This window comes from Oncorhynchus clarkii, chromosome 9 (assembly GCF_045791955.1).
Source record: "Oncorhynchus clarkii lewisi isolate Uvic-CL-2024 chromosome 9, UVic_Ocla_1.0, whole genome shotgun sequence".
Lineage (NCBI taxonomy): Eukaryota > Metazoa > Chordata > Actinopteri > Salmoniformes > Salmonidae > Oncorhynchus > Oncorhynchus clarkii.
In genome coordinates, this window is record NC_092155.1 from 30,601,227 (window position 1) to 30,673,315 (window position 72,089).

The following is a 72,089-nucleotide window of genomic DNA, read 5'->3' on the forward strand; positions in this document are numbered from 1 at the left end:
AGGACAAAGAATGCTGAGTTGCATCCAAAGAACACCATATCTACTGTGAAGCATGGGGGTGGAAACATCATGCTTTGGGGCTGTTTTTCTGCAAAGGGACCAGGACGACTGATCCGTGTAAAAGGAAAGAATGCATGGGGCCATGTATCGTGAGATTTTGAGTGAAAACCTCCTTCCATCAGCAAGGGCATTGAAGATGAAACGCGGCTGGGTCTTTCAGCATGACAATGATCCCAAACACACCGCCCGGGCAACGAAGGAGTGGCTTCGTAAGAAGCATTTCAAGGTCCTGGAGTGGCCTAGCCAGTCTCCAGATCTCAGCCCCATAGAAAATCTTTGGAGGGAGTTGAAAGTCTGTGTTACCCAGCAACAGCCCCAAAACATCACTGCTCTAGAGGAGATCTGCATGGAGGAATGTGCCAAAATACCAGCAACACTGTGTGAAAACCTTGTGAAGACTTACAGAAAACGTTTGACCTCTGTCATTGCCAACAAAGGGTATATAACAAAGTAATGAGATAAACTTTTGTTATTGACCAAATACTTATTTTCCACCATAATTTGCAAATAAATTAATTAAATATCCTACAATGTGATTTTCTGGATTTTTATTCTTCCCATTTTGTCTGTCATAGTTGAAGTGTACCTATGATGAAAATTACAGGCCTCTCTCATCTTTTTAAGTGGGAGAACTTGCACAATTGGTGGCTGACGAAATACTTTTTTGCCCCACTGTAAGTGAAATAATTTAACTGTAAACAATTGTTGGAAAAATGACTTGTGTCATGCACAAAACTATAGTTTGTTGACAAGAAATTTGTGGAGTGGTTAAAAAACGAGTTGTTCTTGTTCTTACATTGTTCTTACATTACACTCTATTCGGTATACCATTTGAGCCAGGTAATAACACAAACTCATCGAAAATAACGAGTAGATATTTACATAATTAGATCAAGACGGTATCAGCCCTGGTATTACCTGTAGTGGCACTGTTAAGTTACATGTAACAAGGTCACATTTGAGTTATTAACATGGTAATTCCCGGGTGACTTTCAAACATGTAATTACAAAACATTAGTTACATAGTTAATCAAGAAAATCTATAATAAACATCAGTAATTACCCATGTGGAATAACCTTTAGAAAGCGGATGTATAATTACAGTGTTTGGTCCAATTGTGTAATAACTGATACCGCTAAATCCCTATTGCCATGTAATTACATAGTAATACCTATGTAACTACTATGTTACTACAGTTATTACTGTGTAGTTTGTAATAAGGGCAACTTAATGAAAAGTGTTGCCACCTGTTGTTGTATGATTACAGCAGTACAGGCAATCCATGTCAGTTAAGTAGCCTCACTTGTTGGTGGGGATGCTTGCGTTGCTATCCTGGAATAAAACATGTCAAACTGTACAAATATGTACATGCATAATAGAGCAGGTGATGATGCCCTGCTCTGAAGAAAATATATGGAGGGGCAGAGGAAATATATAGAGGAGCAGTGTGTTTGTAAAAACACAAATTCAGCAGCTGGTCTCTCCCTCTCTCTCTCTCTCTCTTTTTTCTTTTCCTCTACCTCGCTCTTCATCGATCTCTCCTTTTATTGACCAAGGTGGGTTTTTTATCTCTTACCAAGAGAGATATTTCATAAAATCCATTCCAACTTCCCATCGAGATGAAACTGGGAAGACTAAATTACTTATTCTGTTTGTTCACGGCAAAACAGGGCCATTCCCCACTAATCTCGTACTTCCGTGACACCAGTGTGCTCATCTATTCTCTTTCTCAGGTCCGACATGACAGAAGAATTAGGTGTTTTTTGGTGATATCTTTGTAAAGAGTGGGAACTGATAGTTAGGGGAATGTACTTGTGACCAGGGGCTGTGAAGGCTTGTACAAGGTACTCAACTCAAATCAGTGCAAGGATAAGTAGATACTTGTGTCTGCTTGTCTTTGTAGGTAAGAAGACACCTGTTCTCACTCTCTTCAAGTTTGTCTCGCCATGCAGTATCCACTCCAGTGATCTCACTCTCTACCCTAAGTTGACTCCCGTCATAACCCATCTTGTCAACATGTTGTTCATAGATCATTGTCCCTCTGACTTAGTGGAGGCCATTCTATTCTAATCAGTGAATTTCATTTTTTTAAATTGTTAAATATTAAAAAGTAATCCTTTTTAGATTAAACTATACCAAATACATTAATGTCACCAAGTGACTGAATAAAACATACTGTTTTGAAATTAAGGTCTACAGTAGTCTCAACAGCACTCTCTAGTGTAGCATAGCATAGGCATAGCCTGAGGACAGTTATTTTTGTCCTCCTCTGGGTACATTGACTTCAATACAAAACCTATGAGGCTCATGGTGCTCACCCCCTTCCATAGACTTGCACAGTAATTATGATAACTTCCGGAGGACGTCCTCCAACCTATCAGAGTACTTGCAGCATGAAATGTAGCAGCACGATGCAGAATATTAAAGATCGCACAGAGATACGTTAGCTAGCTACCAACAACCAGGGGTGAAAGTAAGGCGGTACGGTCCGGCGTACCGGCAAAATAGTGAGGGTACGCTGTACTGGTAAAACATGAGCTTATCACAATAATGACAACAAAATGTCAAGAAAAATGTAGGCTATCACTCCATTATCATTACATAGGCATGAAAAATGAGCAAATGGACTTGAAAACGGGTGGTATAGCTTACACTCCAACATGTGATGTTGTTCGACAAGACAACTGAAATTTTTCCAAGGCAGAAATGAGTGGCTGACACACAAGACGCGCACAGACAGCAGAGGCATTCATTCTGGCCTAACTTTTTGGTGTTTTGTGTAACAGATGTTTCTGTGGATTAACATGCGCGGGTAGCCAAGTAAAGGAGCCCTTTGAAGTGATTGTTTGACAAGCAGATCAAAACATCATCATTACCTCTTGTGTTTATGCCACAATAAAAGGTAATATATTTAAAAAGTTAAATGACAAATCTTTACAACTAGGCCCACAGAGAGGCGATTGAATTAACAGGAATTCTAAATATAATTATATAATTAGGACGTACGGCCAGTCTGCCCATTAGGCAGGATTAGGGAGCTGCCACTAAGCAGCAGTTTGACAAGGGCACCATTTTCTAAGCTAAACTGACCAAGACGCACCTCCAACAACACATAAAACCTCATATTATTCTGCCCAAAAACAATGATAACTTCTCTCACCTGATGGCTACTTAGGTGAGCGCTGATGCCGCCCCATGATAAGCAGGGTGCTGTTGGAGGGTGCAGGGTGCTGTCTCCAGGGTGCTGTTGGAGAGACGCAGTGCTGCAGCGCTCCAACAACACTCCATCAAATTAATTGAACGTAAATGATGCAGCCTACGGTAGAAAGAGTAGTAGCCTATGTCGTTTTTTCTCTAGCTTGTAGACTGGAGACCAAATGTATAACAATGTCATGGGGGGGGGGGGGAACACATATGAGGTAAGAAATTAAATCTACTTTCATCCCTGGCTACAACAAAATGGTATATTTAATCAAAAACGAATATGAGTCATTAAGCCAAAGGTTGAACAGTTTGTTTGTGTGCTTAACTCTGTCTGTAAACACGCTGGATGATTCAGAATCCATTGAAGAGCTTGAATGATTCATTGACGAGAGATACTTACGAACTCAAAGAAACATGTCGCTGGTTTTGGAGGATTCAAGCATTGTTAAGGACAACCAACCCAATCAACAAAACAAAACAAAACCAAACCAGGTTGGCCAATAGGTATCAACGATGGAACCAAACCATCCCCTAGTAAGAGGTGGCGAGTGGGGAGAGGTTTACTGATATGGATGTTGGCTTGTTAAAATCCATCAATGAAAGGCTTGCCAAACATGATATCTTGGATATATTACGAGAGGACATCAATGCATTATGTGCTAGTCTAGAATTGAGGAAACTTCAGATTGATGATCTAAGGAAAGAGAACACGGCGCTGAAAGGTACTGTAGACTCTATTCATAGCAAGGTAGAGGTGGTGCAAAGGGAGAAGAAACAACTTAAAGAAACATTGGTTGATGTGCAGTGTCGATCAATGCGGAACAAGCTAATATTCTCAGGGATACACGAGAATGACAACAGCAGAGGCTGTTGTAGGATTGTGGTCAAAATAAATTTTAAAACATTTAATCATGAGTTATTTCTAAATTATTTGGCTGCCGTACCCTGGGAGCTGATTTATGTAGAGAATGATTTAAATCATGCTACAGAATGTTTTATTGATTTGCTCATGGAGGTAATGGACCATCATGCCCCTATAAGAAAGAGTACAGTTGGTGCCCGTCCATCTCCATGGATTGATGATGAACTGGGTGAGGCTTTTTCTCAAAGAAATATGGCAAAAGTCTTAGCAACCAAGTCAAAATTAGAAATTGATGAACAGAATTATAGAACATTACGTAATTATGCAGTTAAATTGAATCGAAGGAAAAAATAGTTATTTTACAACAATGCTTTTATTGATTGTAAAACTGATTCTAAAAAAGGTATGGATCACAGTTAAGGGCTTACTTGGTACATCTATCTCATCATGCCCATCTAGTGTGGAGGTTGACGGGAGAATAATAACAAAACCAGTTGATATTGCCAATCATTTTGCAGATTTTTTTACACAGAAAATTAAATTACTGAGCTACAATGTAGACATACATTCTTCCAAACAAGCTTTTGTCCAATGGATTGATGACATATTATGAGCAATAAGATCTGCTCTTTTAGTCTACAAACGGTGTCAGTGGAGGAGGTGTTAAACCTATTGAAGTCATTACCTGATGGTAAATCTACAGGTCAACATTTTGCTTCGCTGTGCTGCTCCCCAGATTGCAGTTCCACTGAGATACATATTTAATTGGTCACTGGAAAAGGGGATGTTTGCAAATGTATGGAAGCATGCGAAACTGTGTCCTATTCCGAAGGACAGCAAAGAACCCATTACTCCAGCTAATAGTCGACCAATTAGTCTACTCCCTACACTCAGTAAGATATTGGAGGGTATTGTGAGAAGACAAATGTGGGAGTACATGGAAAAGAATGATCTGATTACAGCCAATCAGCATGCTTATCGCAAAAACCATTCCACTACCACAGCATTGGTTGACATGACTAATCAGTGGCTCAATGCTATGGATAATGGCAAATTTGTAGGTGTACTATTTTTAGATTTCAGTGCAGCATTTGATTTAGTGGATCATGAAATAATCTTGACAAAATTAATGCATTATGGTTTTAAGGAGGTAGCATTGAATTGGGTACAGTCATATCTAACTGACAGGAAACAGCCCACCTATATCAATGCTTATTTTTCTTCCCCTAATGTGTTAAACTGTGGAATACCGCAGGGCAGCTGCCTTGGGCCACTTCTTTATTTAATATATACCAACGACCTTCCCTATGCCTTGGTTGAAACTCAATCTACTATATTTGCAGATACTACAATTTATGCAGCAAGACAATCGGTTCAACAGGTACAGCAGACTTTACAAGGAGATTTGGAGAATATCAGGAAGTGGGTTTGCCAAAACAAACTTGTTTTAAACACCAAGAAAACCAAAGTTATGTTGGTCTGTTCAACTAGGAAAAGGCCAAAACAGCATGGGATACAATTAAGTATGGGAGGAGTACAAATTGAAGAAGTGGCAGAAACCAAACTATTGGGAGTGCAGCTAGACAACTGCTTATCATGGTCGTCTCAAATAACTAATCTATGTAAAAAAAATATTAAAACAGCATGCATAATCAGAAGGATAGCTAAATATTTACCAGGAAAAATTAATCAGCAAATAACACAAGCATTAATTGAGAGTCAGGTGAACTACTGTTCGGTGGTCTTGGGAAATGCATCATCAAGTGAAGTTAGGAGACTGCAGAATGCACAGAATAAAGCAGCAATGATTGTTTTAAGGTGGAGATATGGTTCTTCTGTTGCAGTCATACACAGTGTTCTTGGTTGGTCATCAATCGACAAGGTATTTGAAAAAAACATGCTTATTTTATTTTATTTTATAATATATATAATTTAAAACGGCCAAGTTCTTTTCACAACGGTATTCAGTTGGTAAGAGACAGAAATTCCCAAAAAATACAGGGAATAGATTGTCCACCATCTATGCGTTATCCAGACAGAAAAGAGAAATAGGCAAAAGAACATTTCGATTTAGAATAATACAGAAATGGAATAAATTAACTGAGAAAACTAGAAACCTTTCAATATATACATTTAAACATTATTTTAAAACAATTTAAATAAAGTATATAGAAATGTTGTGGGATTATAGTAGATGAAGAATCAATATTTTTTTTTAGATTGAGTATTTATTGGGTCATTATGCTAGTATTATGTATGTTTGTAATAGTGTGTTATATGTGACAGTGTGTTTTTATTATCAATTGTATTTGAATGTTTAAGGACTCTTGGAAGATTAGTCCAAATGGGGACTAAAAGAGATCCAAATAAAATAAAATATAATCAAAGCCAAAGATATTCCTTTAATCTTTGTCATCATCACCAAAATATTTTTCCATTTCCTAGTGAGACGCTCTGAGGCTAGCTAGCTAACGTTATCTATAACATTAGGCTACAGTACATTTTGGGTATAGCAAAAAAAGCTAGCTAGCTCAACTGGGCTAGTAATGTTATTAGCAAGCCTCGTTACGGCCAAATCAATCACAACAATGCCTTGTGTAAAAAGAGGGCTTATATTGCTAGCTAGCTACCAACAGCAATTCAACATACTTGTTTGTCATTTGTCCTCTTGGTCCAGGCTGCTGCTTCCAGTTGATCTTGGAGGTTCTGAAGAACATCTCCTGCACCCCTCTATCCATATGTGTGTAGAAACTTTGATGGTCTGTCACACACACATGATCCATGGGGTCTGTAGTGACCCTCATCAGTAAGAACTGTCTGTGATCGAATTTGTTGCAGTACAGACATTCCTTGTCTGTCGGCATGGCTGGACAGCACCTGTATAGGCACCACCAGTCTAAGTCTGAACGTGGCTCCCCATAGCTGCTTACTGGTCTCGTAATTCTTATTCCTGCTGTCTCAATTCCTCTTCAGCGTATTCCATCTAAAAAAATAGGTCTGGGCCTCCCGGGTGGCGCAGTGGTTAAGGGCGCTGTACTGCAGCGCCAGCTGTGTCAGAGACTCTGAGTTCGTGCCCAGGCTCTGTCGTAACCGGCCGCAACCGGGAGGTCCGTGGGGCGATGCACAATTGGCCTAGCGTTGTCCGAGTTAGGGAGGGCTTGGCCGGTAGGGATGTCCTTGTCTCATCGCGCACCAGCGACTCCCGTGGCGGGCCGGGCGCAGTGCGCGCTAACCAAGGTTGCCAAGTGCACGGTGTTTCCTCCGACACATTGGTACGGCTGGCTTCCGGGTTGGATGCGCGCTGTGTTAAGAAGCAGTGCAGCTTGGTTGGGTTGTGTATCGGAGGACACATGACTTTCAACCTTCGTCTCTCCCGAGATAGTAGCTACTAAAACAATTGGATACCACGAAATTGGGGAGAAAAAGGGATAAAATTCACACAAAAATAAATAAATATATAGGGCTGTAATAGGGCCTATGTAAAACAACATAAAAAAATATTTTGCCACCCAGCTCTTACTGGAAAGAGGAATCATCCACAAGCAGCATTTGTAATTATTTAGCAGTCTCAGATACAGTGCACTTACCGTGCATGTGTAGAAACTAGTACCGCCCCATTGTGAAAAGCCCGCCTTGGAGGGTGGGAACACAATTGGACAAGGAAGTAGGGCTCCTGTCAGGCTGTAGTCTACAAAGCCAAGGAAAATGAGTCAACCTAGATATCCTGCAATGTCGTGGCAGATAAGAACATTTTTGAGACGGCTCTATTGAACAAGCTCTATTAAGGCTCTATTGAACAACCATATATATATATATATATGTATATATATATATATATATATATATATATATATATATATTCACCACCGGGGTGGGGTGTTTGTGCAATTGGTGAAACACAAAGGCCATAATATTTTCTACAAAACATGACTGCATTCATTTTTTTGATCAGACAGCACGCTCAATCAATCAATGACATCATTGTTTGAACTCTCGTGTGAAAATTCTAAAATACCATTGCGGTGCATAATTATGTCTGAAACAGCTCTCATCACTTACGTAGGGAGCCTGGAAAAACATCCCAAATAGTGTCTAGCAGTGAAGTTTCCCTTTATCCTCTCTGGAATAGGGGGCGGTATTTTCACATCCGGATGAAAAGCGTGCCCAGAGTAAACTGCCGCCTATTATTAGTAGATTTGGTTAGAAAAAAACTGAAGTTTCCTAAAACTGTTTGAATAATGTCTGTGAGTATAACAGAACTGATTTGGCAGGCGAAACCACGAGCACAATCCATCCAGGGAATGTTGTTTTTGTTGAGGTCAATCTGTTTTCCATTGTTTTTCTATGTCAAGCCCGTTTTATAGAAATATGCTTGCAGTTCCTATAGCTTCCACTAGATGTTTTTCTTTTGAGAAATGAAGAAATACATTTCCTTTCTGGGTGTATAGCCGTGGGTACTCTTTTGTTTGGGGCGCATGACCTGAAGCTTGCTCCACTTTCATTTTATCCTCTATTGAACGCAGTTTATCCCGTCTTAAATTGTATCAATTATTTACGTTTGAAAATACTTAAAGTAGGATTAGGAAAGTTGTTTGAAATGTTTGGACAAAGTTTACAGGTAACTTATTAGATATTTTGTAGTCATGCTGGGCGAGTTGGAACCAGTGTTTTTCTGAATCAAACGTGCCAAATAAATGGACATTTTGGAGATATAACGACGGAATTCATCGAACAACAGGACCATTTGTGATGTTTATGGGACATATTGGAGTGCCAACAGAAGAAGCTCTTCAAAAGTAAGGCATGAATTATATCGTTATTTCTGAGTTTTGTGTCGCGCCTGGCAGGTTGAAATATGATTGTCATGTGTTTGTTTGATGGGGTGCTGTCCTCAGATAATCACATGGTTTGCTTTCGCCGTAAAGCTTTTTTGAAATATGAAATGGTGGCTAGATTAACAAGAAGTTAAGTTGATCCTACTCATGGGGTTTGATCCACAAGAAGTTACTAAGATGTAAAAGCAGTTGCATTTAATAAAGAGTATGTGAACACAAATGTATTGTGTGCTGCAAAGACAGCTTTATAATTCAGCATTCCTCCTGTAGCTAACAAGCTACCTAGCTAGCTAATTCAGCTTGCACTAGCTCTTTTGTTTATTTTTTATTTCACCCTTATTTAACCAGATAGGCCAGTTGAGAACAAGTTCCCATTTACAACTGTGACCTGACCAAGATAGAGCAAAGCAGTGCGACACAAACACAGTTACACATGGGATAAACAAACGTAGAGTCAATAACAGAATAGAAAAGTCTATATACAGTGTGTACACATGTAGTAAGATTAGGGAGGTAAGGCAATAAATAGGCCATAGAGGCAAAATAATTACAATTTCGCAATTAAACACTGGAGCGACAGATGTGCAGAAGATGAATGTGCAAGTAGAGATACTGGGGTGCAAAGGAGCAAAGAAACAACAACATGGGGATGAGATAGTTGGGTGGGCTATGTACAGGTGCAATGATCGGTAAGCTGCTCTGACAGCTGATGCTTAAAGTTGGTAAGGGAGATATAAGTCTCCAGATTTTGTGATTGTTGCAATTCGTTCCAGTCAATGGCAGCAGAGAACTGGAAGGAAAGGCGGCCAAAAGAGGAGTTGGCTTTAGGGCTGACCAGTGAAATATACCTGTTGGAGTGCGTGCTGAGATAAGGTGGGGCTTTACCTAGCAAAGACTTAAAGAAGACCTGGAGCCAGTGGGTTTGGCAATGAATATAAAGCGAGGGCCAGCCAATGAGAGCATACAGGTCGCAGTGGTGGGTGTATATGGTGCTTTGGTGACAAAACAGATGGCACTGTGATAGACCACATCCAATTTGCTGAGTAGAGTGTTTGAGGGTATTTTGTAAATGACACCGCCAAAGTCAAGGATTGGTTGGATAGTCAGTTTTACGAGGGTATGTTTGGCAGCATGAGTGGAGGATGCTTTGTTACAAAATAGGATGCAGATTCTATCTTTAATTTTGGATTGGAGATGCTTGATGTGAGTCTGAAAGGAGATTTTACAGTCTAACCGGACACCCAGGTATTTGTAGTTGTCCACATATTCTAAGTCAGAACAGTCCAGAGTAGTGATGCTAGACGGGTGGGCGTGTGCGGGCAGATATCGGTTGAAGAGCATGCATTTCGTTTTTCTTGCATTTAAGAGCAGTTGGAGGCCACGGAAGGAGTGTTGTATGGCATTGAAGCTCATCTGGAGGTTTGTTAGCACAGTGTCCAAAGATGGGCCAGAAGTATAGAGAATGGTGTCGTCTGCATAGAGGTGGATCAGAGAATCACTAGCAGCAAGAGCGACATCATTGATATATACAGAGAAAAGAGTCGGCCTGAGAATTAAACCCTGTAGAGACTGCCAGACTTCTGGAAAACAGGCCCTCAGATTTGATACACTGAACTCTATCTGAGAAGTAGTTGGTGAACCAGGCGAGGCAGTTATTAGAGAAACCAAGGCTGTTGAGTCTGCGGATGAAAATGCATTGATTGATAGAGTCAAAGCCTTGGCCAGGTTGATGAATACGGCTGCGCAGTATTGTCTCTTATCGATGGCAGTTATGATATAGTTTTGGACCTTGAGCGTGGCTGAGGTGCATCCCATGACCAGCTCGGAAACCAGATTGCATAGCGGAGAAGGATTCAAAATAGTTGGTGATCTGTTTGTTAATTTGGCTTTGGAAGACCTTAGAAAGGCAGGGTAGGATAGATATAGGTCTGTAACAGTTTGGATCTAGTGACCCCTTTGAAGAGGGGGATGACCGCGGCAGGTTTCCAATCTTTAGGGATCTCAGATGATACGAAAGAGAGGTTGAACAGGCTAGTAATTGGGGTTGCAACAATTGAGGTGGATATTTCTTTAGAAAGAGAGGGTCCAGATTGTCTAGCCCAGCTGATTTATAGGGTCCAGATTTTGCACCTCTTTCAGAACATCAGCTAACTGGATTTGGGTGAAGACAGCGGAGGTGAATTTAGAGGGCAGATTGGTCAGGATGACATCTATTATGGTGCCTGTGTTTACGGATTTAGGGTTGTACCTCATGCGTTCCATGATAATCTGTGTGAGATTGAAGGCATCTATTTTAGATTGTAGGACGGCCGGGATGTTAAGCATATCCCTGTTTTTCTCTACCTAGCTATGCATCGATGTGGGGCTACTACTGCTCATGTTGAGGCCCCACGGTGAATGAATGGTTAGCTAGCTAGTGGCAATACTTTCAAATTACTGTCAAACGAAAACCCCTTTTTTTCGACTATGTAGAGCAGGGCTCTCAATAAATGTTGGCTCCCGAGTGACGCAGCAGTCTAAGGCACTGCATTTCTGTGCTAGAGGGGTCACTACAGACACCCTGGTTCAAATCCAGGCTGTATCACAACTGGCCGTGAATGGGAGTCCACGGCCGGTTGGGAGTCCAACTGGCCGTGATTGGTTGGCGCACAATTGGCCCAGTGTCGTCCGAGTTTGGCCGGTGTTGGCCGTCATTGTAAATAAGAATTTGTTCTTAAATTACATGCCTAGATGCATGATCCTTGGGCTCAGGTCCTCTGGGAAGGGAGAGAGAGAGAGAAAATTAGAGGGAGCATACTTAAATTGACACAGAACACCAGATAAAACAGACTGACCCTAGCCCCCTGGCACATATACTACTGCAGCATAGATACTGGAGACTGAGACAGGGGTGGGTCGGGGGACACCCCGTCTGACGATACCCCTGGACAGGACCAACCAGGACCAACATGACCACACACACTTTGCAAAGGAATATCAACAGACCACCAACTTACTACCCTGAGACAAGGCAGAGTATAGCCAATGATGATCTCCCCCACCACACAAGCCCAGTAGCTCAACCCACTAGCTACCTGACTAACTACACTATTTACTTTTTTTCACATCTGGCACAAATGCTGTTGTGCCCCAGAGCTGTTTATTGTTAAGTTTGTTGCAAAAATCAATGTCTAAATAAAAAAGATCCTATATACATCTGTGCTCCCATTTGCCCATGTTTCTTGGAGATCCTGAATGGTTTTATGATACTCTCATCTCATCCTGTGGTATTAAGCCCATTAGAGCATTTGACAACAGGATGAACATTCATCTATAACACCCATTAAAACTAGTTTTATAGCATCTTATGCCATTACTCTTAACTATTTACGACTACAGCTTATGACAACTGTTATAATGTGTTACATAGCTGTTATAAAGACTTTAAGAACACCTACAATAATGCTTATAGAACATGTGACTAGTAATAATCACGAAAACACCAACCACGCAACAGCTATGTCAACCGGGATGAAAAATAGCTAAACAAAACACCTCAAACCTTGAAGACTGGCCCGGAGCTCTGAAAACCTGGAATACTTTCACAAAGTTTAGTATAGTAGCCCATCCTCTATCCTCAAACACAAATGATGAACTAAAAGCATTCAACAGCATCACTTTGTAAAAAAACATAAAGTCGGGAGGTATCGAGCACTGAGCCGTCGTTGCCTTAGATCTCTCTAATGGGGCCCAATGTGTGGTTAGCTGCAGAATATGAATGCACCTCCATTGAATTATTAATGTTGTGGTCGCTTCGTATTCTGCCTGGCACTTCCAGGGGTGATCCACCTCCTACGCCGATGGGATGCTGTCACCCGTAATTGGAGGAATCACGACAGAGCGGAGTTAAGTGCTCCAAAGTCCCGGGGTGAAGAATCTGACACCGCTGCAGCTCTAAGAGGTGAGAACATTTTTCAACTGTGGTACTTTTTCCAGTACAGTATTTTTCTCACACACACACACACACACACACACACACACACACACACACACACACACACACACACACACACACACACACACACACACACACACACACACACACACACACACACACTTTTCTGGATTTATGTCATAAAGTAATATCTGTCAGAACATACTGCTTATTTTCCCTCTCATTCAAGCAGACAGACAAGCCCTGAAAAAGAGGGATTTGGCCGAGGTACCAGTGTACAGTACATCAACAGGGACTTGATTTTAGTTGGGATGTAGGGATGATGGTGCACTGGTTTTGTGGTTTAATGGTAATCGGAATCTTCACAGTCACAGATTCTGACAGATATCCCACACTAAAGTCAAAGATGAAGACAAACACTTTAGGTCTCAGTGCATCTATTGCTACGCAACTTCTGTAGCATTGTTCCACCTAACCCTGTCAGTGAGGAGGCAGAGGCACAGGCTGTTGTACGACTCCACCGTGACCTTTGAACTCTCTAACCACACACATGTTCCACTCACCCTCTCAAACATATTCCGCAAAGGTGAAATAGTATCCGTTTCATTGTATCCCACAATGAGGAAAAGGCGAGAGGTGTCTCCGGTTGGATACACTGTGTTGACAGTGTGACGTCTGCCTTGTAGAGGCGCATTCCTATTTGGTCCTTCAGAACAGTGGGGGAAGCGTCAAACAGACAACTCAGAGCAAAGACGGAGCCTCATGTCCCACAGACGGGGGGCAAGGGTGTTGGCATGGCACAGGTTTGGTTGACATGGCCCCCTGAACAGGGGATCCTGTCCGTTTTCTGTGACAGGAGCAAAACCATAATGGGTCAACCTCGCCCCCCCTGGCATCTCCGGTCTACTGGCAGGTTTGGTTCACGAATGGCATAGCAGCGCCCAAGCTCAGTCTAAGGGGGCATGCTTGTCTATGTTATGTCAAAGATAGAATCTCAGAGATGGAGAAAGGAGGTTGAGCTCAATACATATCACACATGAACTTTGTCGATGCTGTGACAGTTGGTTGTGACCTGTGCAAGAGCAGAGAGAGAGAGCGAGCACTCTTGAGTCTCTATACAGTCAATGGGGTAGAGGCTTAAATACATCACATTCAAGCAGTCTTTTTATATTCACATATTTATATAGCATGTGTTTTGAAATGGAATTTGGTAATCCTCCAAAAAGCTTCACAACTTCTATACCTCATCTGTTAAAATATAACATTGTGTTAAATCTTTCATGTTTAATTTAGTTTCATACACCTTTGCAATTACTTCCCTCTCTCCTTTAGATTGATTCATTTCCCTTATCGTCTCCTGACTGACTTTCATATAATACTTTCTTCTTTTCTATTTTCTATTTCCTCTGCAAAAAAAAATGTAAGGAAAAAAATTGTGGTTCTAAGAACAGCTCAAAAAAGTAAATTAGGAAATTACGATGCGAGTCGATCAACCTCGGATCCAACCAAATCATTTTGTTTCCTCTTTTAAGGGAAAGGAAAATCAAGAGATTGTGGCAGATCTGAGAGCCCGGGATGCCAGCGACTCTGTGAAATGCTAATTTAATTGACATGAAAAGAAAAATCGGAAAAAAGGAGAGGAGAGTTGTGCCACCTCCAGTAAGAAACATATACTGGAAAAAAAACATCTAGAGAAAAAACAAACATTTTAATGCTGTTAAACAACAAGGTCTAACATGCCTTATTCCCTTGGCATTCTAGCCTATTAAGTAAATCCATACTTCATTTGAATGAGATACTTTGTTATAGGACTTGAGTTGGGAATGTAATTATTGCTATAACCTAAGTGCACCATTAGACAAGGCTGCGTGAAATACTAGCTTGTTATTGCCAATCTGGTTAAGTGCTAAGGTTAAGCACCATGTAAGTATTCCTTACACCTAAAATATATTGAACAATTTCAAGGATTTGGGTAGAAGACGACGGCAAGAGATAGGACTGGACACATTACGTAACAAAATAAATTATGACTAAATTAACAAATATATAGTTTTTTTAATGCTAATGTTTCCCTTTGCCTGATTATAATAACAGTTAAAAAGGAGTGAAACTTGTTGACTGGAGCTTCACTTGCTTTTGACCAGCCCTGTTCTCAACATTATTCATGACTTGAGTGGGAACTGCAGAGTTTTCAGCTGGGCGAAAGAGGGAATGATGGAGGGAGGTAAATAAAGAGGGAGGGATGGATCAGGAAGTCATTATAGATGAAAACAAAATGATTGGTTTCCTTTTAGCCCAAACCCAGATCGAGAGAGACAGAGAGGCAAATGGATTTCAAAGGTTCCTCTAATTAAGTTAATGGATCTTTATTTCACATGGTTTGATTTCAGCTTTAATGGCAAGGAAAACAAGGACACTCAAAGGATAACATTTTTTCCACTGTGGAAGGCAAATACAGATTACCAGGAAACAGTGGTATGAGCCCACATGAAAAAATACTATAGTATACCATGGTATAAATTCTATAGTATTCACTGTGGTGTTTTTGCATACTAAAGTCAGTAAAAACACTACAGTGAACACTGTAGTATTAACTGTAGTGTTGCTGACATGACTGAAGTATACGGTAGTATTAACAATTTACTATAATATAAAAACTGTAGTAAAAAAAGCAGTACTCTATTGTTTTTGCGGACTGTAATACACTGTAATATTTACTGTGGTGTTTTTGCGGACATGAATGCAATATTTACTATAGTGCTTTTGTTTATTTATTTATTCATTTATTTATTATCTTTCATATAGCAGTGGGGGCAACATTTCTCCTTGAGGAAATCTACTGGACAAAATACTTAAAGAGCAGATTTTCCATAACCGGTAGGTAGGACTGAGGTCTGAATGGATAGTTCAGCGCTTCTGCTCTTGTCTGTAACCTGTACAGAATACAATATGTATATTTTACAGTACCAGTCGAACGTTTGGACAGTGAGAGACTGAATAACAACAAAAAAATCCAGAAAACGCATGTCAAAAATGTTATAAATTGATTTGCATTTTAATGACGGAAAAGAGTATTTGACCCTCTGCAAAACATGACTTAGTACTTGGTGACAAAACCCTTGTTGGCAATCACAGAGGTCAGAAGTTTCTTGCAGTTGGCCACCAGGTTTGCACACATCTCAGGAGGGATTTTGTCCCACTCCTCTTTGCAGATCTTCTCCAAGTCAAGACAAGTCAAGGTTTCGAGGCTGACGTTTGGCAACTCGAACCTTCAGCTCCCTCCACAGATTTTCTATGGGATTAAGGTCTGGAGACTGGCTAGGCCACTCCAGGACCTTCATGTGCTTCTTCTTGAGCCACTCCTTTGTTGCCTTGGCCGTGTGTTTTGGGTCATTGTCATGCTGGAATACCCATTCACGACCCATTTTCCAATGCCCTGGTTGATGGAAGGAGGTTCTCACCCATGATTTGACGGTACATGGCCCCGTCCATCGTCCCTTTGATGCGGTGAAGTTGTCCTGTCCGCTTAGCAGAAAAACACCCCCAAAGCATAATGTTTCCACCATGTTTGACGTGGGGATGGTGTTCTTGGGGTCATAGGCAGCACTCCTCCTCCTCCAAACACGGCGAGTTGAGTTGATGCCAAAGAGCTCCATTTTGGTCTCATCTGACCACAACACTTTCACCCAGTTGTCCTCTGAATCATTGATGTTCATTGGCAAACTTCAGACGGGCATGTATATGTGCTTTCTTGAGCAGGGGGACTTTGCGGGCGCTGCAGGATTTCAGTCCTTCACGGTGTAGTGTGTTACCAATTGTTTTGTTGGTGGCTATGGTCCCAGCTGCCTTGAGGTCATTAACAAGATCCTCCCGTGTAGTTCTGGGCTGTTTCCTCACCGTTCTCATGATCATTGCAACTCCACGAGGTGAGATCTTGCATGGAGCCCCAGGCCGAGGGAGATTGACAGTTATTTTGTGTTTCTTCCATTAATTCACAGTTATTTTGTGTTTCTTCCATTTGCGAATAATTGCACCAACTGTTGTAACCTTCTCACCAAGCTGCTTGGCGATGGTCTTGTAGCCCATTCCAGCCTTGTGTAGGTCTACAATCTTGTCCCTGACATCCTTGGAGAGCTCTTTGGTCTTGGCCATGGTGGAGAGTTTGGAATCTGATTGATTGATTGCTTCTGTGGACAGGTGTCTTTTATACAGGTAACAAACTGAGATTAGGAGCACTCCCTTTAATAGTGTGCTCCTAATCTCAGCTCATTACGTGTATAAAAGACACCTGGGAGACAGAAATCTTTCTGATTGAGAGCAGGTAAAATTCTTATTTCCCTCATTAAAATGCAAATCAATTTATAACATTTTTGACATGCATTTTTCTGGAATTTTTTGTTGTTATTCTGTCTCTCACTGTTCAAATAAACTTACAATTTAAATTATAGACTGATCATTACTTTGTCTGTGTGCAAACATACAAAATCAGCAGGGGATCAAATACTTTTTTCCCTCACTGTACTCATTCAAGGGTATTTCTTTATTTTCTACATTATGGAATAATTGTGAAGATATCAAAACTATGAAATAACCAAAAAAGTGTTAAACAAATCAAAATATATTTTATATTCTTCAAAGTAGCCACCCTTTGCCTTGATGACAGCTTTACACACTCTTAGCATTCTCTCAACCAGCTTCATGAGGAATGCTTTTCCAACAGTCTTGAAGGAGTTCCCACATATGCTGAGCACTTGTTGGCTGCTTTTCCTTCACTCTGCGGTACAACTCATCCCAAACCATCTCACTTGGGTTGAGGTTGGGTGATTGTTAAGGCCAGGTTATCTGACGCAGCACCCCATCACTCTCCTTGATCAAATAGCCCTTACACTGCCTGGAGGTGTGTTTTGGGTAATTGTCCTGTCAAAAAACAAATGATAGTCCCACTAACCGTAAACCAGATGGGATGGCGTAAAGCTGAATAATTTCTGTGGTAGCCATGCTGGCTAAGTGTGCCTTGAATTTGAATTACATCACAGACAGTGTCACCAGCAAAGCAACCCCACACCATCACATCTCTTCCTCTATGCTTCACTTTGGGAACCACACATGTGGAGATCATCCATTCACCTACTCTGCATCTCACAAAGACACGGCAGTTGGAATCAAAAGTCCCAAATTTGGACTCATCAGATGAAAGGACAGATCTCCACCAGTCTAATGTCCATTGCTTGTGTTTCTTGGCCCAAGCAAGTCTCTTCTTATTTGTGTCCTTTAGTAGTAGCTTCTTTTCAGCAATTCGCCCATGAAGGCCAGGTTCATTTATTTGGGCTGCAATTTCTGAGGCTGGTAACTCAAATGAACATCCTATGCTGTTAAGGTAGCTCTGGGTCTTCCTTTCCTGTGGTGGTCCTCATGAGAGCCAGTCTCAGCATTCTGTAGCGCTTGATGGTTTTTGCAACTGCACTTCAAAGTTCTTGAAATGTTCCAGATTGACTGACCTTTATGTCTTAAAGTAATTATGGACTGTGGTTTCTCATTGCTTATTTGAGCTGTTCTTGCCATAATATGGGATTGGTCTTTTACCAAATAGGACTATCTTCTCTATACCACCCTTACCTTGTAACAACACAACTGATTGGCTCAAACGCGTTAAGAAGGAAAGGCACACCTGTTAATTTAAATGCATTCCAGATGACTACCTCATGAAGCTGGTTGAGAGAATGCCAAGAGTGTGCAAAGCTGTCATCAAGGCAAAGCATGGCTACTTTGAAGAATCTAAAATCCCGAATATATTTATTTATTTATAAACACTTTTTTGGTTACTACATGATTCCATATGTGTAATTTCATAGTTTTGATGTCTTCACTATTTTTCTACAAATAAAGAAAAACCCTGGAATGAGTGTGTGTGTTCAAACTTTGGACTGGTACTGTAAATACCAAATTGAATTTGTCTAACAGGTACATATAACATTTCTTACATCTGAGTGGGCACAATGTTTATTGTGCACGTGTAGGTTTGCAAGGCTTATTAGGTAGATGTTCTGTTTATTTAATTTCATTCAAGAAGGCAATGAGCCATCGGGTCTTTTTAAAAATGGCGGGTGGGGAAGCGAAACTAATGCGTGATAGTGAGAAGGAGAGATGTTGTGTGGTAAAACTGCTTTTTTTTCACTGGATCTGTCCAACTTATCACCTTATTGCCTCTGAAATGTAAATAAAACACTATAACGAGTTTATATAATGTGTCATTACATACCTATTTGAAGGTTTGTGTCGAATCTGAATCGGGTTTTTAGGGCAGTGCTGAAGTGATCTTCAGAAGTAAACAACGGCTTTGAGATTCATGTTCGCTTGCAGTGATGACGAAAAAAATAACTAGGTATCCCCCCTTACCCTCGTCACTGTCCATTTCTTGTTTTTAACCTGTCTGGCACCAGTGGGACGGTAGCTTCCCACCTGACAACAGCAAGTGAAATTGCAGGGCACCAAATTCAAAACAACAAAAATCCCATAATTAAAATTCCTCAAACATACGAGTATTATACACCATTTTAAAGATAAACTAATTGTAAATCCAACCACAGTGTCCGATTTCAAATAGGCTTTACGTTGATTATGTTAGGTCAGTGCCTAGTCACAGAAATACAATACAGCCATTTTCCAGCCAAGGAGAGGGCTCTCAAAAGTCAGAAATAGTGATTAAATTAATCACTAACCTTTGATGATCTTCATCAGATGGCACTCACAGGACTTCATGTTACACAATAAATGTTTGTTTTGTTTGATAATGTCTCTCTTTATGTCCATTAACCTCCGTTTTGTTGGTGCGTTTAGTTCAGTAATCCAAAGGCACAATGCACACTCTCAACATCCAGACGAAAAAAGTACAATAAAAGTTTGTAGAATCATGTCAAACGATGTTTGAAATCAATACTCAGGTTGTTTTTGTCATAAATAATCAATAATTTTTCAACCAGACAAAAGCTTCGTCAATAGAAAAGGAGAAACAAGAAAGGAGCGCTCCCGATTATGCGCTGGACTCACGTCAGGAAATTTTTGCTGTCCAGTGCTGAAAGTGCAGTATCTCACTCATTTTTCAGAGTAAAAGCCTGAAACAATGCTTAAAGACTGGCCCCATATAGAGAAAGCCATAGAGATCGTGAACTGGGTCCTAAGTCTTTGTATGGTGGATAGGCTCTCAATGGAAAAACAGTCTTTCAAAATAATAGTATTTCCTGGATGGATTTTCCTCAGGTTTTCGCCTGGCATATTAGTTCAAATCAAATCAAATTTTATTTGTCACATACACATGGTTAGCAGATGTTAATGCGAGTGTAGCGAAATGCTTGTGCTTCTAGTTCCGACAATGCAGTAATAACCAACAAGTAATCTAACTAACAATTCCAAAACTACTGTCTTATACACAGTGTAAGGGGATAAAGAATATGTACATAAGGATATATGAATGAGTGATGGTACAGAGCAGCATAGGCAGGATACAGTAGATGGTATTGAGTACAGTATATACATGAGGTGAGTATGTAAACAAAGTGGCATAGTTAAAGTGGCTAGTGATACATGTATTACATAAGGATGCAGTCGATGATATAGAGTACAGTATATACATATGCATATGAGATGAATAATGTAGGGTAAGTAACATTATATAAGGTAGCATTGTTTAAAGTGGCTACTGATATATTTACATCATTTCCCATCAATTCCCATTATTAAAGTGGCTGGAGTTGAGTCAGTGTCAGTGTCAGTGTGTTGGCAGCAGCCACTCAGTGTTAGTGGTGGCTGTTTAACAGTCTGATGGCCTTGAGATAGAAGCTGTTTTTCAGTCTCTCGGTCCCAGCTTTGATGCACCTGTACTGACCTCGCCTTCTGGATGATAGCGGGGTGAACAGGCAGTGGCTCGGGTGGTTGATGTCCTTGATGATCTTTATGGCCTTCCTGTAACATCGGGTGGTGTAGGTGTCCTGGAGGGCAGGTAGTTTGCCCCCGGTGATGCGTTGTGCAGACCTCACTACCCTCTGGAGAGCCTTACGGTTGTGGGCGGAGCAGTTGCCGTACCAGGCGGTGATACAGCCCGCCAGGATGCTCTCGATTGTGCATCTGTAGAAGTTTGTGAGTGCTTTTGGTGACAAACCGAATTTCTTCAGCCTCCTGAGGTTGAAGAGGCGCTGCTGCGCCTTCTTCACGATGCTGTCTGTGTGAGTGGACCAATTTAGTTTGTCTGTGATGTGTATGCCGAGGAACTTAAAACTTGCTACCCTCTCCACTACTGTTCCATCGATGTGGATAGGGGGGTGTTCCCTCTGCTGTTTCCTGAAGTCCACAATCATCTCTTTAGTTTTGTTGACGTTGAGTGTGAGGTTATTTTCCTGACACCACACTCCGAGGGCCCTCACCTCCTCCCTGTAGGCCGTCTCGTCGTTGTTGGTAATCAAGCCTACCACTGTTGTGTCGTCCGCAAACTTGATGATTGAGTTGGAGGCGTGCGTGGCCACGCAGTCGTGGGTGAACAGGGAGTACAGGAGAGGGCTCAGAACGCACCCTTGTGGGGCCCCAGTGTTGAGGATCAGCGGGGTGGAGATGTTGTTGCCTACCCTCACCACCTGGGGGCGGCCCGTCAGGAAGTCCAGTACCCAGTTGCACAGGGCGGGGTCGAGACCCAGGGTCTCGAGCTTGATGACGAGCTTGGAGGGTACTATGGTGTTGAATGCCGAGCTGTAGTCGATGAACAGCAATCTCACATAGGTATTCCTCTTGTCCAGATGGCTTAGGGCAGTGTGCAGTGTGGTTGAGATTGCATCGTCTGTGGACCTATTTGGGCGGTAAGCAAATTGGAGTGGGTCTAGGGTGTCGGGTAGGGTGGAGGTGATATGGTCCTTGACTAGTCTCTCAAAGCACTTCATGATGACGGAAGTGAGTGCTACGGGGCGGTAGTCGTTTAGCTCAGTTACCTTAGCTTTCTTGGGAACAGGAACAATGGTGGCCCTCTTGAAGCATGTGGGAACAGCAGACTGGTATAGGGATTGATTGAATATGTCCGTAAACACACCGGCCAGCTGGTCTGCGCATGCTCTGAGGGCGCGGCTGGGGATGCCGTCTGGGCCTGCAGCCTTGCGAGGGTTAACACGTTTAAATGTCTTACTCACCTCGGCTGCAGTGAAGGAGAGTCCGCATGTTTTCGTTGCAGGCCGTGTCAGTGGCACTGTATTGTCCTCAAAGCGGGCAAAAAAGTTATTTAGTCTGCCTGGGAGCAGGACATCCTGGTCCGTGACTGGGCTGGATTTCTTCTTGTAGTCCGTGATGGACTGTAGACCCTGCCACATGCCTCTTGTGTCTGAGCCGTTGAATTGAGATTCTACTTTGTCTCTGTACTGACGCTTAGCTTGTTTGATAGCCTTGCGGAGGGAATAGCTGCACTGTTTGTATTCGGTCATGTTACCAGTCACCTTTCCCTGATTAAAAGCAGTGGTTCGCGCTTTCAGTTTCACGCGAATGCTGCCATCAATCCACGGTTTCTGGTTAGGGAATGTTTTAATCGTTGCTATGGGAACGACATCTTCAACGCACGTTCTAATGAACTCGCACACCGAATCAGCGTACTCGTCAATATTGTTATCTGACGCAATACGAAACATGTCCCAGTCCACGTGATTGAAGCAGTCTTGGAGTGTGGAGTCAGCTTGGTCGGACCAGCGTTGGACAGACCTCAGCGTGGGAGCCTCTTGTTTTAGTTTCTGTCTGTAGGCAGGGATCAACAAAATGGAGTCGTGGTCAGCTTTTCCGAAAGGAGGGCGGGGCGGAAGTTAGAGTAACAATGATCCAAGGTTTTTCCACCCCTGGTTGCGCAATCGATATGCTGATAAAATTTTGGGAGTCTTGTTTTCAGATTAGCCTTGTTAAAATCCCCAGCAACAATGAATGCAGCCTCCGGATAAATGGATTCCAGTTTGCAAAGAGTCAAATAAAGTTCGTTCAGAGCCATCGATGTGTCTGCTTGGGGGGGGATATATACGGCTGTGATTATAATCGAAGAGAATTCTCTTGGTAGATAATGCGGTCTACATTTGATTGTGAGGAATTCTAAATCAGGTGAACAGAAGGATTTGAGTTCCTGTATGTTTCTTTCATCACACCAAGTCTCGTTAACCATAAGGCATACGCCCCCGCCCCTCTTCTTACCAGAAAGATGTTTGTTTCTGTCGGCGCGATGCGTGGAGAAACCCGCTGGCTGCACCGCCCCCGATAGCGTCTCTCCAGTGAGCCATGTTTCCGTGAAGCAAAGAACGTTACAGTCTCTGATGTCCCTCTGGAATGCTACCCTTGCTCGGATTTCATCAACCTTGTTGTCAAGAGACTGGACATTGGCGAGAAGGATGCTAGGGAGTGGTGCACGATGTGCCCGTCTCCGGAGTCTGACCAGAAGACCGCCTCGTTTCCCTCTTTTTCGGAGTCGTTTTTTTGGGTCGCTGCATGGGATCCACTCCGTTGTCCTGGGTGAAAGGCAGAACACAGGATCCGCGTCGCGAAAAACATATTCTTGGTCGTACTGATGGTGAGTTGACGCTGATCTTATATTCAGTAGTTCTTCTCGACTGTATGTAATGAAACCTAAGATGACCTGGGGTACTAATGTAAGAAATAACACGTAAAAAAACAAAACACTGCATAGTTTCCTAGGAACGCGAAGCGAGGCGGCCATCTCTGTTGGCGCCATGACCGACAGTTCTGTTATACTCACAGACATTATTGTAACAGTTTGGGAAACTTTGAGTGTTTCCTATCCAAATCCTTGCTTCTGGGCTTGAGTTGCAAGCAGTTTCATATGGGCAGGCTTTTCATCCATAATTCCGAATGCTGCCCCCTACCCCAGTGAAGTTAAACGATGAGAGAAGTGCTACACTTGGTGGAGAGAGATTGTAAGACAGAAATAGTCTCTTTATGCTTGCTGTACGTTATGGCATGACACGTCATGATGTAACGGAGGATCAGTTTTTTCAACTATTACCATGTCGATCAGCGCTTGAATAGAAACGTAGTTCACACCCCAGATTTTGAAGTCAACACAGTCGCTACAGTCCCATTAGTTTTCTTTGCAGCTTCGTTTGAATGTCGTGGTTGTGGACATTTGTACGGAATGGGGTGAGTTTACGTTAGTGTGTGTTTACCAGAGACCAAAAGTCAAATTAGGATATAACGTTAGGTGAACGAGACAGTGTCCAAGTTCTAAAATTCTCTGGTAGAATGCCCTGCTTTTATTTCATCACACACAACCTTAAGCTATTTTCCATAATTAGCGCGCCATTAACTTGCAAATAATAATCTTGTTGTGAGTTTCTTTTCCTGTATTAATGAATACAAATTAGCTAAAGTTAAGACCTTGTCAGTTATATGATATTGTAATTCATTTAACTAGCTTTCCAGCTAACAAGCTAGAAACTAACCAAAACTTTATTTTAAAAGTTGTTTTAAGTTGCTTGGTTTGCTAAATTGACTAAATGTACTAAATTCATTTTCAAATGGATTGGTTTATTGGTGTTAAAAATACATATTTATGCTACTTTGGACCACCGGGCTGCTGTCGTTTTTTGGGGTTATACTTTTGATAACGACAATGACACGTCTGATGTCGGATGACAAAATAATGTTCATGATGTCACTGTGACAACTGTAAACAGACATGTCAATAGACATAGTATAAACCAGCCTGTTGCCTTGAAATCTTTGGTTCTACACTACCGTACTCACTGTTTAGCACGTGTTCTCATATGTGAATCCTTAAAAGAGATTGGTGAGGCTAAGGCTTAAGAGGCTATGAACGATGCTGAATGGGTGTAGAATAAGAAAAGCTCTCCAGTAGGTGCACCAAATCTTTCAAGGGGCCATTTTCTCAAAAGTGGGGTTAAAAGTGTATTGAATTTCAAAGCAGCATTTACTTTCCCATTGTTTCTCAACTGTAGTGTATGATATACCATTTACTAGCTTCTGAGTCTACTTTTATCCAATGTAAAAAAACACAATTTCAAATTTTGCTTCATGAGGCTTTTTACGTGGGCAATGTTGTGGCTACTGTCTCTGTGATCCATGGAGTAATCCATGGAGACTCTGTGCCACAAAGTAAGTGACAAAATGTTACAAAGCATGGCCAGATCATTTCCAGTCATGAGGCTCCATGTCAAGTCTCAAGCTCTTTTATTTTATATCAAGTCAAGTCATCAAATTTGTGACTCAAGTCAGACTTCAATGAAATAAAAAGGGGAGCTGTTATTGCCATTTGTCAAACACTGACATAAGCCAGTGTTTACTTGCTGATGCACTGGAGTTGTGCCTGCTTAGACATACTTGGAGGAGAAAACAAAAGACAGACCGACCAGGGTTAATTATGCTCACTCCCCACCTTCCCTGACCTTCCTGAGACAATTGAAAGGTGGTGTATTCAGTAAGTTGAAACATTCAAAATGTTCCAGATTAACATACAGCATATAGAGCTGAAATGATTGCCTTTTCTACAGAACAGAAAATCCTATATTTTCTGCACAGTAAATGTACAGTATATTTGAACATCCTGTAATGTTGCATGTTCCTGAACAGACCCCCTAATACTGTTGTCCTGTTGTGGATTGGTTCATCCCATGTCAAAACCTACATACTTCAAATGACACAGAGGTCAAGAAGCATCTGCTGCAGCTGTACTTTGGAACTCTGCTCTCGCCAGCCATTTCTGTTCAAAACAAATAAAGAAATTACTGCACTGAATTGGTCCGACAATTGTTTGTCAGCATTTTTTCTTTTTTTCTGGCAGTGTAAGCCAAAGGTTTCTTAGAGATAAACAAGAGATGAATAGATAAACAGTGAAAAAGAGACTGAAACATCAGCAATGGTTTTGATGTATAGATTGATTTTGGCAGACAAACACAGTAAACACCTTACTCTTCTTCCCACTCTTCGACGTACTTGAAGTCAGCACTCTCTCTCCCTTCATACTGAAATTCCTCCCTTTGTCCGTGTCAGCAGAACAGGTGTGTGTCTGTTTGTCTGTTAGTAACAGATGGTTTGATCATGTTGATTTGTAATAGGGGTCTGTCACGCCCTGACCTTAGTTCAGTTTTTGTATATATTTTGGTTAGGTCAGGGTGTGACTAGGGTGGGTACTCTAGTTTTTGTATGTCTAGGGTTTTTGTATGTCTAGGGGTTTTTGTATGTCTAGGGGTTTTTGTAGGTCTAGGGGTTTTTGTAGGTCTAGGGGTTTTTGTATATCTATGTTGGCCTGATATGGTTCCCAATCAGAGACAGCTGTTTATCGTGGTCTCTGATTGGGGATCATATTTAGGTAGCCCTTTTTCCCATTTTCTGGTGTGGGATCTTGACTATGTGTAGTTGCCTGTCAGCACTATAATGTATAGCTTCACGTTTCGTTTGTTATTTTGTTTGGTGTTCATTCTTTTAATAAAGAGAATGTACGCATACCACGCTGCGCCTTGGTCTCCTTCATACGATGAACGTGACAGAAGATCCCACTACCAAAGGACCAAGCAGCGTGGTCAGGAGGAATGAACCTGGGAGGAGATTCTGGATGGAGCAGGACCCTGGACGCAGGCTGGGGAGTATCGCCGTCCGAGGGAGAAAATTGAGGCAGCGAAAGCGGAACGGCGACATTACAAGGAGTATTACCAACGAGGCAAGAACGAGAGGCAGCCCCAAAAAATTAGGTTGGTTTTAGACCTCAGCCAACTCCTCGTGCTTAAGGTGGGGAGCGTGTGACTGGTCATGCACCGTGTTATGCAATGATGCTCACCGTGTCTCCAGTGTGCATTCATAGCCCGGTGCGCTCTATTCCAGCTCCCCGCATTGGCCGGGTTAAAGTGGGCATCCAGCCAGGAGGGATGGTTCCGGCTCAGCGCTCCTGGCCTCCAGTACACCTCCTTGGACCAGGATATCCTGCACCGGCACTGCGCACTGTGTCTCCGGTGCGTCTGCACAGCCAAGTGCGTCCTGTGCCAGCGCCTCGTATTTGCAGGGCGAAAAAAACCATCCAGCCAGGACGGGTGGTGCCAGCTCTACGCTCCAGACCTCCAGTGCGTCTCCACAGTCCAGTAATGTCCTGTGCCTCCTCCTCACACTCGCCCTGTGGTGCTTGTCATCAGCCCGGTGCCACCTGTACCGGTCCCACGTATCAGGCCTCCAGTGCACCTCAACAGACCAGTACGTTCTGTGCCTCCTCCCCGCACTTGCCCTGAGCTGCATGTCATCAGCCCGGTGCCACCTGTACCGGTCCCACGCATTAGGCCTCCAGTGCGCCTCCACAGGCCGTAGCTTCCGGCAACGGTTCCCAGTCCGGAGCTTCCGGCGACGGTCCCCAGTCTGGAGCTTCCGGCGACGGTCCCCAGTCTGGAGCTTCCGGCGACGATCCCCAGTCCGGGGCCTCCAGTGACGAGCTGCAGTCCAGAGCCTCCAGCGATGATCCACAGTCCAGAGCCTCCGGAGATGATCCGTGGTCCGGTTCCACAAAAGCGGTCGGATCAGCGCAGGGGGGGGGGGGGGGGGGGGGGGCGTGTACTGTCAAACAGATATCTCTGTTTTCTATATATTTTGGTTAGGTCAGGGTGGGTACTCCAGCTTTTTGTATGTCTATGTTTTTTTTGTATGTCTAGGTTTTTTTTGTATATCTATGTTGGCCTGATATGGTTCCCAATCAGAGACAGCTGTTTATCGTTGTCTCTGATTGGGGATCATATTTAGGTAGCTCTTTTTCCCCACTTTCTGATGTGTGATCTTATCTATGTGTAGTTGCCTGTCACCACTACATGGTTCACGTTTCATTTGTTATTTTGTTCGGTGTTCATTCTTTTAATAAAGAATGTACGCATACCACGCTGCGCCTTGGTCTCCTTCATACGACGAACATAACAGGGTCGTAGTGGACACTTTTTAAAGTGTTAAATCTAACACTTTTAGAGTTATTTTAACACTGGCAAGTGTTTGCTACACTCCCAGAAATAAACTAGTGATGCTATGTTTGATACTGGAGCTCCGATGATGCGCCGGAATTGGTAAGCAGTGTACTTCAAAGCAGTGTGCTTATGCCTGTATCACTTTACCAGAAGCACATAATCACTGAAGTCCGAAGCTTTGTTTTGTTGAACAGCCACCTGATTGGTTTGGTATTGGTTTCAGTAGAAGACAAAAAGGCTACGCTGTCCACGTGCTACGGCGTTTGGGACGTTGTCTACACTGAGTATAGAAAACATTAAGAACACCTGCTCTTTCCATGACATAGACTAACCAGGTGAATCCAGGTGAAAGCTATAATCCCTTATTGATGTCACTTGTTAAATCCACTTCAATCACTGTAGATGAATGGTAGGAGACAGGTTATAGAAGGCCTTGAGACAATTGAGACATTGATTGTGTATGTGTGCCATTCAGAGGGTGAATAGGAAAGACAATATTTAAGGGCAGCCAGGTCACCTGTGATACAAGTCAGTATTCGACGTCCATCCATGTCAGATGTGGAAACCGGACCGTTCCCTGTTGAACGCTTTCAACACCTTGTTATAAGGGCACAAGGTGAGACCCAGAAGCAGACACAGGAGGCAGATGGTTAGAGTCCAAGATGTTGATTAACAATCCAAAAGGGGTAGGCAAGAGAATGGTCGTGGACAGGCAAAAGGTCAAAACCAGTTCAGAGTTCCAAAGGTACAGAATGACAGGCAGGCTCGAGGTCAGGGCAGGCAGAATGGTCAGACAGGCGGGAATGGAGTCCATAAAACAGGCAAAGGTCAAAACCAGGAGGACTAGTAAAAGACAATAGAAAAGCAGGAGCACTGGAAAAACCACGCTGGTTGACTTGAACATAAAAGACAAACTGGCACAGAGACAGGGATAAATACACCAAGGAAAATAAGCAACACCTGGTGGGGGTGGAGACAATCACAAGGACAGGTGAACCAGATCAGGGCGTGACACGTATAGGGTCCATGCCCCGACAAATTGACGCTGTTCTAAGGGCAGAGATGGGGTAACGCAATATTAGGAAGGTGGTATTTATCTTTTGTACTTTAATTCTTTGTACATTGTAATTTGGCTGCTTTAAATTATTTTCACCAGCAGGTGCTACTAGCGTACATTGTACTCATCAAAACCTTGAGTAATGAAACTATTTTCAACACAATTGGCTGGAAAACTTCAATGTTTCAGGAAGCTTCCTTTCCCCATCATTAGATACAACAAGTGATGGGAAACCAAGGCTTTTTGAAGGCTTCAGTGCTTTCACCAAATTGTGCCAAAAAACTGTTCATTACTCTGAGCGTCATTATTGGTTCACAATGCAAGTTAGTGACATCTGCTGGTCAGCAATAAATAGCAAAGTGATTTAAAAAAATGTTTTATCCACTGTTGTTATCAAAACTCTGTGGTGCAATGGTAAGTTGTAGCTTTAGTAGCCTATAAACAGTTGGAATACCAGGTTTGCAGCTTACATAATGCTTCCATTTTGTTGCCTTCAACAAAAAAATGAATATATGGCATTATTTAAGATACCATAACTAATTGCATCTTGCCATTAGTTATGCCTAAACTATGCCTAAACTAAATAAAATACATTTGAACAACAGTGCATAAAGTGTGGTTTTAACAGGATTCAACCTCATACACTCACTTTCCTGAGTACCCTACTCCATTTGCCTAGCTAACAGTCAGGTGAAACATGTACATGTGTGAAATCCTAACTATATTTGAAAGTACTCTGTCCAGTAGAGGTCAGTGTTTTGAAAGCAGCTTGGAATCAAAGAAAACACCAGAACCCCAGCGAAATCAGTGAGACATTGCATTTAGCAACAGACGGTTTGAAAACAAACATAATTAAACTAAGCTTTGGACGTCATCGATGACATACTTCTGATACGTAATACACACAGCTTACAAGTTAGCTGCTTAGCGACTGCAACACAAGCCTCGGGGCTCCAGTATCAAACGTAACATCACCAGGTACAACTGCTTGTCACCAGGGTACTACCCTGTAAGCTCTTCCTTTTCCAAAATCCTGGTTGAACGATGAGGATGTCCAGCTTACCTCCCGTCTCCAGGAACTTTCCAATCCAGGATTTCTGGAAATTTGGGAAAGTGACCAGAATTTTACAACCCTACCTGCAACATATTATGTTAGCTTGCAAAGTGATTTGTAAATCCTTTTGGAATACAGCCAGAGTTAGGATATCCAACGGTTGGAATTTGTATGCAGTCATAATAACTGTCAGTATTAAGATAATTGTGAGGACACACCTAACCATTTAAACTGGAACAACCATTTCAGTAACGTGTGCAAAATGTTTTATTTATCTTTGTGTAGTGTAATATTAATCAATCAATGTACATGCAAAAACACATATTAAAAACAAGTAAAAATGTTTTACCTGCAGTAGAGCATGCTGGGAAATATGATAATAATTATGGTATAAATTAGCCTTTTTATGGGACCAACACAGCACACTAGAACCGTTAGTTCCTTTTAGGGGCACACATTCATAATTGTACCTTATGGTGGGTATTAAGCATATTGAGGGTGCACAAAATATGTTTGTACCCTGGGAAACAGAAATGTATCGTAACATTGTACCCCTTTTTTTGAGAGTGAGACTGATGATTGTACCTTTACATTCAAAATATGAAGTACAAAAATGTACCATTATACTTTTTACACACATGTACCCTGAAAATTTTACCGGACAGTACCATGTAAGATCACTATGGTTACCTATGAAAATACATTGTGTATTTGGATATTTTTGTACCCCAGGGAACAATAACGTAACCTTATTTCTAAGAGTATGGTGAAGCACCATATACAGTTGAAGTCGGAAGTTTACATACACTTAGGTTGGAGTCACTAAAACTCTTTTTTCAACCGCTCCACAAATGTCTTGTTAACTTCTTATGGCTGGGGGGCAGTAGTGAGTAGCTTGGATGAATAAGTTGCCTAAACTTAACGGCCTGCTCCTCAGTCTCAGTTGCTAATATATGCATATTATTATTAGTATTGGATAGAAAACACTCTAACGTTTCCAAAACTGTCAAAAAATATTGGCTGTGAGTATAACAGAACTGATATTGCAGGTGAAACCCTGAGTAAAATCAAACCAGGGAGTGGCTTCTATTTTGAAAACTCCATATTCCATAGCTTGCCTTTGCTTTATTTAAAGGGATATCAACCAGATTCATTTTCCTATTGCTTCCTCAAGGTGTCAAGTCTTTAGACATAGTTTCAGGCTTTTATTTTGAAAATGAGCGAGAACGATAACACCGCGTCATTGTATGGCCGGGTGCCAGCAGCGTTTTGTATGCGTAACAGAGTTTGGTCTGCCATTGCCTGTCTGTCTCCTACTGATAAAGACAGTTGCGGTTGATATATTATCGATTATATATTTTAAAAACAACCTGAGGATTGATTATAAAAAACGTTTGACATGTTTCTGTGAACATTACGGAAACTATTTGGAATTTGTCTGCGTTGTCGTGACCGCTCTTTCTGAACATAACGCGCCAAACAAACAGAGGTATTTTGGAAATAAAATTAATCTTTATGGAACAAAAGGAACATTTATTGTGTAACTGGGAGTTTCGTGAGTGTAAACATCCGAAGATCATCAAAGGTAAACGATTAATTTGATTGCTTTTCTGATTTTCATGACCAAGCTACTTGATGCTAAGTGTACATAATGTTTTTTTGAGCGATCGATAAACTTACACAAACGCTTGGGTTGCTTTCGCTGTAAAGCATGTTTTCAAAATCTGACACGACAGGTGGATTAACAAAAGGCTAAGCTGTGTTTTCCTATATTGCACTTGTGATTTCATGACTATAAATATTTTTAGTAATATTGTTTGAATGTGGCGCTATGCAATTCAGCAGTTGTTGATGACAATTATCCCGTTAACGGGATTGCAGCCCTAGCAAGTTGGTTAACCTCTTGAAGCTAGGGGGCACTATTTTTATGTTTGGAAAAATAACGTTCCCAAAGTTAACGGCCTATTTCTCAGGACCAGATGCTAGAATATGCATATAATTGACAGATTAGGATAGAAAACACAAGTTTCCAAAACTGTCAAAATATTGTGACTTATAACACGAAAACAGGATCTAAGAAGGAACAAACGGCTAAAATCCACAGACTGACTGAGCAGAGGTTACAATCTGGCAGTGTGGATGTGGCAGGGCTGAGTATTTGTAGAGGTCCTGATAATGGAATAGGTTGCAGCTGGTGGGGATCTGCTCTGCCTCCAGCACACCGTTCTCCACACACACAATCACACACATGTAGAAAAAGGGAGAGAGCACTGAGGGAGTGGCGGTAGGTTAGGGAGACACAGGATTGGAAGTAGAGGGCGTGACAGGAGTAGATGTAACAGCAAGTCAAGCTGTTGGTTAGGTGCAAATCGGTGGGATTACAATACGATTTAGACTTGATGCCCCATCCCACACGAGGTGCATATGGTAGACTATTTAAAAGTATAACCAAACACTCGTCTGACACACTAAGAATACATCAAGGCAGATTAGTAAAATCTGCTACATTTAGCACATAATAAAACACCTAATTTAATAGCTTGCTCACTTGCTAAATGTATTTTCACCATCTCCTAATTATGGTAGTAATTTTCTAAACATAGCAATTAACATGTATAAGACTCCTACGCTCAAGATGGCTTTGCTCATTTCAATTAGGGCCTTAATAAAATACAAGGTACAACTAATTTCCTCATAGCTGAGATGAGTGTTAACAATTCAATTAGTATTCCTGATGGCCTATTTTGTGTGTGAAGATCCCTCATAAAAATATCTATGCAAGAGAAATATGTAGCTAGATAATTAGCTAAACATTGAACAATAATCCCAACTCATGACGTTACTACACTGCATGAATCTGCAGGAAGCTAACCATCTTGGTTCCACTTTAGCTAACTAACATTAGGCTATAACCAGCCAAGCAAATGGCTCTGAGAAACAAATAATAAGATCATACACGTAACGTTAGCTAGCGAGCAGTCAGCTAACATTAGCTAGCTAGCTAACAGTACACTTGAAATGAAAACAACGTTCTGTCAAAATTAGAAATGTGTAATATCTGAAAACGTATTTAGATAGAATATCTTAGTTGTATACATAATGGAGGGATGCTTCTCCATAGGGCTGGGCGATATGACCAAATTATCATGTCCCGATATATGTAATTGAATATCCCGATAACGAAATTCAATGAATAAATATTTAATATAAAATGACCACATGTAAAGGCCTGTTTCTTATTACATTTTGAATTAGCCTCATCAAAGAGGTACTTCCTCATATTTTATTTTTTCTCATTTTATTTGGAACCTTTGTGCAAATTTTCAATTAAGCACTTAAAAACTTATTATAATATTAAAGTAAAAAAATCTAAAAAGGTAAATAGAAAACACTTCAACTATAGTGCAAACAAAATAAATATATATATGTATATATATATATATACAGTGCATTGCGAAAGTATTCGGCCCCCTTGAACTTTGCGACCTTTTGCCACATTTCAGGTTTCAAACATAAAGACATAAATCAAATCAAATTTATTTATATAGCCCTTCGTACATCAGCTGATATCTCAAAGTGCTGTACAGAAACCCAGCCTAAAACCCCAAACAGCAAGCAATGCAGGTGTAGAAGCACGGTGGCTAGGAAAAACTCCCTAGAAAGGCCAAAACCTAGGAAGAAACCTAGAGAGGAACCAGGCTATGTGGGGTGGCCAGTCCTATGTGGGGTGGCCAGAGATTATAACAGAACATGGTCAAGATGTTCAAATGTTCATAAATGACCAGCATGGTCGAATAATAATAAGGCAGAACAGTTGAAACTGGAGCAGCAGCACAGTCAGGTGGACTGGGGACAGCAAGGAGTCATCATGTCAGGTAGTCCTGGGGCATGGTCCTAGGGCTCAGGTCCTCCGAGAGAGAGAAAGAAAGAGAGAATTAGAGAGAGCATATGTGGGATGGCCAGTCCTCTTCTGGCTGTGCCGGGTGGAGATTATAACAGAACATGGCCAAGATGTTCAAATGTTCATAAATGACCAGCATGGTCGAATAATAATAAGGCAGAACAGTTGAAAGAAACTGGAGCAGCAGCACAGCCAGGTGGACTTAGGACACTAAGGAGGCCTTTCTACGGACTCTGAAAAACACCAAAAGAAAGATGCCCAGAGTCCCTGCTCATCTGCTTGAACGTGCCTTAGGCATGCTGCAAGTAGGCATGAGGACTGCAGATGTGGCCAGGGCAATAAATTGCAATGTCCGTACTGTGAAATGCCTAAGACAGCGCTACAGGGAGACAGGACGGACAGCTGATCATCCTCGTAGTGGCAGACCACGTGTAACAACACCTGCACAGGATCGGTACATCGAACATCACACCTGCGGGACAGGATGGCAACAACAACTACCCGAGTTACACCAGGAACGCACAATCCCTCTATCAGTGCTCAGACAGTCCGCAATAGGCTGAGAGAGGCTGGACTGAGGGCTTGTAGACCTGTTGCAAGGCAGGACATAGTAGATTAAAAAATATTATTTTGCGCACACCCTGAAAAATGGTTTGTGTGGAGGTGCTGACTAACGGCGATTAAACTATAAACAATCAAAATATAAAAAGTGTCGCACTCCATGTATAAACTCCCAGGAATTTAATGGGTATTTAACAATGTTTCGGCATCACTCTGCCTTCCTCAGGGTAATGTCATGAATACTTGAACCAGGTTATGTAGACAGACAGTGCAATTAGTGCAACCAATGACAATAGTGAAGGGTGTGTCATAATAAATAAGTTAATTAAAATGATTTAGTGAAACTGTTAAAAAATATCTGGCATATTAAATATATTATGCTATTGTTATCGTATAGAAACATAATGGAAATTATACATCATATTAGCATAAACATAAGTTATTGTTTCATTCAATTCAACATAATTTCATAAATGTAATCTTTTGGCTCAACCTTAATGTATAACGAATAATGAGCATCATCAATAGGGGGAACATATTATGTGTACATTAATAAAATATACATGTATATATTCTTTCTACTTGTTCAAGACTTGTTCATAAAATAAAGATTTGTTCATAAGAAGGGCCTGAGATCAAAGTCAATATTCAGACCACTAGGGGTCAATGGTTTTAGATAGGATATCCAGTAAGCCTCCCTTTGTAGAAGTAGAATCTTGATGTTACCTCCTCTCCTTGGTAGAGCAAAATGCTCAATGCCTGTGTGTTTGAGGGAGGAGATTGCATGGTGAATTTGAGGTATTCAGAGCTCTCATTAAGTAGAGTTTGGAATTAATTTAGTTCCTGCTGACTTCCTTCCCAGAGTACAAAGATATCATCTATGTATCTCTTCCATAGAAGTATTTTAGAAAGTAAGGGATGTATCTCTGTTTTATAAAGGAGTGCTTCTTCAAATTGTCCCAAATACAGATGTTGCATAGTTGGGGGGAAAAGGGGAGCCCGTGGCTACACCCCGAATATAAAGGAAAAAGTCTACCTCAGAAACAAAGTAGTTATGGGGTAATACCAGTTCAGTACGTTGTAAGATGCAATCATTGGATGGAGCAAGGGTAGAGTCTCTCTGCTGAAGGAAGTGTTGTAGTGCCTGCAAGCCTCTAGTGTGTGGGATGTTAGTGTCCAAACTCTCCACATCAAACGTGGCCAGCAGGGTGCCCTCTGGTAATCTTCCTAAGACCTCTATCAATGAAATCATGTGACTAGTGTCTTTGACATAAGATGGGAGATTCTCAACCATCGGTTTAATGTGATAATCCACAAATGTAGAAATGTTGGATGTCACAGAGTAGAATGCTGGTACAATGGGTCTACCTGGAGGAGGAGACACTTGTTTGTGTAATTTAGCGACTGTATAGAAAGTAGGCATCTTAGGAAATTCCACACATAGAAATTCAACTTCTTTTTTTGGTGATTTGTCCTGATTCCAAACAGCTTTCCACTGTGGATGAGATATTAGGCAGAAATTCCAGGGTAGGATCACAATTCAGTTTGCGATAGAAGTCACCTTTAGATCGTTTTCGGCGACATTCATTCACATAGTCACATTTGTTTTGTATAGAGGAGGAGACGGAGAGAAAGCCTGGTGCGTGGGGCTGCCACAGGACCCACCAGGCTGGGGAGACCTACAGGAGGCCTGGTGTGTGGAGGAGGAACCGGATGGACTGGGCTGTGGGGGAGCACTGGAGCTCTGGTGCGCAGCCTTGGCACCACTCCTCCAGGCTGGATGACCACTTGACCCTCCAGAGTGCAGGCACAGGTTGAACCGGGCTGTGGGTGAGCACTGGAGATCTGGTGCATACCACTCGCACCTCTCCCTTCGGCTCAATGCCCACATTCGCCCGGCACGGGCGGAGCGCTGGCATAGGGCGCACTGCACCCTCACAGCGCCCGGAGACACAGCACGCAGAGCCGGCGCAGGATACCCAGGGCCGAAACGGCATACCAGAGACCAAACACGCTGAGCCGGCACAATACGCCCTGGCTGGATGCCCACTCTCGCATGGCACTTGCGGGGGGGCTGGCCTACAGCTCACCGGGCTATGAGCACGTACTGGCGACACCGAGCTTGACCGCATAACACGGTGCCTGCCCAGTACTATGCTTCTTCCGGTAAGCACGGGGAGTTGGCTCAGGTCTATCGCCTGACTCCGCCAATCTCCCCGTGTGCCCCCCAAAAAATATTTTGAGGCTGCCTCTCGTGCCTGTTGCGCTGCCTTACCTTATATCGCCGCTGCTCAGCTTTCGCTGCCTCCAGTTCTTCCTTGGGGTGGCGATATTCCCCAGCCTGTGCCCAGGGTCCCTTGCCGTCCAATATCTCCTCCCAAGTCCAGGAGTCCAGAATCCTCTGCTCCTGGTTACCACGCTGCTTGGTCCTTTTTGGTGGTGGGTAGTTCTGTAACGATTGTCTTCTTCTTCTGATGAGGTATAGGATGGATCGGACCAATGTTATATTTATTAGAACAGAAACACTAAACAAAAAAACTAACAAAACAGTTCTGTAAGGTGCAGCAACACAAAACAGAAAACAACTACCCACAAATCATAGTGGGAAAACAGGCTGCCTAAGTACAAAAACATAGAATGCCCACCCCAACTCACGCCCTGACCAAACCAAAATAGAGACGTAAAAAAGGAACTAAGGTCAGGACGTGACAATATTGCTGCATTTCCCCAGCTTTATCCCCGCTGGTTATTGAACTCACACCAAATAAACATTTTAATTGATTTCATGAATTAGGTTATTGATAAACAAAACTTTTCTGATCTGTTGAAATGTAGGAGTGTGGAGAAAGGGCATTGCTTAAACGCCTATTCTATTCAAAACGCATCGTACTGTGAAAGTTCTATACCATGAAAACTTGATCGCAAAATGTTTTGGAACTGTATCGACACTGGACTAATGAAACAAATACCAAAAGATAGTTTTTGAGTGGAATTTTCCTTTAAGTGGGTGCTATTCTAGGGTGAAATTGTCCCCAATTTCGTCTCATTGCTGCAACTCCTGTACGGACATCCTCCGAAACACAACCCAACCAAGCCGCACTGCTCCTTAACCTGTTGCGACGACCAAACCCGGATCCGGGATTCTATTTATAGACCTAAGCTCATTACCATAACGCAACCTTAACTATTCATGAAAATCGCAAATGAAATGAAATAAATATGCTAGCTCTCAAGCTTAGCCTTTTGTTAACAACACTGTCATCTCAGATTTTCAAAATATGCTTTTCAACCATAGGAAAACAATAATTTGTGTAACAGTAGCTAGCTAGCGTAGCATTTAGCGTTAGCATTAGCGTTAGCTTTAGCGTTAGCATTTAGCAGGCAACTATCACAAAAACAAGTAAAGCCTTCAAATAAAATAACTTACCTTTGAAGAACTTCTGATGTTTTCAATGAGGAGCCTCTCAGTTAGATAGCAGATGCTCCGTTTTTCCAAAAAGATTCTTTGTGTATTAGAAATAGCTCCGTTTTGTACATCACATTTGGCTACCAAAAAAAAAAAAAAAAAAAAAACGAAAATTCAGCCCTCAAAACGCGAACTTTTTTCCAAATTAACTCCATAATATCGACTGAAACATGGCAAACGTGGTTTAGAATCAATCCTCAAGGTGTTTTTCCACATATCTCTTCAATGATATATCCTTCGTGGAAGCCTGGTTTCTCCTTGCTCTCAAATGGAAAAATAATTGCACCTGGCTTTACGCTCCAATTTCGACGCAGGGACACCAGGCGGACACTTGGAAAATGTAGTCTCTTATGGTCAATCTTCCAATGATATGCCTACAAATACGTCACAATGCTGCTAACACTTTGGGGGAATGACAGAAAGTGTAGGCTCATTCCTTGCGCAATCACAGCCATATAAGGAGACAATGGAAAACAGAGCTTCAGAAATTCTGCTCATTTCCTGGTTGATGCATCATCTTGGTTTCGCCTGTAGAATGAGTTCTGGGGCACTTACAGACAATATCTTTGCAGATTCTGAAACTTCAGAGTGTTTTCTTTCAAAAACTGTCAAGAATATGCATAGTCGACCATGGCCAAACCCTCCCCTAACCTGGACGATGCTGGGCCGATTGTTCTCCACCCCATGGGTTTCCCAGTCGCAGCCGGCTGCGACAGAGCCTGGACTTGAACATAGAATCTCTAGTGGCACAGCTAGCACTGCCTTAGACCTCTGCGCCAAAGGGGGGTCCCCCTTTTTGAGAGAGGGTCTGGGGGTCCTTGCCCTGAACAATTGACATTTTAAAAACGCATTTCCTGCAATTGTACAAAGTTTGAAATGACTTACTATGCCTCTGTTGAGGGGTATTTTGAGGGTATTTTGAAAGAAGTATATTTCAAGGCAAGTATTAAAGAAGACTGGTTTAGAAAGGTTTATTATCACATACTGCCATTTTGACAATTTCATATATCAGTACAATATACACCTTGAAAGAGACTCCAGTTTTGTGAGACTACGTCTCCTCTTACTCACCTCTACACCAGGCCTGGATAATTATTTCCCCTGGAGTGCCACATTAGAATACATTTTTTGCCATCGCGGGCCAGAATGATATCACAGGATTATACATCATGTATATGACTGTGTTGACAGATATACTGTATACTGTACAGTGTTATACTCAATGCTTAGGTAGCTAGCTACATTCTTCTATTAGCTCTAGAAAACAATGCTAATTGTGTCAGAGAAGTATTAGCATGTGTTGTATTTTGAAGCTACCCTGGCCTTATAACTCCCAAGTGGCGCAGCTGTCTATGGGACAGCATCTCAGTGCTAGAGGCGTCACTACAGTCCAGACTGCGTTTTGTCGTGGAAAATTGCAAGATTATGTTATAGTGCTTGTAAGATTATATTATAATCTTTGTATTGCATTAGAATGGTTGTTTTATTCGACAGAATAGAGTATTCTGTTAACTATTGTGTGTGTGTGTTCCACTGAGGATGGGCCTCTATGAGATGGCACTGACAGAGGAGATTTACGATGTCTTTGGGTAATAAAGCCTCAAGAGCATTCCAGATAGTAAAGGTAATGTTTTCGTGCTATACCGTACCAGGGTGAGACGGGTTCCAGTTTGGAGTAGGAGGGGGCCAGACACTGGTCTTTACAATGAGAACTGTTGACACAGCAGTAAATGTCTGCTATGTTTTATAGATATCTTTCATACAAATCTTAACTTTTGTGAACTGTTCCTAAAATCTGTGGTTTGTCATGTAAGTTGAGAGGGGTGTGTCTTGGCTATAAAAGATCTTTGTACTTTTCTGTATTCACTTTTCAATGGTTCATTAGAGATAGCGCATCATTGAAAGTCAAAAAGGGCTATTGCAAAGCTCTTAATAAAAATATGTAGTTTAAGTGTAACTCTGACTGGTGTGTAGTTTGTAACTCTCCTCATTTCGTAAAGCAGAGTGACTTATTACGTTATAATAGTTTCTGTATGTTGTGTTGTACTGTTTCTACTGTAGCTCACTGTGTGTATGGAGCATAATATATTTGTGTATATTCCTTATAACCGCGGACACGCGAGGTAGCGTTACTCATTTCATAACCTTTATGGTGCTATATTCAATCGTACTTATGTAGCTAGCTACATTCTTCTATTAGCGCTGTTAAACAATGCTAATTGCGTCAGAGAAGTATTGGCTTGTTGTATTTTGAAGCTACCCTGGAAAAATGGAAAAATATCTTCTTATACCACTTGGTTGTTTTTCGAGTGCATTCCACAAAGCTGTTTATCATGTCCGCCTTATCCACTTCCCCTATTTTGAGGTTATAGTCAAGCATGCAGTCTGGTTTGATTTTTCTCTCCTGTCAGGTGGTCCACCTTCCCTGTGGCTAACATGGTTGCTGTATGGACAGTGGAGAGGACATGGATGTCTCGTTTGTCATGCCACTTTACTGCCAGCTGTTGACATTTCTTATTTTGTATAACGGGTCATTTAGGATGGCAGTAGCATTGTTGATGCAATGCAGTCATCGCAGCAGAACTAGGAAACAGTCTTGGGAAAAGAGGGTGGCAAAGAAGGGAGTTGCACACATAGGATCTGTGCTCAAGTATTCTTTTAGGGAGTTCTTCTTTACTATCCCCATGAGAAGGACTGACACCAGGAAGGTAAACATTTCACTAATTGTGGTTGTTGTCCCCCCCACTCCTGGCTCTCTCTTCTCCTGTAGCTCCAAGGCATAGCGATTGGTCTCTGCTATGTGTCCCACCAGCTCCTCTGTCAGAAACAACTTGAAGTACTCTGCCTCAGATGGAAAAGACAAGGGGCATTGCACTCCAGACTGGGACTCATCAAAGCAAACAGCAGGGCCAGGAGGGGTGAAATGCCTGGCAGCCTTCCTGCTACCACAGAACTCCTGTACTTTATCCACTGTCGGTACCAGCATCTTCAAAGGGGACTGGGACTTTGTCAGTGGACAGGGTGTCCTCAGATGCAGGGTTCTCAATGGCTGGGGGGAAGCTCCTCACTGTCACTGTCAGAATTAAATAAAATCTCTAGAATTGCAGTGTTTGTGAGTTGTCTCCTTTTGAAAGACATTGCTAATGCTACAACTTAGCTCACTAACTACATACATTAACAACAACACTGAATGGCTCAGAGTGAAAGGTTATGTGAATGACTGTCTGCACGTGCCATTTGTATCAATAAATCACTATCAGAAAATGTTTTGTGTGATAATTATTGATATATTTACTGTTTTATTGTTTTTCACATGTTTTTTAATTACCGGTGATAAATCATGCATTCCGATTCTTGCATTGATTGTAATGGGCACATAGTATATGTGTAAAATACTTTTTTGAAGGTTGTACTGATTATGATGAGCTAAGCTAATTCCAGCTATTTGTTTGTTGACATACAATGCATTCTGGGTTTTACGTTATCGTCTGTCGGACCAAAGATGCTATGACGAAATGAGATGAGAAAGGGTTCACTCATTTTTTGAGAACTTCAGGAAGTGAATGGTGGGATGTGAACAATGGTAGACGACACACCTCCTTCAACATGCATACTATAAACATACCAAACTCGTCTTGTCTTGTCTTATTATCTTTGGTTTCTGTGAGGGGAAAAAAGCATGGCAGCGTGCTGAAACTAATCATTGTCTGGAGCAGGATCGATTTGGAGGTGGAGGGTCCGTCATGATCTGGGGCAGTGTGTCACAGCATCATCGGACTGAGCTTGTTGTCATTGTAGGTAATCTCAACGCTGTGCATTACAGAGAAAACATCCTCCTCCCTCATGTGGTACCCTTCCTGCTGGCTCATCCTGACATGACCCTCCAGCATGACAATGCGACCAGCCATAATGCTTGTTCTGTGCGTGATTTCCTGAACGACAGGAATGTTAGTGTTCTGCCATGGCCAGCGAAGAGCCCAGATCTCAATCCCATTGAGCATGTCTGGGACCTGTTGGATTGGAGGGTGAGGGCTAGGGACATTCCCCCAAGAAATGTCCAGGAACATTCAGGTGCCTTTGTGAAAGAGTGGGGTAACATCTCACAGCAAGATCTGGCAAATATGGTGCAGTCCATGAGGAGGAGACGTACTGCAGTACTTAATGCAGCTGGTGGCCACACTGTTGCTTTTGATTTTGACCCCCCCCCTTTGTTCAGGGACACATTGTTCCATTTCTGTCAGTCACATGTTTGTGGAACTTGTTCAGTTTATGTCTCAGTTGTTGAATCTTATGTTCATACAAATATTTACACATGTTAAGTTTGAAAATATACTTTTATCTAGCTCCTACAATTATGTTGTCTGCTGAATGCAGTTTTGTGAAAGGTCCTTGCTGCTTTTGCAACTGAGAAAGCAACTCTTTCGATGCACTTTCCCTCTGCTCAGAAGACATATTGCTATATTTCTCTGTATGCTTTCTCAGGAAGTGTCGGGACAAGTTGTAGTCTTTCAAGACAGTGATGCTCTCTTTGCACACTAAGCACACATCTTTCCCTGATACCTCAATAAATAAATATTTCAATGTCCACTCTTGCTGGAACACCCTACATTCATTGTCTACTTCCTTTTTTTTATCTTTGAAAAAATAATTTTTGCTCAATTACTAGCTAGCTACTATCTGTAACTGTGATGTGCGTGTCAGCCTGTCAGTCACTGCCTGTCCTCGTGCAGTTGTTATTTATACGTGCCTTTAAAATAAATGTCCCACAAGCGGTGGGAGTTAAATCATTACACAAAGGCAAGTATTCATTGGGCTTTTAATTTGAATAACAAATACGTTTTTTTTTAGTCAGGCCGCGGGCCGCATACGTTCTCTGTGCCGGCCTTTGCCCTGGGCTGCTCTACACCAACCCTGCCACTGCCTCTGCCTGCACTGACACATCTCTCTTTAATGTTGCTTGCCTGTCTCGCATCCAATCATAGCAGACATGGACAAATACAGTGGCTTGCGAAAGTTTTCTCCACCCTTGGTATTTTTCCTATTTTGTTGCCTTACAACCTGGAATTAAAATGTATTTGTTTCATTTGATTTACTCAACATGCCTACCAGTTTGAAGATACAAAGTATTTTTTATTGTGAATCAAACAAGAAATAAGACAAAAAAAAAACAGAAAACTTGAGCGTGCATAACTATTCACCTCCCCAAAGTCAATACTTTGTAGAGTCACCTTTTGCAGCAAATACAACTGCAAGTCTCTTGGGATATGTCGCTATAAGCTTGGCACAACTAGCCACTGTAGTTTTTGCCTATTCTTCAAGGCAAAACTGCTCCATCTCCTTCAAGTTGGATGGGCTCCGCTGATGTACAGCAATTTTAAGTCATATCACAGATTCTCAATTGGATTGAGGTCTGGGAATTGACTAGACCATTCCAATACATTTACATGTTTTCCCCTTAAACCACTCAGGTGTTGCTTTAGCAGTATGCCATTGTCCTGCTGGAAGGTGAACTTACGTCCCAGTCTCAAATTTCTGGAAGACGGAAACAGGTTTCCCTCAAGACTTTCCCTTTATTTATCACCACCCATCATGCTTTCAATTCTGACCAGTTTCCTAGTCCCTGCCGATGAAAAACATCCCTACAGCATGATGCTGCCACCATCACACTTCACTGTGGGGATGATGTTTTCGTGGTGATGAGAGGTGTTGGGTGTGCGCCAGACATAGCGTTTTTCTTGATTGCCAAAAAGCTTGATTTTAGTCTCATCTGTCCAGAGTATATATATATATGTTTTGGAGAGTCTCACATGCATTTTGGCAAACACCAATTGTGTTGGCTTATTTTTATCTTTAAGCAATGGCTTTTTTTCTGGCCACTCTTCCATAAAGCACAGCTCTGCGGAGTGTACGGCTTAAAATGGTCCTATGGACAGATACAGTGCCTTGCAAAACTATTCATCCCCCTTGGTGTTTTTCATATTTTGTTGCATTTCATGATTTCATGAAACGGACATACACAAAATAGTCCAAATTGGTGAAGTGAAATTAAAAAGATAACTTCTTTAAAAGATATTAAAAAAATAAAAAAATGGAAAAGTGGTGCGTGCATATGAGATGAGCAATGCAAAATATGTAAACATGATTAAAGTGACTGGTGTTCCATTATTAAAATGGCCAGTGATTTAAAGTCTATGTATACAGTGGTTCCTCAATTAAAAGTTACGAGGTTATGCTGTGACTGTTTGTGGTAGATGGTGGCATTCTGTCATTGTACCACACTATCACAAGTGGGAGTTAGAACGCTGATCTATTAGTAGTCTAAACTGGGTCAATTAATGGAGGCATTTTCAATCTGAGAGTCTCTCCTTTGGCACTATAGTCCTGCATCAGGCAACAACAACAAAAATTGTCAGTGGCCCTGGAGCTAAGAGAGAACTTGGGTAAATACAATGAAGAATTTCACTTGACATGTGGACTGACAATTTTCAAAAAAATAGGCACGGTGGGCTTTTTTTTCTCCCTCTGAAAACAGAAATTAATAATTATAAATAACAAACTAGCTTTATTTACAAATTAGTAAAAATGTCTCAACCCATATTCGAGAATGGCCCTTTTCCCTTTATTCAGATTACAATCGCTCACTTTCGGTTATTTGAAACAAAATCATCTCCAAAATATAGTTATTTTTATTATTATTATTGTTATTAACCCTGCATTATAATTATATAAATGCCCCTTAGATATTCTCACAGATCAGATTTTCCCTAACGAAAAATGTCCCTTTGATATTAATTTAGAATCCTCCAATCCTCTCAATGTAATTATTGGCGGAGAGCCACGGCATTGGTTGAGTTGAAGAGGGCGAGGAAAGAGATGGAGACACAATCCATGCCAGCAAACATGCAGATGATAATGTCAACTACATTTATTTTCAACATGTTCGATCGATGTAGAGATTATATACATATACATATACATATATATATATATATATACATATACATACATATATATATATATATATACATATACATACATATACATATATATATATATATATATATATATATATATATATATATACATACATATATATATATATATATATATATATATATATATACACATATACATACACATATATATATATATATATATACAAACATATATATGTATATATCGCCCTCTATATATATATATATATATATATGTATGGATGTGTATGTGTAAATGTGTATTAGTATTTTGATACTTCGTGCAAGGCAATTGATCAGCGTTTTGTGGATGGGCCTCCTGAGTGGCGCAGTGGTCTAAGACACTGCTTTGTGCAGTGCAAACGACGTTGCTACAGATGCTGGCTCAATAAACAATTGGCCCCTCTAAAAAAAGGGAACAAAAACAAGCGTAGTAGGCTGTGAATTCTGCAAACAATGTTTCTAGGATGGGCAGGAGAGTAGACTTTTCCCATTTGTTCTGATTACAACCACTCACTTTCAAAAACATTGTAATCTCCAAAATCTCCAACATGTCGTTATTTTTTAACCTCTCTGGTACAAGTGGGTACAAGTACGCTAGCGTCCCACCTCGACAACAGCCAGTGAAAGTGCAGGGCGCCAAATTCAAAACATCAGAAATCCTCAAACATACAAGTATTGTACACCATTTTAAAGATAAACAAATTGTAAATCCAACCACAGTGTCCGATTTCAAATAGGCTTTATGGCCAGATCTATTGTGTTATATTCTCCTACATTCAATTCACATTTACACAAACTTCAGAGTGTTTTCTTTCAAATGGTACCAAGAATATGCATATCCTTGCTTCTGGGCCAGATGATCTTCATCTGGTGGCACTCCCAGGTCTCCATGTTAGACAATAAATGTTTGTTTTGTTCAATAATGTCCCTCTTTATGACCAAAAACCTCCTTTTTGTTCACGCGTTTTGTCCTGTAATCCGAATGCACAAGACGCGGGCGCTAAGTCCAGTCGAAAAGTTTTTAAAAAGTACAATAAAAGTTCGTAGAAACACGCCAAACGATGTTTAAAATCAATCCTCAGGTTGTTTTTGTCATAAATAATCAATAATATTTGAACCGGACAAAAGCTTTGTCAATAGAAAAGGAGAAACAAGAATAACGCGTTCCCGATCAGGCGCATGGCTGATGTCTGGAAATTTCCACTGTCCACTGATTGAAAGTGGTGCATCTCCCTCATTTATTTTGGTGCTACCTGTTCCAGGGTTAGGACTGTAACCAACAGAGGACTTGAAAATGAGCCGGAGCTGCGAGATCACCAAAACTAAAGGTATTTTGGTTTCAGTGCATGGGCGTATAATGCCTATAAGGTACACATGGGCCTATTTATATAATGCATATGATTTCTGGGGGAAGAATATCAAAGCATTAGAGTTTTAAGAATTGTGTGTGTTCAATTATTTGTGACATTGTGGCATTTAAAGCAATACCCTAACCCGCATGTGGTCAACTATTTCAGCACCGTTTTGCATTTCTCTGAGACAAGCATGGGGACTGGTCTTGATAAATAAATGAGATTTGTATTTTTTGTGTGTTTAGTCTTGGCTGTACTCTGAACTGGTTTTAGGTTGCTGCTACCTAGCTCAATGTATGTGGAACATCCCAGTCACAGACTGATTTCAGTTCAGCTGGCTTAACAGTTAGGCACATATTTTGCTCTTAGTACTGTAGCCTACAGCAAACTGGTCAAGTTGTTCAGCTCCATATTTTCCTAACAGAAACCCTGAGCGTTTTGTTTTTTGTTTTTCTTGGAATAGAAACACCATAATATTAATCCCATATACTATGTTCTTACAAAAAAAAGGTTATAAATTCTCTACTACAGCCAATATTTAAACTGTCAAATGCTTTTCAAAGATGCCCTCTGGTGGTCAAACTAGCACTAACTAGCATTAATGGCAAATATGGCTGTCAACTAAATAACATGCCATAGAATTCTGTGACAGCCCGCAAGGTGTTCTGCAGTATGACATAACTTTTACAGGGAGAACTACTGTATAGGGCAGCAGCCTCCACGGTGCTAGTGATGGCTATATAACAGTCTGATGGAAGCTGTTTTTCAGTCTCTCGGTCCCAGCTTTGATGCACCTGTACTGACCTCACCTTCTGGATGATAGCAGGGTGAAAAGGCAGTTTCTCAGGTGGTTGTTGTCCTTAATGATCTTATTGACCTTCCTGTGACATAGAGTGCTGTAGATGTCCTGGAGGGCAGGTTGTTTGGCCCCAGAGATGCATTAGGCAGACCGCACTACCCTCTGGAGAGCCTTGCGGTTGCGGGTGATGCAGTTGCCATACCAGGCGGTGATACAGCGCGACAGGATGCTCTCAATTGCATATCTGTAAAAGTTTGTGAGGTATTTTAGGGACCAAGACAAATTTCTTCAGCCTCCTGAGGTTGAAGAGGAGCTGTTGCGCCTTCTTCTCCACACTGTCTGTGTGGGTGGAACATTTCAGTTTGTCAGTGATGTGTACGCGGAGGAACTTGAAGCGTTCCACCTTCTCCACTGCAGTCCTGTCGATGTGGATAGGGGGGGTGCTTCCTCTGCTGTTTCCTGAAGTCCATGATCAGCACCTTTGTTTTGTTGATGTTGGGTGAGGGTTTCTTTTCCAGGTACCACCTTCCCAGGACCTCCACCTCCTCCCTGTAGGCTGTCTCATCATTGTTGGTAATCAGGCCTACTACTGTGTCGTCTGCAAACTTGATGATTGAGTTGGAGGCGTGCATGGCCACGCAGTCATGGGTGAACAGGGAGTACAGGAAGGGGCTGAGCATGCACCCTTGTGGGGCCCCTGTGTTGAGGATCAGCGAAGTGGAGGTGTTGTTTCCTACCTTCACCACCTGGGGGTGGCTCTTCAGGAAGTCCAGGACTCAGCTGCACAGGGCGGTGTTCAGATCCAGGGCTTCCGAGCTTAATGATGAGCTTGGGGGGTACTATGGTGTTGAATGCTGAGCTACAGTCAATAAACAGCATTATTACATAGGTATTCCTCCTGTCCAGATGGGATAGGGCAGTGTGCAATGCAATGACGATTGCATCATCTGTGGATCTATTGGTGCGGTAAGAAAATTGAAGTGCTTCTAGGGTGTCAGGTAAGGTAGAGGTGATATCATTCTTGACTAGTCTCTCAAAGCCCTTCACGATGACAGAAGTGAGTGCTATGGGGCGAAAGTTATTCAGTTCAGTTACCTTTGCTTTCTTGGGAACAGGAACAATGATGGCCATCTTGAAGCATGTGGGCACAGCAGACTGGGATAGGGAGAGATGGAATATGTCCGTAAACACTCCAGCCAGCTGGTCTGCGCATACTCTGAGAACCCGGCTAGGGATACTGTCAGGGCCAGCAGCTTCTCCGTCGGCCACGGAGAAGGAGAGTCCACAGTCCTTGGTAGCTGGCCGTGGCACCTTGTTGTCCTCAAAGCAGGCAAAAAGGTGTTTAGCTTGTCCGGAAGCAAGACGTCGGTGTCCGCAACGTGACTGGTTTTCCCTTTGTAGTCCGTGATTAGACCCTGCCACATACGTTTAATTGCTGAGCCATTGAATTGCGACTCCATTTTGTCTCTGTACCGACATTTTGCCTGTTTGATTGCCTTACGGAGGGAATAACTACACTGTATTCGGCCATAATCCCAGTCACCTTGCCATAGTTAAATGCGGTGGTTCGCACTTTCAGTTTTGCACGAACACTGCCATCTATCCACGGTTTCTGGTTTGGGTTGGTTTTCATAGTCACAGTGGGTACAACATCTCCTATACATTTCCTGATAAACTCAGTCATCGTATCCGTGTATTCGTCAATATTATTCTCAGAGGCTACCCTTAACATATCCCTGTCCGTGTGATCAAACAATCTTGAAGCATGGATTCCGATAGGTCAGACCAGCATAGTCTGTAGCACGGGTACTTCCTGTTTGAGTTTATGCCTATTAGAAACAGAGGAGCAAAATGGAGTTGTCAGATTTGCAGAAGGGAATGCCTTGTAGGCATTTTGAAAAGTTGAGTAGCAGTGGTCCAATGTTTTCTATGAGTGAGTGTTACAGTCAATGTGTAGGTAGAACTTCGGTAGCGTTTTCCTCAGATTGGCTTTAGTTTCCAGTTTGCATTGAATCCAGTGTAGTTATTTGAGGGCCGTCGTGGTTTTGACTTGAGGGGGAATATACACGGCTGTGACTATAACCAAAGATAATTATCTTGGGAGGTGATACGGTTGGCATTTGATTGTGAGGTATCCTAGGTTGGGTGAACAAAAGGACTTGAGTTTCTGTATGTTAACACAATCACACCATAAATAGTTCATTTGAAACATACACTGCCACCCTTCTTCTTCCTGCAGAGATCTTTATTCCTGTCTGCACGATGAACTGAGAACCCAAATGGCTGTACGGACTCAGAGAGTATATCCCAGGAGAGCCATGTTTCCGTGAAATAGTGTCCTTGCCCTGTGCTCATCAACTTTATTATCCAGAGACTGAACATTAGTGAGTGTGTGTGCCTCCTGAGTCAGACTAGGAGTCCACTCCGAATACCTGTTCTCCGCCGGCGGTGTTTTGGATCAGCCTCTGGAATCAGTTAAATTGCCCTGGGGGTACGAACAAAGGATTACATTCGGAAATGTCATATTCCTGGTCGTAATGTTGGTAATGATTGTGAGTTACTGCCACTCTGACTTCCAAAAGTCCTTTCTGGTCGTATGTAATGTAAAATCTTGGGCAACAAATTTAAGAAATAAGAAAGAAAGAAAAAAAATACTGCAAAGTTGCTCTATCTGCGCCTTCCTTTTTGTCGGGCATTTATATGTTTATATGTGACATCAATTTCTTAGATGCATACTTTTCAAATTCCAAACTCACTTCCTTGTTTCGCCGCTTGCTTGCAATGCTTGCGCATTGACATCCACAAAGAGGGGGAGGTGCTAAATGACTGGTGATCGACAGAGATCAGGCAAATAAAACCGATGGCTGTTTTCGCCACTCCTGCCATAGTCTGCCATTCATGTCCTGCTCTGAGGTGCTCTGAAATCAAACATCTCGACAGATAGACAGTTGTTTATTGAGCCAACCAGCTAAATACATTGTACATTCAATGAATACATGGATTACATTACACCACTACAACAAAACCTTAGTAGCTGTTAGCTGTATTTCCACTTTTGTAAAAACATTTCACAAGGGGTGAGTGGATGTTAAATTGCAATGCAAGCTATTCTGCTTTTTCACTGATGCACACATTGCACACCAATGAATGAAGAGTGTACACATATAGAGCTCTGCATATAGAGATCATTTAGGTGAAATTATCCATAGAATTAACTTGTTTTACTAGGCCAGCTTATTAACGCAATGTCACTAATAGACCAACTTTTGTTGTTTTAATGGTGTACATAGAGCAGCAGTCTCTAAGGGTCAGGGTAGAGTACCAGGTTGTGGCAGGCTAGAACACCGAATAAGGTTTAGGGCAGGGTACTGGGCCAGCAAGTGGTAACTGTTGAACACTGTGTTGGTCTAAAGATAGAAGCTTTTTCTCAGTCTCTCAGTCACAGCTTTGATGCATCTGTACTGTCTCCGCCTTCTAGATGGTCGCTGGGTGAACCAGCCTGGTCTCATTGACTAGACGTAACATAGTAAATGTAAATCCGGGACACTCAAATTAGTATGATATGTTGCGCTTGGTATGGTGTCATGAGACAGAAGGAAAAAACGAAGGTCGGGGTGGGTGCAGAATGGGAATGTCAAGCAAAATTTGTTACAAATTGTACCTTTTGAAAATTCGCAAATATATCATACGACTGGGTGATGGACATCCACAAATCAATACATACCATAACATATCATACTACATGGAGTTTCTTGGTATGACGTACAGAATAATACAAAAGGCTCTGAGACCAGGTTGGACAAACAGGCAGTCGCTCTGGTGGCAGAGGTCTTTCAGGGAATTATTAATTTTCAAGATGACAAGAGGTACTTTTTCCACTTCAAGGCAGACTCTGAGCGTTCCCTGCTGAGAAAGAAGGCTCATTGTTTGGGCTTATTTCACTATTTTCTACTCAGGCAACATTAAGGCGGACAGAGTAATTTGCATGCTTTAAAGTCATTCAATAGTGACCTTTAAAATGGAGGCAAAGTGTGCCGAACAAATAGGAGGACCAGAATGTCAGGATGATAATGGCAGCTAGATCTGCAGTGGAATGGGGGATCTTTCAAATGAATCATTCGCTTCATTATTGAGTTGTTTTCTTCAATATGATTTTTACAAGGCTTGATCGTGACATTTGGCGATGGATTGGCTGGACGGGGTCCTCGAAAGGTCAAATGTCAAACTATTTTCAATGAGGAAATCGCATTGGTGATGTTATCCACAGTTATCCAGTGCCATTAATCATGCTGCAAGTGACTTGAGAACCTGGGAATAGCATTACTGTTGTAATGAGTATTAATCCCCCTGCTGGTGGTTTTCATCCTTTTTGACCTAGACCTCACCTGTCATGTGACCTGAGTAAACAGAAAGTTTGTTTCTTTAAAGGAAGAAGATCGTGGCTGCGGGTCAAACTCATAGAATTCACCCCGTCCACTTACCCTCACCTTATGCCCTTGGGGGAATCCCTGTCTCCATCTCTGAGGGTGATCCAAATGATTAGACAAGCAAGGGAAGTTGCAAACATCAGCCCTCATTTTTAGTAGATTTTGCGAGTGTACAGTTATGTTCACTCCAGGGCCTGAAACTCCCCATAATTCAATTTGCGACGATTGTACATCCGCTACGAAAACTTCAAATGAACATCAATGGAGAAGTCAACATACATAAGTAAAAACAAATGCAAATAAGTTAGAAATTGTGCTACTAATGCACATGACGCCACAAACACGTCTCGTAAAAAGTAAATATGGTTTTGTTTGGTTATCTTTTGGAAATTGTAGAAATAAAACATGTTTCTTCTTCAGAAGTTCCATCTAGGCAGGCAAACATTAGTTAGCTAATTAATTTGCTAGCTATCATACAGTAGGCGTATACTAATAATTATATATTTAATATAAGTACACATGCACTCATAATTGACTGTAGTGCATATAAAACACTCACAAGCTACTGGTGGCTGAAAACACAATCATTGAGGGATGTGTGACAAACTAGTGATGAATTTCCGGCCAAGGGTGATACACTTAAAAATCATTCCTTCCTCCCTTGCCCCTTTCGCTGCAAGTGTATACTCGTCAGGCATAATGATACGCCATCAGAAGTGTCCACTTAATTTGAGGGCTGGGGGGATAGGTTGTATCTTTTAACTTCTTACCACTAGCGGAATCCCTCGACAACATTCCGCTGAAAAGGCAGAGCACGGAATTCAGAAATATTATTTAGAAATATGTAACTTTCGTACATTCACAAGTGCAATACATCAAACTAAAGCTTAACTTCTTGTTAATCTACCCATCGTGTCCGATTCCGAAAAGGTTTTACAGCGAAAGCACACCATATGATTATGTTAGGTCAGACCTAGTCACAAAAACACATACAGCCATTTTCCACTCAAAGAGACGAGTCACAAAAAGCAGAAGAGATAAAAATTAATCACTAACCTTTGATGATCTTCATCAGATTACACTCATAGGACTTCATGTTACACAATACATGTATGTTTTGTTCGATAAAGTTCATATTTATATCCCAAAATCTCAATTTATATTGCAGCTTTATGGTCAGTAATGTTGTGCCTCGAAAACATCCGGCGAACTTTCAGAGAGCCACATCAATTTACAAAAATACTCATAATAAACTTTGATAAAAGATACAAGTATTATGCACAGAATTATAGATATACTTCTCCTTAAAACTTCTTTGGGACTGGGGGGCAGTATTGAGTAGCTTGGATGAATAAGGTGCCCAGAGTAAACTTCCTGCTACTCAGGCCCAGTTGCTAATATATGAATATAATTAGTATATTTGGATAGAAAACACTCTGAAGTTTCTAAAACAGTTTGAATGATGTCTGTGAGTATAACATAACTCATATGGCAGGCAAAAACCTGAGAAAAAATCCAACCAGGAAGTGGAAAATCTGAGGTTTGTAGTTTTTCAAGTAATTGCCTATCGAAAATACAGTGTTTATGGGGTCATATTGCACTTCATAAGGCTTCCACTAGATGTCAACAGTCTTTAGAACCTTGTTTGATGCTTATACTGCAAAGGAGGGGGGAATGGGAGCTGAATGAGTCAGAGGTCTGCCAGAGTGCCATGAGCTGACCACGCGCGTTCAAGTGAGAGTAATCTTTCATTCCATTGCATTTCTACAGACAAAGGAACTCTCCGGTTGGAACATTATTGAAGATTTATGATAAAAACATCCTAAATATTGATTCTGTACATTGTTTGACATGTTTCTACTAACTGTAACGGAACATTTTGACTTTGCGTCTGCTCGCAAGTCATGAATTTGGATTACTGGGCTAAACGCACGAACAAAAATGAGGTTATTTGGACATAAATTATGGACTTTATCCAACAAATCAAACATTTATTGTGGAACTAGGATTCCTGGGATTCCATTCTGATGAACATCAAAGGTAAGTGAATATTTATAATGCTATTTCTGACTTTGTTGACTCCACAACATGGTGGACATCTGCATGGCTTGTTTTGGTGTCTGAGCGCCATACTGAGATTATTGCATGCTGTGCTTTTTCGGAAAAGCTTTTTTGAGATCTGACAAGCAAACCATGCAATAATCTGAGTACGGCGCTCAGACACAAAAACAAGCCATGCAGATACCCGCCATGTTGTGGAGTGTTGTGGAGATTGATTCCATACTTAGTTTGGCATGTTTCTACGGGCCTCTGGGGCTGTAGCGGAACTTTTGGAACTTTTCGTCCGACGTTTGGCGCGACCTGAACGCGCTTTTGGATTTGATTACGAAACGCCCTAAAAAAGAAGATATTTGGACATAACAGACGGACATTATCGAACAAATCAAACATTTATGGTGGAACTGGGATTCCTGGGAGTGCATTCTGATGAATATCATCAAAGGAAAGTGAATATTTAAAATGCTATTTCTGAGTAATGTTGACTACCCAATATGGCGGGTATATTTTTGGCTGCTTTGTTGTCTGAAGGCTGTACTCAGATTATTGCATGGTTTGCTTTCTCCGTAAAGTGTTATTGAAATCTGACACAGCGGTTGCATTAAGGAGAAGTTTATCTAAAGTTCCATGTATATTAGTGGTATCTTTATCAATGTTTATTATGAGTGTTTCTGTAAATTGATGTGGCTCTCTGCAATATCACCGCATGTTTTAGAACTACTGAACGTAACGCTCCAATATAAACTCAGATTTTTTTAATATAAATATGAACTTTATCAAACAAAACATACATGTATTGTGTAACATGAAGTCTTATGAGTGTCATCTGATGAAGATCATCAAAGGTTAGTGATTAATTGTATCTATATTTCTGATCTTTGTGACTCCTCTCTTTGGCTGGAAAAATGGCTGTGTTTTTCTGTGGCTTGGTGGTGACCTAACATAATCGTTTTTGGTGCTTTCGCTGTAAATCCTTTTTGAAATCAGACACTGTGGCAGACACTGTGGCTGGATTAACGAGAATTTTATCTTTAAAATGGTGTAAAATATTTGTATGCTTGAGGAATTTTAATTATGAGATTTTTGTTGTTTTGAATTTGGCGCCATGCACTTTCATTGGCTGTTGCGGGGGGGGGGGGGGGGGGTTCCGCTATTGGAATGGGGTTCTGCTACCAAGGGCAATTCGAATTGTTAGGTATTGGTACTGGTACCCAAGGGGGCCAAGCTACCTTATGAATTTATTCCGAAATGTTATCCTACCAGAACACATGATTAGAGCATTTTACGAGTTGCATTTTAGTTGAGACTACACACGGAAAGAGATGATTATTGTTACCATTGTGGAAAGTCCACTGGACTTCTTTTGCTACCTGGGTGGAGACCTCAGTGATACCTCAGATGTAGTATTTTAAGGTTATCCCCTTCGAGGAGCTTGTCCGCTCCTCTCTGTTCTCATGGGGAAGTTTACAACTTGATTTGTTTCCTGATCGGATAGCCTAGTGTTGCACGTAGTCTCGACCGCCCCACCCCCACTGGCCTCATCATGGGTCTGGTCTAGTATTCCCCCCCAGCATTTGGTGTTGGTTCCCAAGGCACAAACGAAAAGGTCAAAGCCTTTGTACGAGTTGTCAGCAGCCACGTTGTTAGTAGATTGGCTGTAACCTTTAAACCAAATCTCCTTGTTTTTGTGCTTCAAAATGCTCAGTGGCTGTCGTGGCCTGCCAGTCACAACAGGCGTCCTCGTGTATCAACCGTTCCAGTACCTGTGAACCGAGACAATGATATCTTTCTGCGATATCGCAGTGTTGGGTCAGTGGCGGGACTGACGCCGTTAGTTTCATAGAAAGGGGTTTCAGTTCCTCTCAAAGCAGAAAATGTATCATCGGAAGCAGAGTCTACTCTGCACATTGCTTCTATTTTTCCTGAGACAGCTGTGGTGGATGCGGAAGTGTCTGAAGCAAAAGAGAAGTTAATCTTCGCTACAGTATCACATGACTTCAAGGAGGAGGGAAGTTGCTCACTCACAGAGATTGCTGGTATGAAATCATGAAAATAATAGTCAATCCGGTTTGTTGATTGACTGTGACGAGATATCTGCTTGAGTCAGATTCTGCACCAAGAGGTGTCAAAACTTTTTCCTGAGGGGTCCATTCGAAAAATACTGCATGACTGTGTGTAAGCCAGCATTAGGAGAAGACAGTGTGATCAGTGGAGACGGCACAGTTGCTTGTGACCATACTTGGTTGGTTTTCCAATCCATTAGTGGAATCAAACGATCCATCAAGTCTTTTCCAAGTAGCAGGTTTTTCAGTCTATGGGATAGTTTATTGATCAAGCAGGCCCTGGATAGGGTTTCAAGTAAGAGCGGGGATAAGTTGATCGTTTACATCCTCACAAATGGTATTAATTTTGGTAGACCTGTTGTCCGGCAATTCCACGCTTAGTCATGGTGACTTATCTTTATCCTCTTTCTCAAAATGTTGGCGCTTTTGTACTTTGCTTAACTAACCTCCAGACGAGCTTCAATGCCATACACTTCTCCTTCCGTGGCCTCAAACTGCTCTTTAATGCTAGTAAAACTAAATGCATGCTCTTCAACCGATAACTGCCCGCACCTGCCAGCCCATCCAGCATCACTACTCTTGACTGTTCTGACTTAGAATATATGGACAACTACAAATACCTAGGTGTCTGGCTAGACTGTAAACTCTCAATTACAGACTCACATTAAGCATCTTTAATCCAAAATTAATTATAGAATCGGCTTCCTATTTTGCAAGAAAGCATCCTTCACTCATGCTGCCAAACATACCCTCGTAAAACTGACCATCCTACCGATTCTCAACTTCGGCGATGTCATCTATAAAATAGCCTCCAACACTCTACTCAACAAATTGGATGCAGTATATCACAGTGCCATCAATTTTGTCACCAAAGCCACATATATTACCCAGCAGCTATATCTCACTGGTCACCCCCAAAGCCAATTCCTCCTTTTTCCACCTTTCCTTCCAGTTCTCTGCTGCAAATGACTGAAACTAACTGCAACAATTACTGAAGCTGGAGACCCATATCTCCCTCACTAGCTTTAATAAGCACCAGCTGTCTGAGCAGCTCACAGAGCACTGTACCTGTACTTAGCCCATCTGTAAACAGCCCATCCAACCACCTCATCCCCATACTTTATTTATTTATTAATCTTGCTCCTTTGTACCCCAGTATCTCTTCTTCTACATTCATCTTCTGCACATCTACTATTCCAGTGTCTAATTGCTATATTGTAATTACTTTGCTACTATGGCCTATTTATTGCCTATTTATTGCTGTATGTATGATGGCTAAAAGACCGCCAAACAAGGAGAGGAACCGACTTTGGCAGAATCGTGACAATACCCCCCCCCCTTGACGTGCGGCTCCAGCAGCACGCCGACACTGGCCTAGGGGACCCGGAGGATGTAGCGCAGGGTGATCAGGGCGGAGAGGGTGGAAATCCCCCAGTTTAGAAGGGTCCAGCACGTCCTCCTCCGGAACCCAGCATCTCTCCTCTGGACCGTACCCCTCCCAGTCCATGGGGTATTGAAGGCCCCTCACCCGACGTCTCGAATCCAGGATGGATCGAACGGAGTATGCCGGGGCCCCCTCGATGTCCAGAGGGGGTGGAGGAACCTCCCGCACCTCAGCTTCCTGGAGCGAACCAGCCACCACCGGCCTGAGGAGAGACAAATGGAACTAGGGGTTAACTAGGGGTTGATGCACCCTCTAGGGACGGCATGAACGAGCACCAGTAAGCCAGTGACTCAGTCCCTGTAATAGGGTTAGAGGCAGAGAATCCCAGTGGAAAGAGGGGAACCGGCCAGGCAGAGACAGCAAGCGCAGTTCGTTGCTCCAGAGCCTTTCCGTTCACCTTCACACTCCTGGGCCAGACTACACTCAATCATATGACCCACTGAAGAGATGAGTCTTCAGTAAAGACTTAAAGGTTGAGACCGAGTTTGCGTCTCTCACATGGGTAGGCAGACCATTCCATAAAAAAGGAGCTCTATAGGAGAAAGCCCTGCCTCCAGCTGTTCGCTTAGAAATTCTAGGGACAATTAGGAGGCCTGCGTCTTGTGACCATAGCGTACGTGTAGATATGTATGGCAGGACCATATCAGAGAGATAGGTAGGAGCAAGCCCATGCAATGCTTTGTAGGTTAGCAGTAAAACCTTGAAATCAGCCCTTGCCTTGACAAGAAGCCATTGTAGGGAGGCTAGCACTGGAGTAATATAATCAATTTTTTGGGTTCTAGTCAGGATTCTAGCAGCCGTATTTAGCACTAACTGAAGTTTATTTAGTGCTTTATCCGGGTAGCCGGAAAGTAGAGCATTGCAGTTGTCTAACCTAGAAGTAAAAAAAAAAGCATGGATTCATTGTTCTGCATCATTTTTGGACAGAAAGATTCTGATTTTTGCAATGTTACGTAGATGGAAAAAAGCTGTCCTTGAAACAGTCTTGATATGTTCATCAAAAGAGAGATCAGGGTCCAGAATAAAGCCGAAGTCCTTCACAGTTTTATTTGAGACGACTATAAAACGATTAAGACTAATTGTCAGATTCAACAGAAGATATCTTTGTTTCTTGGGACCTAGAACAAGCATCTCTGTTTTGTCCGAGTTTAAAAGTAGAAAGTTTGCAGCCATCCACTTCCTTATGTCTGAAACACAGGCTTCTAGCGAGGGCAATTTTGGGGCTTCACCATGTTTCATTGAAATGTACAGCTGTGTGTCATCCGCATAGCAGTGAAAGTTAACATTGTTTGTCTTCAGGAAGGCAGTGAGTTGCTGCGCAACAGCCTTTTCTAAATTTTTGGAGAGGAATGGAAGATTCGATATAGGCCGATAGTTTTATATATTTTCGGGGTCAAGGTTTGGCTTTTTCAGGAGAGGCTTTATTACTGCCACTTTTAGTGAGTTTGGTACACATCCGGTGTATGCGTTCAACATAGGAGGGCCATATGTTCAACATTGGAGGGCCAAGCACAGGAAGCAGCTCTTTCAGTAGTTTAGTTGGAATAGGGTCCAGTATGCAGCTTGAAGGTTTAGAGGCCATGCTTATTTTCATAATTGTGTCAAGAGATATAGTGTCTCTCTTGATCCTAGGTCCTGACAGAGTTGTGCAGACTCAGGACAACTGAGCTTTGAAGGAATACGCAGATTTAAAGAGGAGTCTGTAATTTGCTTTCTAATAATCATGATCTTTTCCTCAAAGAAGTTCATGAATTCATCACTGCTGAAGTGAAAGCCATCCTCACTTGCGGAATGATGCTTTTTAGTTAGCTTTGCGACAGTTTCAAAAATACATTTCGGATTGTTTTTAATTAAGTTGGAAAAATAGGATGATCTATTAGCAGTAAAGGCTCTTCGATACTGCACGGTACGGTCTTTCCAAGCGAGTCGGAAGACTTCCAGTTTGGTGTGGCGCCATTTCCGTTCCAATTTTCTGGAAGCTTGTTTCAGAGCTTGTGTATTTTCTGTATACCAGGGAGCTAATTTCTTATGAGAAATGTTTTTAGTTTTTAGGGGTGCAACTGCATCTAGGGTATTACGCAAGGTTAAATTGAGTTCCTCAGTTAGGTGGTTAACTGATTTTTATCCTCTGACGTCCTTGGGTAGGCAGAGGGAGTCTGGAAGGGCATCAAGGAATCTTTGTGTTGTCTGTAAATTTATAGCATGACTTTTGATGCTCCTTGGTTACTAGGTCCAGAGTATGACTGTGACAGTGAGTAGGTCCAGAGACATGTTGGACAAAAGCCACTGAGTCGATGATGGCTCCGAAAGCCATTTTGGAGTGGGTCAGTAGACTTTTCCATGTGAATATTAAAGTCAACAGAAATTAGAATATTATCTGCTATGACTACAAGATCCGATATGAATTCAGGGAACTCGATGAGGAACGTTGTATATGGCCCAGGAGGCCTGTAAACAGTAGCTATGAAAAGTGATTGAGTAGGCTGCAAAGATTTCATGACTAGAAGCTCAAAAGACGAAAACGTCATTTTTTTCTTTGTAAATTGAAATTTGCTATCGTAAATGTTAGCAACATCTGCGCCTCTGCAGGATGCACAGGGGAAATGGTCACTAGTGTAACCAGGAGTTGAGGCCTCATTTCACACAGTAAATTCATCAGACTTGAGGACTAGGAGTTATAACTGTTCAAAGATTAACGATAGCTACAGGTTTACTTGTTTGCTGTTGAGCAACAACTTAATTTTTAACATGAGACCAGTTAGCTAGCTATTGGTTGTAAATACCAGTGTTAGTGTTCAAAATGTTGCAGGGTATAGACAATACCAGGCATTTCATTCAGTGGCGATCACGGCAGGAGAAATGTGGCAACAAAAAGGTTGAGTACATCATGTGGTCATAGCTAGCTCTCTTGCTACTGCACTATGCACTGCCACGTGCTATTGCTAACATTAGTAATGCGGTAGCCTACATTCATATTTACCACAGCATTGCTAGTCCCAACCCTTCTCTTTTATTCTAGTTATTCTGATTTGTCATGCCAGTTTATTTGTGTTGAACTGATTTCAATGGTCATGCTATGCAATATTAGTTTTTACCTGAATCGTTACAGCCGGAATGGGTCTAGCTAGTTTCATTGCACATAACTATAATAAGGGCACAAGGCGAGACCCAGATACAGACACGGGAGGCAGATGGTTTGTGTCTTTCATATTTATTAATTAATCCATTAATCAATCCAAAAGGGGTAGGCAAGAGAATGGTCATGGACAGGCAAAAGGTCAAAACCAGTTCAAAGTCCAGGAGGTACAGAGTGGCAGGCAGGCTCGAGGTCAGGGTAAGCAGAATGGTCCGGCAGGTGGGTACAGAGTCCAGAAAACAAGCAAGGGTTAAAACCGGGAGGACTAGCAAAAAGAGAATTGAAGCAGGAGTACGTGAAAACACGCTGGTTGACTTGAAAGACATACAAGACGAACTGGCACAGAGAGACAGGAAACACAGGGATAAATACACCAGGGAAAGTAAGTGACACCTGTAGGGGGTGGAAACAATCACAAGGACAGGTGAAACAGATCATGGTGTGACAATAACCTGTTAACTCTTAGCGCACGGATCCCGCTAGCGAGATCAAATTCGACAACATCAGGTGAAATTGCAGAGCGCCAAATTCAAAATAGAAAATCGTAATATTAAACATTCATGGAAATACAAGTGCCTTGCATCATTCAAACGCTTAGACTCTTGGTAATCAAACTGTGTTGTCAGATTTCAAAAAGGCTTTACGGCGAAAGCATAGTATTTGATTATCAGAGTACAGCGCCCCACATCAACATATTTTTCAAACCTGCACAGGTGTAAAATATCACAAATAGCGATAAAACAAATCACTTACCTTTGAAGATCTTCCTCTGTTTGCAATCCCAAGGGTCCCAGCTACACAATGAATGGTCGTTTTGGTCGTCCTTCTTTATATCCAAAATGTCTGCTTATTTGGAGCCATTGATTTCAGTAATCCACTCGTTCAACATGCAGACAAAGGAATCCAAAATGTTACTGGTACAGTTCGTCCAAACAAGTCAAACAATGTTTTTAATTAATCCTCAGGTATTCTAATATCTAAAGAAACAATAATATTTAATACAGAGATTAGTATGTTCAATTGGGAAGTAAATAATGAAGAGCGCACCCTCATTCACGTGCGCAACAAGACTACTTTCCTAATGAGGGACACCTTGGATAAACTACAACTACCTGTTCGTTTTTCAAGAAACAAGCCTGAAACCTTGTATAAAGACTGTTGGCATCTAGAGAAAGCCTTAGGTACTGCTATCTGGGGGCTATTTATTTGTATATCCCATAGGCATCCATTGAAAGGGACTTTGACCTCCAAATGTTTTCTCCAATGTTTTCGGATGGATTTTCCTCAGGTTTTCACCTGCCATATCAGTTCTGTTATACTCACAGACATTATTTTAACAGTTTCAGAAACTTCAGAGTGTTTCTTATCAAATTCTACCAATTATATGCATATTCTAGCTTCTGGGCCTGAGTAACAGGCAGTTTACTTTGGGAACGTTAGACAGGCAGAAATTCAGAAAAAAAAGACTGTGGGCTAAGAAGTTAAAAAGCTGCAAGTATTCCAGAGAAATGTACTGCAATTGGAATAGTACCTTTTACAGGGCTTTACATATAGTATGTTTGATGCTGAAAGCTATCCTTTTCCATATTTTTCAGAAGTTGAAAGCTCCCCCCACCGGAGTCAGCACGAAGGGAGTGAAGGCCACGGTCTCATCCTGGAAGTGGTATGCGGTAATGGATGAGGCCCTGGAGGGCTGCCACTCCATAACCCCACCGGTCATGATCTCCTCATCCTCCCTAGGTGCAGCTGTGGGCTCCTCTACCTCCCTGAAGGGTCCCGATGTGGACGCTGGATAAGGACTCCTTATGTCCACTTTAGAGTCCATGACGAAGAAGTAGTATTTTGTATGCATTTTATTTATAGCTATTCATTTAGTAATTTGTTAAACCCAAAGTGGATTTATGTTCTCATTGAATTATTATTTTATTTTTTTGTAATTAAAAAAAATCATACTGGACCATCTACGGTTGGTGTGTTTAACTGTCAATGTTTCAACATAAAAAATGCACTTGCACATCTGAGCTATCTTGATGCAGGTGCATGCTAACAATTAGATAAGTTGAAGAAACCCGTATACTGCTCTTGCTATTATCACTTTTTTGTTGAAGCTTACGTGTCCGCCTTTCGGCCTTCATCAGAGCTTTTTGCTCTACTAGACAAAATTAACCATCTTGAGTATAACAAGAAGAATCTATTTCATTTCTATTGCTCTTCTCAAAACTATCTCAAAGGAAACAAACAATCAATACATCATGAGTAGCCTAGCTATAATTGGCTAGGTCAACAAATAGTCTTTGAGCTCATTCATTCTCCAAAGATGGAGCGGGACAGTTCATGGCTTGATCAGAGGAAGGTGGTCAGGGAGATGGTTGATGAAGATGGAGTCTGGTGATAAACTTCATCTTTTTGAGGGCTAGCTACTCTGGAAACCAGACTGAGTCATGTATCTACTGAACTTCTCCTTATCAATGTATGGCACCCACTTGGCTGATGCCTCATCAGCTCTGGTCACCAGAAAGCTCAACACACAGTTCAGAGTAGTAGCTAGCCAGTTGTCCTCACGACGAGCCCTAAGCCTCAGTACTGCAATCCTCCACTGCATCTTCTATTCCTCTCAAGCTTCAGCTGACTTTTTAATTGATACATGCTTAAGCTTACGGTTAAATCAAGTTTACTCCAAATATGTCGTTCCAAATGATAGTTACTTAGCTAACGTTAGCCCTAAACAACAAAACTCCAGCACTCCACTGTAGTGAAAGGTCACTGGGTGTGAAGCCATAACTGATGTGAAGCCGTAACTGATGGTGTCTTCAAAACAACAGGGAACTCTTTAAAAAAACATGATCAGACTCTGAAAAATATTTTTCAATGGGCATCCAACTCGGAATTACAAGTCAGAAACTCGGGCATCATCCTAGAGCTCAGACTTCTCTGACATCATGATTTTACCTAGTTCCCAGTTGTCTTGAACGCACCAAAAGTAGTACCTTGCTGCTGTGGTGTACACCTTCTTTTTACTAAACAGTTAGTGCTAAATAGTACGTAGTACGATTAGTACACAGTATGCCGTTTAAGACTGATCTCGGCCACGGCCACTGTGTGTCTCATTGGTTGTGACAACTGTAGGTACTGGGTAGTAGGAGTTGGGAGGGGCTTGCAAGGGATTGAAGGGTAGCAATGGAGGTTTGGGTGCCAAGTTACAAAGCACTTCCTCTCATCTGGCGGAGCCTGAAATAGCCCAGACGGCAATCACTCACGTATGTTCTAACCAAGGTGAGATAATGACAGGCCCCAGCCAGGTTTTAGGAGAAATGGAGGACAGGGATTGGAGGAACTTCCACTACAGCATGTATCACCTGGGAGATAGTGTCACACCCTGATCTGTTTCACCTGTCTTTGTGCTTGTCTCCACCACCCTCCAGGTGTTGCCCATCTTTCCCATTATCCGCCTGAAAAACTCCCATCATTCACCAATTATGGTGACAATAACGCTATTATTTGATGTACAGTGCCTTGCGAAAGTATTCGGCCCCCTTGAACTTTGCGACCTTTTGCCACATTTCAGGCTTCAAACATAAAGATATAAAACTGTATTTTTTTGTGAAGAATCAACAACAAATGGGACACCATCATGAAGTGGAACTACATTTAATGGATATTTCAAACTTTTTTAACAAATCAAAAACTGAAAAATTGGGCATGCAATATTATTCAGCCCCCTTAAGTTAATACTTTGTAGCGCCACCTTTTGCTGCGATTACAGCTGTAAGTCGCTTGGGGTATGTCTCTATCAGTTTTGCACATCGAGTGACTGAAATGTTTTCCCATTCCTCCTTGCAAAACAGCTCGGGCTCAGTGAGGTTGGATGGAGAGCATTTGTGAACAGCAGTTTTCAGTTCTTTTCACAGATTCTCGATTGGATTCAGGTCTGGACTTTGACTTGGCCATTCTAACACCTGGATATGTTTATTTTTGAACCATTCCATTGTAGATTTTGCTTTATGTTTTGGATCATTGTCTTGTTGGAAGACAAATCTCCGTCCCAGTCTCAGGTCTTTTGCAGACTCCATCAGGTTTTCTTCCAGAATGGTCCTGTATTTGGCTCCATCCATCTTCCCATCAATTTTAACCATCTTCCAAGGCCCTGCTGAAGAAAAGCAGGCCCAAACCATGATGCTGCCACCACCATGTTTGACAGTGGGTATGGTGTGTTCAGGGTGATGAGCTGTGTTGCTTTTACGCCAAACATAACGTTTTGCATTGTTGCCAAAAAGTTCAATTTTGGTTTCATCTGACCAGAGCACCTTCTTCCACATGTTTGGTGTGTCTCCCAGGTGGCTTGTGGCAAACTTTAAATGACACTTTTTATGGATATCTTTAAGAAATGGCTTTCTTCTTGCCACTCTTCCATAAAGGCCAGATTTGTGCAATATACTACTGATTGTTGTCCTATGGACAGAGTCTCCCACCTCAGCTGTAGATCTCTGCAGTTCATCCAGAGTGATCATGGGCCTCTTGGCTGCATCTCTGATCAGTCTTCTCCTTGCACATGAGCTGAAAGTTTAGAGGGACGGCCAGGTCTTGGTAGATTTGCAGTGGTCTGATACTCCTTCCATTTCAATATTATCGCTTGCACAGTGCTCCTTGGGATGTTTAAAGCTTGGGAAATCTTTTTGTATCCAAATCCGGCTTTAAACTTCTTCACAACAGTATCTCGGACCTGCCTGGTGTGTTCCTTGTTCTTCATGATGCTCTCTGCGCTTTTGACGGACCTCTGAGACTATCACAGTGCAGGTGCATTTATACGGAGACTTGATTACACACAGGTGGATTGTATTTATCATCATTAGTCATTTAGGTCAACATTGGATCATTCAGAGATCCTCACTGAACTTCTGGAGAGAGTTTGCTGCACTGAAAGTAAAGGGGCTGAATAATTTTGCACGCACAATTTTTCAGTTTTTGATTTGTTAAAAAAGTTTGAAATATCCAATAAATGTCGTTTCACTTCATGATTGTGTCCCACTTGTTGTTGATTCTTCACAAAAAATTACAGTTTTATATCTTTATGTTTGAATCCTGAAATGTGGCAAAAGGTCGCAAAGTTCAAGGGGGCCGAATACTTTCGCAAGGCACTGTATACTTTGGAATTATTGGAAATAGGCCAATAAATTATCTAAAGGAAATAGCTATGTCAAACTTGATAAATGTCTTTGGAGGTGTTGGCTGAGTGTTTTCTTTTGCTGTGACAGTTGCTGTATCTGACCTTTTCTGAATTGTTGTGGACCTCGAAACAGAGAGTTTGAATTTAATATTGTTTTGAATATACTTTTTACCAATCCTAGGCATGGTGTACTGCCCACGAATTCTGAAACATTGTCTATTTAAAGTGGTAGCCTACTCACTTCAATGCAAAAATATTAACTGTCTGTTCTACTGTATTTTATAAACTGAGCTCCATTTCAGGTGCATAGAGCAAATCATTGAAATGATAACAGCTTATCTAATATACGAGATCATTTGTTGTATGGCTACTTTGGGATTATGAACTCACCATGGACAGAAAGGGAATGTATTCTGCAATGGCTATGATATATGTATTGTGTATAATGTTTATAAGCAAAATATTATGACATTGTATTGTATGACATTGCAGTATTCAGACATAGCCTACAAAACTTCAATGGGAAAGTTGAACCATCTGCTGTACCTGCACTTTGGATCGCATCGCATAGAGCAAAATACTTCAAGTGGGTCCAATTAATGAGAGATAAGACAAAATGGTAGCCTATCCTAACTCGTTGTTGGCCTATAGGCTATTTAGCGAGTATGAACCCATCCCTGTCAGAAAAGGGGATTAATTTATTCTGCAGTGATCATGGAAATAAAATAATAGGAAATAGATGTGTAGTTCTAATTTTTTAGAATGAAAATATAAAATCAATATATTTTCGCTCTTCTCACTAACGGCAAATGATTGAATCTTGTTATTATATTTAGTTCCCAGTTTTTTTTGTTATGAATAAAAGGGTCAGAATCGGAGGCTATTACTAGGCTACTTTTGCCTTGCAATGCAATACGTCAACCACTAGAAACTGTGTGTATGCGTGGTCTAAAGTTTGTGGAAGGAAAAGCGTATTTTCACGTCAAGTTCAGTTTTTATAAATGCCTTTTGCATGAAAACTGACGCACACATGTTTTGGGGCATATTTTATAAATATGTTTATAAATGAGGCCCCAGGGCCCTATTGAGCACTTCCAGCAGCTGGTAGTCATAAATCCAGATCTGCCACCATATGTGTGTCTACAGCTTAGAGCAGAATCCTCTCATCCTCCTCCCCATCCCTCACTGTCTATTCTCCCTTTCTGTCGCCACCTTGTACCCCTTCGAAAAGCAAAAATATGTCCTAAATATCCGAAAGGGAGATGTTGGAGGGGGGAAGGAGGGAGTGTAGAGGCAAGCCACGAGTTGCAGCCAACTCAAAAGGATGTTGATCGCTTGCGTCTTATCGCGGACTGAGCCAGACCACCTCTTGTGAATTAAAGGATAAATAGTATCTTGCTCCTTCGTTTTTCATCGGGCCAAGAGATGGCCGTCTGGTCGGCTGCTTCCTTTCTTCCGGCTCCTGCGCTGCAGAGATAATCCTGGGAACCATTCCAGGCGGCGGAATCTATCTAGTCATAGTGTGGACGGGCCACCGCAGTCCTTGGCGTCGGCGAGGTCATTGTCTTGTCAAGTGAACTGAGGCTCAACGGCAGCAAAGCTTATTTTTGTGTTGAGTTTGTTTTGTTACTGTTTGTGTTCACCTTGAGACACTAAAGGTGTACAAGGCTGGAATGTTTGAATTGAGTGGATTTAATAGAAAAGGGTCAGTGGTAGTGTCCATGTACCTTTATCTGAGAGAGAGCAAAATTTCTCTTCTCCTAACTGTCCCCCACAGCATGGTTCTGGGGGTTTTCTTTCACCCATGGTCTTTTACTCTATCAATCACTTGTTGTTTTACATTCAGATACACTTCATCATGGTCTACAAAATGTACTCCACTTGGTGTCATACTATGTTGTTCTACTTCAACTAATATACTATGTATCTAAATATAACAAAGTCTAGGGTTAGCCTGAGATTCATGGGATAGAAGTGTGTGTTCTTACCCTCTCCACTCTTCTCAGTCTATCACTACTTCTGACAGCAAATAAAACAAAGTGACGTATCTGAGATCTGAGATATCATCAACCATAAAAAAAATATTAAACATACGGGAATGTGAGGGTGGGCGAAAGGAGAGTAAATCAATAGGATTGTTGAGATCAATAGGATTTTTAAAATTTAGCATCTGAGAGTATATTTCCTTTGTGAAGGATTATCGGTTGGTCTTGACGGGACTTTAAAGATTCATGAGGCATGCATGGAGAGACAGGGATTATGTGTGAGTGACTGATGTGTGTGTGTTTGCATGCAGGGTTGTGTATGTTACTTTCTAAATGTAATCTGTTACAGTTACAAGTCACCTGTACAAAATTGTAATCAGGAACATCTTTAGGACAGTCGCCCAAAAATGTACCAAGAAAAAAAATATACATAATGTATATTTCTGTGTTTCATAATCTTCCTTCAATTCACAAGAGGCTGAATGTATCTCAGAGGAGAAGGCATCCGAGCGAGTGAAACAGCGTCCCAATATCTCTGTATGTGTAGCCCATCTATTTTATGCTGTCTGGTCAAAGAGTATGGGAAGCCAGTGAGCATTTGGCCTCGCTTGATTAAAAAAGTATGAAATAATAGCCAATCAGCATTGCGCTAAACTGTGAGTGAGCTCAACTGTTAATTAAATGTCCTGGTGCACCATAAAAAAGTATCAAGTGAACCCAGTTAGGATTTGACTTCACACCAATCACATCAAATGCAAAATTACATTGATTGTTGCATCTTGTTGTCCCATTGTCTTCAGGTGGCTTGCTAGCTAGCTAAAATTGTCCCTTTCCTAAATAAGCCATGGATGGAGATAGGGATTTGGACTTTTGGTTTTACTTAATTCCCCGTCCTGGCCAATGATTATAACTGCGATTCTGATCCAACCATAAATTCATACATTGTGCCCCTGGTCTGAGAGGATGGAAGTCCATGAAAGGACTTTAGTCTAGCGAGCAAGCATTTTAGCCAGGTAGCAAAAACTAAAAGTGTGTACTGTATAACAGAGTCCTAGACTATTTTGCCATCATGAAGAAAGGAAGATGGCATTGGCATTTCTCTTAAAGTAGAGTGAGCTAACATGTTTTACCAGTTGCATGAACTCACGCACGCACAAACACACACTCAGAAATCAGAACAGTCACATCATATTTAGCTTCTGTTAATTGGACTAAATTGTTTTTGGTATCTTTTAGTTGTCACTGTATTAGACTAAGCAGAGGTTATTCGATGATGTTGAAATGTTGAAATTGAAATGGTGCTGGAATAGTGGAGCCAGCTCCTGTTTTCTTTTTGGCTTGCAGTAACTCTTTGTGATTCGAAATCAATATTAATTTAGTAATCCAAAAATGTTGGAACCATTAACTTGCTTGACCATACTGTAGGTCACGTAACTGTTTGATACATGCAATATGCTTTGTGGACTTCACAGGACAGAGGTTGCTCTCCGGATTTGTAATGAAACAAAGGTTTGGTTGAATTTATTCTGCCACTGTCTCGGCCTATACAGTATATAACAGTGGCAAGGCATATGAACTAACAGGTTATAGAACAAACAACGCAATTATCACAACACATAGGTTGTAATATGTTTTTTTTCTGGCTTGGCTTCCCCATGGATTTTACCCATGCACCTCTACTGCGTTTCGATTACACAAACTCAGTAACATAAGTAATATGATTACTTTCCGTTACTTTTGGATTACTTTCCCCTTATTAAGAGGCATTAGAAGATGACAAAAGGATCCATTTACCGTATTTGGTGTGTCATCATAGTGGTCTCTGACTTGTGGTCAGACTCAATCAGGTAAAACACACAAACTTGTGCCTTATTAAATGCTGAATTGAATATAATTGACAAAATACAAAAGGTGTCAATGTTTTTCTTCTTCTCGCTAACATTTTTTCGGAATTTGAAAGTAATACAGGCAGTAATCATCTAGTTTTTCAAAAGCATCTGTAATCTAATTACAATATGTTTGCTGGTAACATAACCGATTACAGTTATTATTTTTTGTAATCAGTTACAATTGCCACAAAAGCTATCAACTCAAGATACAGATACCTCTATTCTATTTCTCTGAGAGAACCAGACACATGTCACATGTGTTTATGAATCTGTATACAGTGCCTTAACACCCCTTGACTTTTTACACATTTGTGACCCGTTTCAGCAGGTCACGACTTCACAGGAGAGCCATTTGAACCTAAACTTTTTGTATTTTTATAAAAATGTGTTATTTGGCAGTAATGCCTTCTGGAACATGTGAAGTTTCATGTGCCTTAATAACAAAATTGTATGCCATCTGTAAATATTATTACAATTGTTAAATTACGAGCACAGTTGGTTTAGCCACAGAAAAAGTCAGCACCCTTCCCTCTGGCCATGATTGTCTGAGATAATGAGTGGGCTGGATTTGCTGAGAGATGAGTTTGAATTGATCTGCCATATAGTATGCTTCTGTCTTTTTGAGCTAGTCAGTATGTATTAGAGACCCTCCGCCCCACTTCCACAAAAAATGGTATTGATAATCCTGTCTAACGCTGCTTTTTAATAAATAAATAAAAATGCATTAAGTGGAGTGCATAGGTAATTCTATGTATATGGGTAGGATAGTCTGGCTAGCTACATTTTCAGATATTACACATTTCTAATTTTGACAGAAAGTTGTTATCATTTTAAGTTAAAGTGTACTGTTAGCCAGCTAGCTAACATTACATGTATGATCTTATTATTCGTATCTCAGAGCCATTTGCTTTGCTAGTTATAGCCTAATGTTAGCTAGCTAACATATAACCTGGTTGGTTTGCTACCTGCAGATTTATGCAGGGGAGTAAGGTCTTGCGTTGGGATTATGGTTCATTGTTTACCTAACTAGCTAGCTACAAGTCTTAACACAATACTTGACTATGCAAGTAACCATTTCTATAGAATGTCACTGCAACAACTGTTGATATACATAGCTGATAAATTCGCTCTGGCTATCCGATTTCAGAGCACTCTCGTCTGAGTGTGCCAGAGTGCAGAATAACTGACGAATTTACGAACGCTCAACACCTGTTGAATATGGCCGGTGTCAGTAAACATTGGCAAAAAGTGAAAATTGTTGCCACCAGCACAGTTGCAGTCACCAACTCTCTGAGTAACGTAAAAACAGCCTAACCAGCTCTTCAAGAGCGAGGAAAATGGTCCCTGAGCTGTTCTCTCATTTGTGTCTGGAAATAGCTAGTAAGTTACCCAGCTAGCTTCGGTGGTTGACTGCTGTTGTTAGGGCAGAATGCTCAGATCAACCCTTAAAGACATGAGTGAGGCTAAAGCTTAAGAGGGTGTGAATGATTCTGAATGAGTGTAGACAAAGAAAAGCTCTCCAGTAGGTACCAAAACATTCAAAGGCCACCTTCTCCATGCATGGTGGTGGCAGCATCATGTCCTGGGGAGGTTTTTCAGCGGCAGGGACTGGAAGACTAGTTAAATAAAATCAATGTTTATTTGTCACATGCGCTTAATACAACAGGTGTAGTGAAATGCTTACTTACAGGCTCTAACCAATAGTTCAAAAAAGGTATTAGGTGAACAATAGGTAGGTAAAGAAATATAACAACTGTGATTGACCGTCATCTTGAACTTCTTCCATTTTCTAATAATTGCGGCAACAGTTGTTGCCTTCTCACCAAGCTGCTTGCTTATTGTCCTGTAGCCCATCCCAGCCTTGTGCAGGTCTACAATTTTATCCTTGATGTCCTTACACAGCTCTCTGGTCTTGGCCATTGTGGAGAGGTTGGAGTCTGTTTGATTGAATGTGTGGACAGGTGTATTTTATATTTTTATGGCTGGGGGGCAGTATTGAGTAGCTTGGATGAATAAGGTGCCTAAAGTAAATGGCCTGCTCCTCAGTCTCAGTTTCTAAAATATGCATTTTATTAGTAGTATTGGATAGAAAACACTCTAAAGTTTCTAAAACTGTTTGAATGATGTCTGTGAGTATAACATAACTCATATTGGCAGGCAAAATCCTGAGTTGAAATCAAAACAGGAAGTCAGAAGTCTGAGCTTTGTATGTATTCACCAGTGTCCCCAATGAAATGCCCTTGAGATATGAATGATGTTGCACTGCCTAGGGGTTCCACTAGGTGTCAACCATCAATATAAATGATGATGTTGTGGGAGTGAATGATAGCAGAATCAGTCAGTTGTCTTGCAGTCAGCCATTTTCTGATCATGTTTATTCCTCGTGGTAGTCACTTGCGTTCCATTGCTCACAAAGACAAGAAGGAGTACTCCGGATGGAACTTTATTGAAGCTATATGTTAAAAACATCCTAATGATTGATTCTGTACTTAGTTTAAAATGTTTCTTCGACTGGTAATATCACTTTTTGAAGTTTTTGTCCGATATAACGCTGAACTGAATTAGCGTTTGGATATGTATACCAAACGCGCTGACAAAGAAGGTATTTGGACATAAATAACGGACATTTTCGAACAAAACAAACATTTATTGTGGAACAGGGATTCCTGGAGTGCTTTCTGATGTAGATCATCAAAGGTAAGGGAATATTTATCATGTGATATCTTGTTTATGTTGACGCCATCTTTGCGGCTGTGGTGTTTTTACTTTTGAGCAAAGTCTCAGATTATTGCATGCTTTTCTTTTTCCGTGAAGTTTTTTTGAAATCTGACACAGCGGTTGCATTAAGGAGAGGTATATCTATAATTCCATATGTATAACTTGTATTATCA